This window comes from Hibiscus syriacus, unplaced genomic scaffold (genome assembly GCF_006381635.1).
Source record: "Hibiscus syriacus cultivar Baekdansim isolate YM2019G1 unplaced genomic scaffold, ASM638163v2 tig00116938_pilon, whole genome shotgun sequence".
NCBI classification, from domain to species: domain Eukaryota; kingdom Viridiplantae; phylum Streptophyta; class Magnoliopsida; order Malvales; family Malvaceae; genus Hibiscus; species Hibiscus syriacus.
The window spans coordinates 15,197-71,940 of NW_024063476.1; the positions used below are offsets into that span (position 1 = coordinate 15,197).

A 56,744-nucleotide genomic window follows, 5' to 3' on the forward strand; every position below is an offset into this window, starting at 1 on the left:
TGTCTTTGTATTTTAAGTCAAATTTCGAACCCTATGTAGTTGCACATTGAACTTTTTTCCCTTCTTTTCCTTGCAACTGCATGCACAATTGCAATTAATAAATCGTCAACCTGTATATTATCCACAGTGGTCGGTCTTACAAGGTATAAAATAATTGATATTGTTTATTAATATTTAACATTGAAATCATTATTTGACCAACATTTTTTAACTTATAGTTTACATATGTAAGATTAATTATAAATAATATCTATATTAGATTAAATCTATAATTATAGACATGTACGTATAATATATGATGCTATTATAAAGTATAATATAAAATTATGTGATCAATCATGTTATATGTATTAAAGTGTCATGAAAAAAATGTAAATATCATAAGTTGTATTTATAATTTTATTGTATTTATAATTTGATGAGGGTTAAAATTATAAATACTTAAAATACTGACCTATATATATATATATATATATATATATATATATATATATATATATATTATGAAAATAGCGTTTTGTATGATTAAAATAGGACCATTCATACAAAACGAGATATCGACAATGACTCATTAAAAAACCTTTTTATCCCTAAATAGAAGAAAAATAGTGTTCAAAATTGATATCAAAACCAAAACGAGCCTAACATTCAATACAACACATAAACGAGACCAACCGGCCAATTAATTTCCGCATCGAGCTAAAAAGGATAACCCCACCGCATCCCACGAACAACTCAGCCAACCACGCATAGAGAAGCTACAGCACAAACCACCAAAAGATCGAGACAAGGAAGTTGTCTCGAGCCATCGCCAAGCCTGCCAACCAGAAGGAACACAACAGAAATATCACACAAACCAAACTAATACAACGCATCATCGCACCTAAAACCAGGCTACCCAACCTGCACAAACAACACAGAGCACACCAAACGAATAGGCAACCAACAGAAAATATAAACAAGAGAACCTGTAGTTCCTCACAATACATCTCCATCTGCACAACGAAAGGGAAAACAGCAGGGAGGAAAGGTCAACGCCCCTTCACCGCGCACCCAAATAGAATCTCTAACTTCTAGCAGCAAAACATCACCAAAGCAAGGCTACCTAATATGAACAAAAACATTCGGGCACCTATAGAAATCCACCCCTGAAAAACCAGACCCGGACCAATTGCATTTGCACCAAAATCCAATCATCGCCACCGTCGAACTAAAAATTTTCTCTTCGCTGTAGTTTTTCTTGTTAAACAACACATCGTTCCTACACAGCCAAATGCCCCAGGTGAAATCGAAGAAGTCTGTGTTCCAGATTTTCTTGCAGGAACTAGATACAAGAACTCCATTCCAAGCAGAAAGAATTTCACGAACATCACCTGGACACACGAAATGAAAGTTTCAAAAAGCGAACCACCTTTGCCAAACATTTCAGACCACGTTGCACTGACAAAACAGATGAGAGGACGACTTAAGCTCGATGCCACAAAACACGCACAAACAATTAGCTGGACTCACCACCCCCCGCTTAGCTAATTCAACGAGGATCAGAATTCTTTGTAAAACAACCTTCTAGACAAAAGCCCCAACTTTAAATGGAGCAAGGTTAACCCAAACTAACTTCAAAAAATTATCCCGCAAAGCACAAAAACTTCTCAGAGAATAAAGGCCACTCGAGCACTTATCCCATCTCAAGCAATTCGAAACAGCAGGGACTTGCACAACTTTATTTAGCGTGTTCACAAATTCCTCCCAAATGCTACGCTCCCAGTCGAATAAAGGTCTTCTAATCTCGATGTTCCAAACCCAAAAACCATTGATGTTATACCCAAGTTCCGACAACTTACCATCCTTTTTAACCATCACACTACAAAACCTGGGAAAAGATAATTTTAAAGACGAGGTCTCGGTCCAAAAGTCATTCCAAAAATCCATAGAGCTATCATCACCAATGGAGATTCTAAGATCTTTTGCAAAACTATCGTCAGCTAAGGATAAAGGAGCTGAAATGTTTCTCCACACCCACGACAATATTTTCAATGAAACCAGGTTCGGAAGTGTTGAAAAGATGAAAATTGAAAGATGAATTAATTGTTTTCTTCTTAGCTTTCTGCAAATATATCACTAGCTACACTCCATGCACATGTTAGCATGCAAACGTTACCATACTACAAACTCCAATATTCTCCCCGCTTCGTTGTTTTCTTCCTATTGGGATTTGAAGAGACTTAATTGAACAATCGAAAATGTGCAAAAGGGGTTAATTGATAAAATTGTGATTAGGGAGTAAGAAGAACAAAAGTTAGAAAAATTTGGCACAAAGATTTAAAGTGGTTCGACTTATCAACCAAGTCTACATCCACTACCTTAGCTTATTACTAAGGATTTTCTAACAAATTCACTATTTTATTCTTTCTTTTTAAAGGATCAAGAGATAATCTTTACACTCCCTAATTTTTCACTTGACTAAACTAGAACCAAACCCCTTTTACAAAAAGAAAAAAATGTAAACAAGAAAACCTCTCTAAAATAAATATTTACAAAAGGTAGATGTTTACAAATTTAGCTCACTAAAACAAAAATATTTACAAGAGAGATAAAATAAGATTGGAAAACTCTTCTATTGTGTTTGATTGCTTGGATAGGTGTTTCTAACCCTTCTTCAAATGTCCCCAACTTATATTTATGTGTTAGAATGTTGTTGTGGTTGTTTCTAGTCGTTGGAGGTGGTTTGGAGCCGTTGGGGATCAATTTTCGTGCAAAGTAAAGCTGCCCAGAACAGAGGGTATTGATACTCCTAAAGGGAGTATTCGATACTACCTTTGTTATATTTAAATCAACTAGTCGTTACTAGCCGTTGGGGCCTGATGGTATCGATACTACTATACATAGTAGTATCGGTACCACTTTGGGTATCAGTACCTTTTTTACATTCTGGAATTTGAGCAATGTTGGAAGTATCGGTACTACCTAGTGAGTATCGATACTTTCATCGATACCATAAGAACATTATCGATACTGTTCATTAGGTATCGGTACTGTAAGAACAATATCGTTACTACTTGTCCAGAAAATTGTTTTGTGCTCAATTCCAAGCTTTAAGGACTTTGAATTATTTTTGAAAACTTTGAAAAACTTTGAACAAATTGAATACAAGTCCGAAAACATTTTTCCTTAAATTTTATATCAAAATATAGTTCAACAATCTCCCCCTTTTTGATGTAACAAAACATTGAAAATTTGTTTTTGGCAAAACTCCCCTTAAAAAAATGTTTAATGAAAAAGAGATCAATTGATGGAAAATATGTGAAAATGTTCAACTCCCCCTTTTTCATTAAGAGATTGAATTTTTCAAACCATACTTCATGATGAAAAATATGTGAAAATGTTCAGCTCCCCATTTTTCATTAAGAGATTGATTTTTTCAAACCATACTTCTCCCCCTCTTTGTTAGATAAAAAAGAATTCAACTTTAAATTTCTAAAATAACTTTGAAGAGTAAGTGATAAATTTGACACTAAAAGCATTTGAAAAATCAAAGCTCCCCTCAAAAAGTGTATTCCAAACAAAAATTAGCTTTAAAATATTGACACTTAAACAAAATTGAATTTCAACAAAGAGTAACAAACATTTTAGTAGCACATGAAAGTCAATATATCGAAGTCTAAAATACTTTATGCAATACCAATAATTGAAATTAAGTACATATGCATAAAGTTTTTCAAAAATGTTATGCATTTGAAAAATTTGATATCAATTGTTAGAGAGATATCTTTAACATTTAAAACACATGCATAAACATTTAAAATTTAAGGATCAAAAATTTAAAATTTGTAAAATCAAAGCATTTGAAAAGTTGATACCAATTGTTAGAGAGATATCATTTGCATTGAAAATCAACTTTGAGCAAAATTCATTATGATGAACTAAAAATTATGAAAAATCATTAAAAATTTAAAATGTTCATCATAAAACTTTTCAACATACATGAGATTAATTAAAAATAATGCATAATCATTTAAAATAAAAAACTCATGCATGCATAAACTAAATGAGCAACCAAATAACCAAACTAAAAGCATTAAGCTTAAGGGTTACCCATTCCTTTTCAAGTGTGGCTAGAACATTTGAATATCTTCACTTTCATCACCATTGCTCCCACATACCTACAAGAGACATTTAAGTAGATTTTGGTATCCAAATTGTTTTGGATCCTTGAACGTTAGTTTCAATGCCCTTTGTTCCCTTAGGAACCCATACTTGTCTAATTTTAAAACGTTTTTCTTTCTTCAAAGGACAAGTATGTTCCTTGTGACCATGATAATGAATGTGAGCATTTTGTCATTATTAAACTAGTTGAATTATTTAAAATGATTTATTTTTCTTTTGTTAAGCATTCAAGCTTAACTTTTAAATTAAAAATTTCTTTTTCAAAACTTTCAATTTTCATTTTTGAAAGCTCTAAATCCTTTTTCAAAATTTCATTTTGGTTTTCAAAATCCATTTTAGCTTTCAAAGGAAAATCATTTTCAACTTTAAAATTAGAAATCAATTTATTGTATTTGGAGTTCATGGTCTCAAACTCCAAAATTAATTCATCATATGTATCTTGTAACTCATTAAAAGAATATGAATTTAATCCATTTGAGTTAGAAGATACCTCGGGCTCTTCACGAGCCATTAAGGATACCAACTTTGTTGGTTCTTATTTCTTTTTTCCATGAAGCTTTTCGAGCTTATTCCAAAGCTCCTTGGCACTTGAACAAGAAGAAAATCTTTATTAACTTCAAGACCAAATGCACAAAACAACATGTGCACGACCTTGGCATTAAGTTGAGCTTTCTTTTGTTCTTGAGCACTCCACTCATTCTTCTTCTTCTTTGGAGAAGAGTAGATGTCATACACCAAAAATTTAACTAAAATTAATTAATTATTTTTTCGGACTAAACCATAAAATTTTAAAAACCTTTATGTTAAATTTGAAAGTTTTGGAAATTTAGGGACCAACCCCATAATTTACCCATGATTCTCCTGACACCAAACTAAAAAAATTAAAAGTGGTTAGAGGGGTTTGAACCTGTGACCCTACGCATGGTTAACCGTGCCCTGCCAACTGGGCTAAGCTACAGTTTTAATAAAGGTTATAAAATTATATTTTTATATGGGGTTATACTTATATTTTCCCCTCAAATCGTGAAACCCAAAAAACATGAACCAATGATAACTCAAACCCCAAACCAATCAACCATCATCGCCCCTCCGGGCTTTCGATCGGCAGTAGTGTACACCGCTTGACCCAAATGAAATTTCGGCACTCGACGACCGAGACCCCTCTACCAATTTGACGAGAGAAGCCGTTGTTTTCCGTGGAACCGTTGAAGAAGCTCGGTCGAAATTCCTAGCCCGTCGTTTGGTTTTTTGACAAAATCTGGCCACTGTGCTCAGTCATTTGCCTCACCACCCCTAGATATCGATTCCTCATCATCGTGCGTTCAAAACTTAACCGAAGCCACCGTCTGCCGTCATCATTTTTCTCATCGACGACGTGGGTAAGAGTTTTGCCATTTTTTTTATTTTGACGATTATAGGTTGATTTAAGGCTTGATATGGGTTGTTTTAGTTGATGTGCTTGGGAGTAATCATTCGTCCACCCTCGACCCTTCCGCCGTCTCACGTGCCCCCACGCAACGCCACTTGCGCGTGGGGCTTGTCCCCACTCTAGTTTCTTCTTGAAACCGGTCCAGTCAGTCTAGATCAGCCTGAACCGGCCCAACCCGACCTGAACCCTTGACCTGACCCGACCTGAACTGTTTGACCTGACCCAACCAGAACTGTTTTACCCGACTCGTTGACTTTGACCAGAGTTGACTTTGACCCAAAAAGTCAAATTTTCCGAAAAGTAATATTTTATGTTTTTCGACGTCATGAGTCCGAATCTGAAGTCTGTTTTGCTAAATTTAAACCCAAAAGCTTCCGAATTGACCCGTAAACCTGAAAAATACATATTTATTTAAGTGTTTTAAGTCAGTTAATTGAACCGAATGGTCAAGGACTAATTATTGTTATCATATGTTAAAGGTACTCGAGATCTTCTGATTGTTTCACTACTCGACCCGATTTCTCGCGATCCTCTTGTCCTCGAAAGGTTGTGAATACATGTATAGTTCTATAACCCTGTTAGTTATTATGTTTAGAACATTATTTCGAATATGGCTATGTTATGATATGGCTTAAGTTCTCATTCAGTCGAAGAGCCTAGTGAAGCCGGTACTCAATAGATCTTCCGGACTGACCTGATTTACGAGGTGTGTTCCTTATGTGCCAAATAACTATTTTAAATATATGTTTGAAATATCATGTACACATAAATATTTTCTCTGATTTGAAATATAATGTTTGATCTGATTTGACTACTGTATAAATTATCTGTTTTGAAACTTCATCATTGATTTACTGAAATATAAAACATGATTGCTTCAGTTATGAATTTTTGTTATTGTTTTAAAGAATTGATGATCAGTCTGAACTCTGATTTACTACTACTACTAGTTACTGTCTGAGAAATGTTTTATTCGGGGCACTCTGGGATCTGGTATGATGACTCTGGTAGGTTCAGTCACTGTTGGTAATTCCTTGGATAGGTTCAGTACCGACTAGTAATTCCTTATGGACCTAAGGCGACCCTTGGGTAGGCTTTACGACCCCGAGAATTTTTTTTGGATAAGCCTCTGTGGCCCTGAGAATTATCTTTGGTAGGCTCTCAGGCCCCAAGGTACTCCCTTAGGTTGTGTAGTTCTGGGGAACTGCATATGGCGTTCGGTTGGAGGATGATACAGAGTTTTAAATTAAAAACTCTTATGATGTTTTAATGACTGTGATCTGCACTGATTTTAAAAGCATAGATGTATATTTTTATTTCTGCACTGTTGGGACACACTGAGCCTCTTGCTCACTTTTCAAACTGTTTTACCCCTTTCAGATATTCTCGGATAGGCACTCCGTATCAGGCACTTGAAGGATTGGCACAAAAATAATACAAATCTTTTTGTTGTAATGTTTCTATCTTCCGAACTGCTTTTTAATTATAGTGACATGTGCCTTATTTTTGAAGTACTTATGTTTTTATGATGTTTACTGCTTTTGCTACTGATATTTGTTTTACGGTGCTCCAGAATTATTATTTGTTTTATTTTTACCTGGTCGCTTTTACTATTATATTTATGAGTTGGGGTTTATCATTATTTAGTATACTTTTATAATTTTCATTTGTAATATGATTTAAATTATCGAATAACATTTTTGGAAAAAGTTTTTAAGAATTTTTAATGTAATCCGCTAGACTTAGTCGAAACGCATAGGCTCGGTATAGGGGATTACATTTAATTAGTATCAGAGCATTTGGTTTTTAAACCTCAGACTGTGAATGTGTCCAAACTGAAAATACATTTTTTGAATTTTTTTTACAAAACAAGTCACTAAGGCCATGTCACAAAGTTTTTACGAGTTTAATTGTGTTCGGGGCTCCAAGTGTCAATCTAACCCTAGACTTTATCTTCTGTAGTAAACTCGAGATCCACCAAAATGAATGAGAGACGTGGTCGTCGATCTAGCCATGGGCGAGGTCGAGCGATTAGATTTACAGACCCAATAGATGAGATACATGTAGATCCCCCACCTCCGATAGATGATCCTACTCCTATGACCCCGACGGATCTGCCTTCTGCCTATGGTATTGGCTTGACTACTCCGATTAGATGTGCGACTATTATTGAGCCCGAGTCTATTAGAGTTGTATTAGATGAAAATCTTGGTAGACAATTTCTTCAGTTAATTTAGGGAGCGATCAGAGCTGATAGGGTTGTACCCGTGGTTCTTATTTCTCACACTCTGATTATTAATGGAGTTAGGACGTTTAGTGGCCTTACTGGTGGAGCCCCGACTAAGGCCGAGGATTGGCTTAGTGAGGATTAGCTTAGTGATACTGAGTGCCATATGGATTAGCTAGGTTTAGATATGCATCGACGTTATTTAGGAGCAATTTCTATGTTGGACGGGAATGCCTACACCTGGTGGGAGTCTGTGGTTAGCAGTGTTCCGGCCGATCTTTTGACCTGAGATTTCTTCAGAGAGCGCTTTAGGAGCCGTTTTTTGGGAGAGCATTATCTAGCTCTGAGACGACAGTAATTTCAGGACTTGGTTCAAGGCGATATCATTGTTTCTGAGTACGAGATCGAGTTCTTGAAATTGTTGAAGTATGGATTCAGTCTGGTACCTACCGAGAGAGATAGTCGCCAGAAGTTTGCTCAAGGACTTCGATATGAGTTGTGTCGTTAGTTATTTACTCATCAGGATGAGGTATTCGATATTGTAGTAAGAAGAACAAAAGACGTGGAGGAAGTCGAGACTTCTACACCTGATAGTGATAGGGTAGATCGAGATCGATCTAGGATGCCTTCTGGTCAGTCTGTACATTCCACACACTCTAATAAAAGAACTTGTACTATTTCTCATCAGATGAGTCATTTTGGTTCGAGGCCTGTGTCTCATCCACCTACAGTAGCTAGTCGAGGTGATTCTGCATATTCCCTTCCGAAATCGAGTTGCAAGTTCTGTGGAAAACGACACGGGGGAGAGTGTCGTAAGAATATGGGTACCTATTTTCATTGTGGATCCAGTAAGCACTTACTGAGGAATTGTCCATATCCAATTCCTTTCGATCAGACACCTGCTCAAACTCCTATGTGTTCTCAGTCCTCTGTTCAGACTCCAGTTAGGAGTCATAGCCAGGGTAGGACTTCCGGATCTGTTTCTAGGGTCGACAGTAGAGCTTGATCGCAGAGTAGAGGACCGGTTGCTTCTGAGGCTCGATAACCTACTCTTGTTTACGGTACCCGACGTTCCGGTGATCGAGTTGAGCCTGAGACTTTTGCAGGTATATTTATTATTATTTTTGTTTCATGCTATACATTTCTATCAACACCCTTTTTATACCCGAATTTCGAATCTCAATATCCATAGACTTTTTATTAAGGCGTCAAGACCCTATTTTCACTCCGAGTCTAGCGAGATTCTATGTTATCGTCAAAATAGTAATTAGCCCTTGTCTTATAAAAGAGCCTTCAGATACCTAGTTTCACTTTTTGTTCGACTCTGGTGAATTTCGAGGATAAAATTCTTTTAAGGGGAGGAGAATTGTCATACCCAAAAAATTTAACTAAGGGTATGTTTGTTTACTTTAGAATGATTAAGCGCTGAATGATTCAAATGCTGAATGATTCAGAGGCTCTGTATGAATTAGCTCTTAATGTGACATGTTGTTTGATAATGGCTCTGAATCATTCAGAATGTACTTCTGTGTTGAATCATTCATCACTATTTTGCTGAATCAGTTAGCACTGAATCATTCAGAGATGCAAAACAAACACGCTGAATGCTGAACGGTTCAGCATTCAGCTCTGAATATTTCTATTAAGAGGCAAACAAACAGCCCCTAAAATTAATTAATTATTTTTCGGACTAAACTGTAAATTTTTAAAAACCTCTTTGTTAAATTTGAAAGTTTTGGAAATTTGTATAATAACCCCGTAATTTACCTATAATTCACCTGACACCAAAATAAAAAAAAACTAAAGGGTGGTTGGAGGGATTTTAACCTTTGACCCCACGCATGGTTAGTCACGCCCTGCCATCTGGGCTAAGCTACAATTTTAATAAAAGTTATAAAATTATATTTTATATGAGGTTATAACTTATATTTCCCTCTCAAATCGTAGAACCCTAAAAACTTAAACCAGTGATAAATCTAACCCCAAACCAATCAACCACCATTGCCCATTCAGTCGGCTTCTGATTGGCGGTAGTGTGCACCGTTTGACCCAAATGAATTTCTGGCAATCTACGACCGAGACCCCTCTACTAATTTGATGAGTGAAGATGTTGTTTTCCGTGGAACCGTCGAAGAAGCTCGATCGAAATTCCTAGCCTGTCATTTGGTTTTTCGACAGAATCCAGCTACCGTGCTCAGTCGTTTGCCTCACCGCCCCTAGATATCGATTCCTCAATGACTTGTGTTCAAAACGAGATCAAAGTCACTGTATGTCGTTGATTTTTTCTCATCGCGGGCATAGGTATGAGTTTTGCCATTTTCTTTTGATTTTGACGATTATAGATTGATTTAAGACTTGATATGGGTTGTTTTAGTTGTTTGATGTGCTCAGGAGTAATCAGAAGTCCACCCCGACCCTGCCGTCGTCTCACGCGCCCCCACGCGCCACCGCGTGCGTGTAGGGCTTGTCCCCATTCTGGTTTCTTCTAGAAACTTGAACCAACCCAACCCGAACCAAACCTTGACCTGACTCGACCCGTTGACTTCAACCAGAGTTTACTTTGATAAGAGTTGACTTTGGCCCGAAAAGTCAAATTTTTCGAAAAGTCATATTTTATGTTTTTCGACGTCCTGTCCGAATCCGAAGTCTGTTTTGCCAAATTCAAACCCGAAAGCCTCCAAATTGATTCGTAAAACTGAAAATTCATATTTATTTAAGTGTTTTAATTTAGTTAATTGAACCAAATGGTCAAGGACTAATTATTCTTATCAAATGTTAAAGGTACTCGAGGATCTCCTGACTGTTTCACTACTCGACCCGGTTCCTCCCGATCCGCTCGTCCTCGAGAGGTCGTGAATACCAATATAGTTCTGTAACCATGTTAGTTATTTTGTTTAGAATATTATTCCGAATATGATTATGTTCTGATATGGCTTAGGTTCCCATTCAGTCGAAGAGCCTAGTGAAGCCGATACTCGATAGATCTTTCGGACTGACCTGTTTTATGAGGTGTGTTCCTTATATGCCAAATAACTGTTTTAAATATCTGTTTGAATTATCATGTGCACATGAATGTTTTCTCTTATTTGAAATATAATGTTTGAACTGATTTGACTACTTTATAAATTACATGTTTTGAAACCTCATCCCTGATTTACTAAAATATAAAGCATGATTGCTTGAATTATGAATTTTGGTTACTGTTTTAATGAGTTGATGATCTGTCTGAACTCTAATTTATTGCTACTACTGGTTATTGTCTGAAAAATGTTTTATTCGGGGCACTCTGGATCTGGTATGATGACTCTGGCAGGTTCAGTCGCTGTTGGTAATTCTTTGGATAAGTTCAGCACCAACTGGTAATTCCTTATTGACCTAAAGCGACCCTTGTGTAGGCTCTGAGGCCCCGAGATTTTTCTTGGGTAAGCCTCCGTGGCCCCGAGAATTATCTTGGGTAGGCTCTCAGGCCCCAAGGTACTCCCTTAGGTTGTGCAGTTCTGGGGAACCGCATATGGCGTTTGCTTGGAGGACGATACAAAGTTTTTAAATTAAAAACTCTTATGATGTTTTAATGATTGTGATTTACACTGATTTTAAAAGAATAATTGTATGTTTTTATTTCTGCACTGTTGGGACACACTGAGCCTCTAGCTCACTTTTCAATCTGTTTCACCCCTTTCAGATATTCTCGGATAAACACTCTGTATCAGGAACTTGGAGGATTGGCATATTTAATACATATCTTTTTGTTGTAATGTTTCTATCTTCCAAACTGCTTTTAATTATGGTGACATATGCCTTATTTTTGAAGTACTTATCTTTTTATGATGTTTTCTGCTTTTGCTACTGATATTTGATTTACGGTACTCTGGAATTATTATTTGTTTTATTTTTACCTGGTCTCTTTTACTTTTATATTTATTAGTTGGGTTTTATCTTATTTATTATACTTTTATAAATGTCATTTGTAATATGATTTAAATTATCGAATAAAGTTTTTGGAAAAAGTTTTTAAGAATTTTTAATGTAATCCGCTAGACTTAGTCGAAATGCATATGCTGGGTATCGGGGGTTACTGTAGCCGTTCTCGATCATCTCCCATGCATCAAGATCATTGGATTGGATAAATAGCTTTATTAATTTCTTCCAATGACGGTAGTTGGCTCCATTGAAGTATAAAGGCTTGTTGATCGGTTAGGAATCTTCCATGTTGAACGAGCCGGAGGTGGAAGCCATCTTCTTGGTTGCTTTTGGAATTCTGTAGAGCTTCTTCAAGGATCGTCTCAAGGTTATAAAACCTTCTAATGAGTTAAGGTCTGATACCAATTGTTGGGATTTTAAGAGGCTCAATTGAACAACCGAAAATGTGTAAATGGGGGTTAATTGATAAAATTGTGATTAAAGAGTAAGGAGAACAAAAGATAGAAAATTTTGGCACAAGGATTTAAAGTGGTTCGACTTATCAACCAAGTCTACATTCACTATCTTAGCTCCTCACTAAGGATTTTCTAACAAATTCACTAATTTGTTCTTTCTTTTAAAGGATTAAGAGATAACATTTACACTCCCTAGTTTTTCACTTGGCTAAACTAGAATCAAACCCCTTTTACAAAAGAAAATAAATGTAAACAAGAAAACCTCTCTAGGGTATGTGTTCACAAATTTAGCTCACTAAAACACAAATATTTACAAGAGAGATAAAATAAGATTGAAAAACTCTTCTCTTATGTTTGATTGCTTGGATAGGTGTTTCTAACCCTTCTTCAAGTGTCCTCAACTTGTATTTTTGTGTTGGAATGTTGTTGTGGCCATTTCTAGCCGTTGGAGGTGGTTTGGAGCCGTTAAAGATCAATTTTCGAACAAAATAAAGCTGTCTAGAACAGAGGGTATCAGTACTCCTAAAGGGAGTATCAGTACTACCTTTGTTATATTTAAATCAACTAGTCGTTACTAGTCATTGGGGCTTGATGGTATCGATATTATGCCTATGGTATCGATACTACTATACAGAGTAGTATCGATACCCATTTGGGTATCAGTACTATTTTTTGTATTCTGGAATTTGAGCAATGTTGGTAGTATTGGTACTACCTAGTGAGTATCGACACTTCCCTTACCTTTGGTATCGGTACCATAAGAACAATATCGATAATGTTAATTAGGTATCGATATTGTATGAAAAATATCGATACTACTTGTCCAGAAAATTATTTTCTGCTCAATTCCAAGCTTTAAGGATTTTGAATTATTTTTAAAAACTTTGAACAAATTCAATTCAAGTCCAAAAATATTTTACCTTAAATTGTTATATCAAAATATAGTTTAACACTTCCTTTTACACTAACAAGGTAGAACACACATCTTCTCTCTGAACAAATCAAATGCCCATTTTGTTAGGGGTTTTATAAGACTATCTTCTGCTTGATGACTTGCAGGAACATAATTCACTTGAATATGCTTGGCTGCTACCTTTTCACGAACAAAATGAACATCCATATCAACATGTTTAGACTGTGCATGGTAAACTGGATTTGTGCTTAAAGCAACAACACTGGTAATACCACACCACACAACATGCATACTTCAATATTCAACTCTTAGATCATATATCAATAAGCTCATCTATGTGACCTATGTAACATCATCTGCTACATTCATGTACTCAGCCTCTATGGTAGACCTAGAGACAGTTTTCTGCTCCCTTGAACACTAAATCATAGGGCATGTACCAAGAAATATTGCATGACCAGATACATACCTCCTATAATCCAAACTTCCACCCCAGTCAGTATCAGCAAAAGCTATAACATCAAGTGATGCACCAATATAGGAGAATGTCAAGCCATAGTTTAGTGTACCAGCCAAATACCTGAGTATCCTCATCACATCAGCTAAATGTGTCTCATGTGGAGCATGCATGAATTGTGCTACCTTATTTACACTAAAAGCAACATCCGACCTTGTATGTCACACATATAAAAGAGCACCAACAATACTACGATATTCTCGAGCATTAGTCAATAGCTCACCAGCTTCCTAAGACATCTTTGGATCACCAACCATTAGAGTGTCAGTAGGTGTAGCTTTGGACAGGATAGTTTTCTACAAAAGCTCAAGTATGTATTTACTCTGAGACATCACCAATGAATCCTTTATGTTTTAACTTTTATACCCAGAAAATAAGACAATTCTCCTAAATCTTTCAAAGAAAGGTTCTGACTCAAAGCATGAACCACACTATCAATATCATGAAGAGAGACACCAGTAATGATAATGTCATCCACATAAACAAGTATATATGTATAACATCCTTCATCATTTTTCACAAACAAAGAAACAACAGCTCTAGACTCAGAGAAACCTAATCGAACTAGACTTGCTTTAAGCTTGTCATGCCAATTTCTTGGTGCTTGGCGAAGACTATACAATGCCTTGTTGAATTTGTACACAAGAGGTATTCCATTAGCATCATATTCTTGAAATCCAAGTGGTTGTTGCATAAACACATCCTCAGCTAAATCACAATTTAAAAATGCATTATTCACATCTACATGTCTTAAAGGTCAATTCTTTTAACAGCAATAGACAACACAACATTTAAGGTAGGAAATTTGATAACAGGACTATATGTATCCTTGAAATCATAGCCTGGAACTTGTGAATAGCCTTTGGAAATAAGACGAGCTTTATTACCTTTGAACAGAACCATCAGGGTTTTTTTTAACCCTAAAGAGCCATTTACAACCAACAACCTCACGTTATGTAGGTAATTTAACAAGAGTCAAGGTGTTATTTAACTACAGTGCATCAAACTCTTCCTGAACAGCTTCCCTCCAATTGGTGACTCAAAAGTCCTATAAACATCAACATGCACTTCATCAACAAGAGAACTAGTATGCACATTTGGTTTAAAAACACCACATTTACTCCTAGTTATCATTGAATGTGTGTTTATTGGTGCACCATAATTATCACCTACACTTGACACACACCTAGTAACAGACTGTGGTATACTAGCATCTTTATGAGACCTAACAACATCATCTTGAACAACACTTGGAACAACATATGCAACTTACTGTTCTATATCATGGGCACTAGTTCTTGCTCCTAACAAGTCAGAACTAGTATTATTACTGGGTAATGTTGTATAACTACTACACACTACTAGACTATGTTCAGTTTCAGCAGAATACCCATGTAGGAATCTATGCACATCAGCCACAATCTGTAAAGAGCCAAGTGAACTATACACATTAGAAACATTAGACAACTGCTCATGCACTCTTGCAAAAGGAAATTGTATTTCATCAAAGACCACATGTATGGTTATGTATACTTGACCATCAATAGCAAGGCATTGAAAACCTTTGTGTTGTGGACTATATCCCAAAAAAGTGTAAGGTTTGGATCGAAACTCTAACTTATGATTTAGGTAAGGTCTCAAATGAGGAAAACACTAACATCCAAATACTCTTAGCTATCCATAATCAAGTTTTTTTGAAACAACTTTTCAAAGGGAGAGACTCATTTCAACACTCGCGTAGGAAGCCTATTGATTAAATGCACAATAATAACAACAGCATAAGCCCAGAACTTGATTGGCATAGAAGCTTGTACAAGAAACATAAGAGCAAGTTCAATCACATGATGATTCTTGCGTTCAACTCCTCTATTTTGCTCGAAAGTGTATGGATATGTAAGAGATGAGAGATTCCATCATTTAACAAATATCTGGAAAAACTATGATATTCTCCCCCCAGTCACTTTGGATAACTTTTATAGGTAATTCAAATTGCACCTTGACCATTTGTTAAAACATCTTAAAGGCAATGATAGCTTGAGACTTATCAGTTAGCATGTATAATCATGAATGTCTAGTGCAGGCATCAACAAATGTAACATAATACTTATATCCATTGGATACTACATAAGAGGGACCCCAAAGATTTATAAAAACTAGTTGAAAATGAGTGTCATACATATACGTAGATTCAGGAAAGGGCAACTTATGACTCTTTCCCGTATGACATGCAACACAAGTCGTATTATTATTACTTGAAGGAAGAGTTACATTTAGCTCTTTACACACTGTAACTAAACTATCATGCGAGGGATGACCCAATCACTGATGCCACAGTTCATACACATTTTTAGATAATTGTGTTGTATTAGTTTCTGCCCTAGCACAAGCATCAACTGAAGAATTTGCACCAAATACATACAAACCACCATCTTCTCTTCCTTGAAGTAAGAGTGCACCAGACTTTTCATTACGAACATAGAATTCATGTGCATGGAACTCAAGAAAACATTATTATCCCTAGCAAGCTTTGACATCGAAAGCATATTCTTGGTTATTCTTGCCACATAAAACAAATCAGTTAATAACAAAAAATGAGATGATGAATTCAAATATGCATAACCAACAGATTTAATATCTAAAGCAACACCATCACCAACAAGAAGTTTACATGGATTATCAAAGTCAACTGGTTAAGTAATATTTATACCATCAGATGTAACATGATGTGTAGCACCTAAATCCATGACCCATTGCTCACGAGAAGAGTTCTGGTTAGAATGCGCCACAGACTTAGATCCAGTTCTCTTAGCAAGACAACACTCACACCCACTATTCTTTTTGTCACTCAGAATAATAAGTAACACCAAATTCATCATTCGAATAAGAGTTATTATTGGTCGTGACTCCAATGAAGTTTTCATCAAATTGGTGCCATCAACGATAAACCAAATGTCTATTTTTTCCACACAGTTGACACTGCAGCCTAGATCGACCTCGTCCTCGACCAGTCGACCTTTTACGAGAATATGACTAACAAGAAAATGACTTAGACTCGCACTGATCCTCATTTCCACTTGACACCTTCACTTGAGCAACATAAGCACTCATTAGAAAAGACTCAAAGGAAATCCAGTCAATTGCGTCTCAACATCCATCAACATAATATACTCACGAGGTAACCCTTTCTTAAGAGATTGAAGTTTATAATGCATATTAATAACAACAGTAGTATATTGATTGGCAAAAGAGTGCAATACCTTATTCCACACTGCTGACGCCGTCTCATCACCAACAAACTGAGGTAGAAGTGATGGACTAATTGTCGAAAGTAACCAGGGCGCAAGTGCACTGTCCTGAGCCATAAACTCCTCATACAACTCGTTCGACACTACCTCTCCTGATCCATCAAGAATCGTCGACGACGGAACAAGCAGTGATCTCGTCAGTAACCTCTCCAAACGATAACTGTAAACCATGAGCAATACATGTTGCTTCCATAACAAAAAGTTTGTTTCATCAAGGACGATATTTACCTTCATATTGGAGAAGACTTTATCGTTCCTCGAAAGAAACTCCATCGAAGAGAAAGAACTGTCACCGTTCAACATGATGAACTCTTAAGCAGCGAAATACCACTGAATCCTCCCAAGACTATCGACGAAAGATACCATGTTGAAAAGATGAAAATTGAAAAATGAATAAACTGTTTTCTTCTTAGCTTTTTGCAAATATATCACTAGCTTATATAGTAAGCTTATTGACTTCAAGCTCACTCAACCTCATAACTAACTATAACCTTTTAACAACATTCATAACCAATTTTTCATACGTCACTCTTAACAACCCTAACAACTCACACACCCTTCTGTAATCTATACTCCATGCACACGTTAGCATATTACAAACTCCAATAAAAAGAAGATAGTGGGTATCATAATCATGCTTAGGGATCACGACTTTATGCCATAAACTCTCAGGTTCGCTCCCAAACCTCCACAACCACTTATTAAGCAGAGATCTTTTCCTTAAACACATATCGATGAGCCCCGGCCCTTCTTGCATTCTTGGGTAGCAGATCCTCTCCCATTTCACCCAGTGAGTTCCTCAACCAATATTCGATCCCCAAATAAACTTTGCAATGAGACTATTAAGCTTCGTATCCATTGATTCTGGCATCTTGAATAATGATAGATAATAAATCGATTGGTTTGCCAAGACTAATTTTTCCAAGGATATTCAGCCACCAAGAGAAAGCAGCTTACTCTTCCACCCATCCAAACGAGACTCAAATTTTTTTCACAACTGGTTTCCACAATTTTATCGAGTTCCTCGAATAACCCAATGGAAGACCAAGATATGTGGTTAGAAGTTTGTCCCACCCACACTTTATCACTTGTGCCCAAGCTGAAATATATCTATCATTGATATTCACCCCCAAAGAGTTTCTACTTTCACAGATTGAGACTTAAACCCAAGGCAGCTTCAAAAACTCTAAGAATTCTCTTCACATTCTTCATCGACTCCACGTTACGATCATAAAAAAATAATTAAGTCATCGGTGAATTGAATATGAGACACCACGAGATCGCTGGACCTAACCATTTTGAACAAAATTCTTGCTAGAATCTTATACAGGCTACCCACCAAAACACAAACATAGGTAATCACCCGTATATTTATCCCTTAGTTATTTATTGCCTAACTATAATTTAATTAATTAATTGATTTCTTTACAAACTGTACTTGTAATATATTGTATGCTAGAATTTAAATATCACGATCCATACTTTATTAATTTAAAATCTAAGAAAATATTATTTATTCAATCTAGAATACAATATCATTCCATCCTCTTTTTAGGTTTAGAGAAAATATTTGATTTTATATTTTAATTTTTAGTATATTCTCTTATCACGTTTAGAGAGTTTTTATTAAAGAAAAATTCTATCTTATTATAAGATCTCATCGTTTTAAATGATCTCTAACAATGAATTCATATACCCTTTTATAAATTTAATATTTTATTTTTAATGAATTTTTAGCTAACTCTTTTTCCCATATGTAATGGGGTAAGGGGGAGGTAGGATAGTAGGCTGCCCCCAACACCAGGTTGAGAGCAGCTTCCGTGGGAGACTCCAAATTGTGAATTGAAACCTTTTATTTTTAATGAATTGAAATGATTAAATCTTTAAGTTTAATTTTGTATTAATTATGTTTTTGATTCTAACCATACATAATTAAAACCTTTTTCTTTTTCTCAATAGTTAGCATTACACATACATTTTACCAATTATTTAACGAAATCATTAAAATTTGATGAGAAAAGAGTTCCAAAAGTTTAGGTAGCAGTGGTTTTATCATATTAAAACTTTGTGTGAATTTTACTCTCCGAACGACGAGAAATTAACGGTTCAGAACATATGTTAAGCCAATGGTCTTTAAAAAACAATTTATCGTTATACTGCGAGTTTGGATGTTACTGTAATTTAAACATTGTGATACAAGAAACTATTTTTTTTACTAAATTCAGGGACAGATGCACTTAAAGTTAAGTACAAACCCATTATATTAGATATATTATTAAATATAGTTTAATATTCTAGGAAAAAATATAAGAAATTGTATACTCATTTTATTAAAAAGGGGATATTAAAATTTTTTAATCTTATTTTTAAATTTCTGAATATGTTATTAGTTAAATTAATATAATTATTACTTTATTCTTAAAAAAAAGAAAGGGTACTTGAAAGAAACAAGTATAGGTAGGCGATTGGGTTTAAAGATGGGACATGATGAAACCTCAGAAGGAGAAAGAACGATAAAGACTAAGACACAAGTGAGAGGGACAGGGGCATGTGATCCTACAATGGCTATAGCAGTAGTAGCAGCCAAAGGCCCTTGCTTGCCGAGTGACAAACGATGAGGAAACAACCCACTAAGAAATGACACGTGGATGACTGAAATATGCTTCGACCCAGGGATGAAGCTACATAGTGATTAGGAGGGACAGTTGTCCCTTTTAAAATTATTATATAATGATATTTTTGGTCTTTTTTAATTTAAATATTAGTCAAGATATTTGTTTTTAGTATTTAATAAATTTTTATTCTTTTATACAAAATAATTTTATCCTCTCAATATTGGATCCCAGTTCCGTCACTGTTTCAACTAGAACGACATTATATTGATATATAAAAACACAACACATGGTAAGTAGGTATTAAAGCTCAATCCCATCTTCCATGCTATAAAAGCTAGGCCATACCTCCAAAGAAGCCATCACATAGTGAAGAGAGAGATGGCAAATAAGGTTCAAAGAAGAAGAGCAGAAAGCTTCAAGTTATGCCAATCTCAGCAATTCCAAAGCTGTAGTACAAAAACTAAGAAGCTTGGTTTTTATTGAAAAAGCTTTTCTGGTTCATGATGTTAACCCTACTCTTTCGTTTTTGAAGGTTAAAAGGAGTTTTATCATCTTAAATGTTCTTCTCCATTTTCACAAGGTTAATGTCAAGTTCGAAGAAATACAAAGAAGCCAGAAAAATATAAATATTCCATTGTCGGGTATTGAACCCGGGTTTCCTGGGACGGCAATGCAATATTGATTTGCCAACTATTATTAGTCCTAGTTTATGTTTTGGTCATTTAATTATTTTTTTTTCAAATCATATCTAGCATTAAGTTTTAGTTCTGTTTTAATCACTCTTTGTTAAAAAATTTATAGTGATGTTGTCGTGATATTTTTTTAGAATTATTTTTTAATATTGACATGGTATTATCGTTTGGTGACATCAATATATCTAATTTATTAACGGTATATGACTAAAATAAAATTAAAATGTAACATTATGTATTATTTTTAAAGAAAAAAATAGTTATATAGCCAAAATAAAAATTAAGTAATATGTGGTTGACCAAATTGATAGTTTATCTTTTTTCCCCTTCATCTGGTTGATATCTGGGGAGGATGTCCTGTTACAATCATAAACACCCAAAAGTCATACTCAGAAATTTAAAGAAACTGAACCACAAAGCAAGATTTATCATCATATTACCAGTGGGCAAAAAAGATTGCATGATGAAGGTTTTAATCATTATAAAAGCGGATTAAGTAGATATGAACCATGGGTGGTTGGACCCTGGCTCCACACCATCGAGCCAGCAGGCGTTGATGGTGGGGACTCTTCCACCTGGTGGCACTCTAGGTTCACCCCAAATAGCCGCACCGGTTTCTTTGGCTTCCCGCCTGTTCCACCTTGCTTTCGGTTTTCAACAATAGTTCCTGGAAAAGGAATAACAATGCTTGAATCCATCTTGAGAAAAGGTCTTAATACTTAATAGTAAGTGCTCAAAAATTACTATCGATTAAATAGTTATTTTAGTTATATTTTTGTAAGTATTTTGATTCTAATGATTCATTTCAAGACAAAGGTATAATGTCAAAAGACAATCTTAATGTTCGATTAAATAATCATTTTGACCCATATTTTTTTTTAGAATATTTTGACATTTAACGTTTTGTTTTATAGCAAAAAAGCCTCTGTACCGATGGAAACCGTTAGTTAACAAATTATTAACGCTCTAAATATAATTTTTTATCCTAAAAATGAAACGTTGAGGTCAAAATACTCTAAAAAAAGAATAATGATCAAATTAACTATTCGATCAAATATTAAGGGTTTTTATCCTAAAATGAAATATTGTGAGTTAAAATGCTAAAAAAATAAGGATCAAAATGATCATTTTGGTAAACGTTGTAATTCTGACATTATGCCTAGAACAAATAAATCTATAATGTTTGACTAAATAGTCACTTTAGTCCTTATCTTTTTTCTTGAGCATTTTTATTCATAACGTTTCATTTTAAAAGACTCTTATTTTAGAGGGTTAATCGTTTGTTGATAAACGATTTTAAGTCACATAGAGATTTTTTTTATCTCAAAATAAGACGTTGAAAACTTAAATATTTCAAAAATAAAATAAAGTCACTATTTAATTAACAAAAAATATTTTATGTTATTATTCCATAATAATACTAGTAATTCACAAATTGCCATTTTCCTAATCCCTATACTAATGTAGACCCCGAACTAGTAGAATTTGAAAAGAATCTACTTGGAGAAACACATTGCTCCCATCTAATTGGAAAGTGGCTTTCACGCACTTCAATGTGCCAATAAATTCCCGAATTTTTTTAATAAATAAATAAAACCCATTTTATTTGCCCTCCGTGTACCAAGTCTTTGCCTAGAGTAAGAACTCGAACTCTCGAGATTTTACTTAATTGATATAAGCTGTTTATTTCATAAAAATAAATTGATAGATTTTTACGGTGCGAAATAAAGAAAAGAAATACCTGCATGGAAACAGTCAGGTTGGTTTGGCAGTGGCAGATTAGCCCCAAGGACTTGAATGTGCCCGAGACAAGGATGCCCTTGATCCAATCCCCTAATACCACCGCTATTATCGTCCATCACGGCGTTCCTCTCGTTCGTAGCTGCCGCTACAACCACCACCGCTGCACCGCGCCTCCTCCAGCCTATAAACAACCTATCACCATCGGTGCGGTGTCTTTGGAATGAAATAATATCACCAGCACCTAGTTGCTTCTCTTTGACGTATCTGCTCCACCCTTTGGTCAACACGTAGCTTTGGCTGCTGTTCCAGTACGAGTAACGGAAACGCCAGCACTTGCCTGACTCGTCCTCGAAGCTCAGCAACAGCCCTTTGTTATCAGCCGAGTCACCGCCGAGCGGAAAGTGTTTCTCGGCATGTTGTTTGGGGATAACAAGCCTGTTCAGCTTGCCAACATCACTGGGAGTTAAGAGTTTTTCAAACATGGGTTCCCTTTCATCTTCTTCCTCTTCTTCTTCGTCTCGGTTAAGGTTGAAGTTGTGAGAAGTATTGTTTGTGAAGAGGAACATGGAGGGACAGTGAGGGTGGTTAATAATGGACATTTGAGAGACAAAAGAGGTGAGGAAGAATGAGAAGGATGCTTCAGAACAACAATGGAGAAAGAAAAAGAAAAGAAGAACAGAGGGGAGACGTGATGATTATGAGTTCCATGTGGAAACTATTTAATGAAGCTAAAAAGATATGACAATGAGGGAGAGAGAAACCTGGTAAGATTAAAGAGGCGGATAGAGAAAAGAGGGTCAGGTCAGGGTATAGTAGCATAAAATTTATACTGCTCTATGTAAAATTTTCAAGTCAGTAATATGTATAAATTATTAGTTAATTAACAGTTTTTGTGTGTTAATCGTTAGTCAATTAACGATTTTCATCTAATAGGTTTTATTTTGATTAAAAATTAAAAAGTTAAAGAATAAAATGCTCCAAAAAAGAATATAGAACAAAGGGTCAAATGGGGCGTGAAAAAAAATAATTGACTCATATAGTGTCGAGAAAGCCGTCAGGAACATAACGTGTCTTCCCCTTTTTTTCACCTAGTTGGAATGCTAAGAATTCCAAGACTACCAAAGGAATAAGGCAAGAGACATATTGTAGTCGCCGCGTCATTTGGAAGATGCATTGTGTTTTCGGTGTCTTCCGATGAACACTGTAGCGATCACACTGTCTCAATAAATAATTCCAACGAGAGTCTATACGAGCCAATTATTTTTTTCAACGCCCCATTTGAACAATATTATCTAAGATAAAATGACTATTTCTACAAACATATAGGAATATTTCTGTCCTTATACCTAAATTTAAAAATGATTGTTAAATTCTTTTTAGAGAATATGAAGAATGAATTTAAGAAAAGAGTTAGATTTTGTAGTATTCATACCATTTAGATCTTTATATTTTTTATTTACATAAATTCTATTAATAACTATAATATTTAATTTTTTAACTACATAAAATTTTGCTATTTATACTACTTTTGAAATTTGACAATTTTTTTCTGATATAGAAGGAAGGGACTTGTAATTACGTTCAACTTGTGCCCTTCATTGACTTTTAAAATAGACATTATTGCATGGTTTTGTTGATTAAATTTTATGCAATTACATGTTACTAAGCAAGTAAATCAAATGGGTAATTATGTTATATATATATATATATATATATATAAACAGTGAAAAATCTCATACCTCATTGTAAAAACCAGATAGAGACGAAGACAGATAGTTTTATTGTATCACATTCAAATTTGAGGTTAATTTAAAACGGTTTTCAATCTAAAATATTATACAAATTTATAATATATTTTTTCAACCTAAAAGTTACATTGCATTAGGATTTACAACCGAAAAAGTTATACATATTTATAATATTTTTGGTTAACATTTTCGATTTCAACTTAAAATATTAATATGTACAGTCTAAAAAGTTACGCTTTTTATAAGATTTTTAATTGACGTCAATTATTTTAGAATTTCCTGATAAAGACAGATGTTAAGTTTATATATAGGGTAAATTACAAATTAGGTAACTGAACTTTACACTCTCTTATTTCACTCAATGTACTTTAAATTTTTTTAATTTCCTCACTGAAATTAATATATTTGTTTTTTTCTATCACTCAACCGTTTTCTCACTAACTGCATCATAAATGGGTTGTTTTATAGATTCAAAACGTCATTTTGGTGAAAATTTGTTTTATTAGAACTGTGATGTTTTAAAGTTGTTAAGTATTTAATGGCGAAGTAACCAAAAAAAACTTAATATGTTAAGTTCGGTGAAAAATATAAATGTTTTAAAGTTTATTGAATAAAATAGGAGATAATAAAGTTCAATAACGAAATTTGTAATTTACCCATATATATATATATATATTTAGTGAGAGAAAGACGAGATGAATAATAAAAAAAATCAGTGAAATGAAGTTTTGTTTTGTTAAAAGGAAAAAAAAGTAGGGAGAGCTGCACGAGTGGTCCTTCTTCCCTTTTTGTTTTTGGTTTATTAGGTGAAAAGCTGTGTTTTTTTTAAATAAAATAAAAATTTCCCAGGAATAACAAAGGATTGAGAATAGTGTTTTCTTTTTCACATGCTTGAAAGCATTATTGATGTTTGACTATTCCTAGTTTTAGAAACGAACAAGGAAACGATTGTGGGGGACTATAATAAAATAAATATATTTTGAAATTATAAAATAAAATCCCTTTCCAATGGACAAAGAGACCATAGACAGATGAGATAAGTTTGTCTGATTAATATCCAATTACAGCATGATTGACCGTAGGGTTGGTAGAGTTATATTTCTTGAAAATTTTAAAATTTTATATAATTTAAGTATTTTTTTTATATTTTTATTCATATTTTTTATATTTAAAATTTTTTATATTTATTTCTTAAAATAATTTAAATCCGTCTCTTCTAATATAAAATTATATATCCGTCTCTGAATTACAATAACCTTTCTCACTTGATCATATTTTAATCCTCATATCTCCCTCCTTGATTATGTTGTGTTATATATAGAGACAATATTTATTCATATTGTATAAAACTTTTTAGTTTTATATTTTTAAGATAGTTAGACGAGTAAAAATAGACAAATGAAATTAACAGTAGGAAATGGATCTTAACCCATTATATATATATCTATATATATATATATATTGTAGACACCCATTTTCGTTTGGGGTCTTTGTTACGCATATATAATAATATATATAATAATCTCAAAAATATATATTATATATAATTTTTGAAAATATATAGTATATTTTTTGAAAACATGTTTTTGAAAACATATAATATATAGTTTTCTTAAAAACTGTTTTTTGGAAACATATATATAATATAGTTTTTGAAAACATATAATATAGTTTTTAAAATATTTTTGAAAACATATAATATATAATTTTTTAAAATATTTTTTAAAACTTATATTATATAGTTTTTTACAATGGTTTTTGAAAACATATAATATATAGTTTTTTTAAAAAAATGGTTTTTGGAAAACATATTTTTCAAAATATATACATATTATTATTACTAGTATTTTATTTTCCATTTTATTTTATTTTATTTATTCTTTTTATTTTATTTTTCGGTCCAATCAGGCAATGTCCAGGTCCAAGTCCAAGGTCAAATTCGGGTGGTCCAAGTCCAAGGTAGCAATGAAGGGGTTTGGTTAGCATCTAGGCCCAGCCAGGCTCACAAGCCTAACCTAGCATGTGAGCCCGTTAAAGGCCAATCAAGCAAGCAAGTTGAGCATATTAGGGTTTTACACTTAGCATTGGCGCCGCAATCAACCAGAGCCGTTGGATCAGGCTTTTCGATCCAACGACCGAAAATTCGTCAGGTCAACGGCTCATAAAGGCCACACGCTAGCCAAGTCACCCATCGGCTGAGATTTTTGACACCAGAAACTGGGAAAATCGCAGAAAATTGAAGCACGTCATGAAACAAACAAAAGTCATGCCGAACGGGACTGCACCATCCCGAAAAACTCGACAACAACACCACCGACGGGGTTATATAAACTATGAGAATCATCAAAGCAAGGATAACAAGAGACAACACAAGAAAAATCCATCGAGCAGTGCATAGAAAAACGAACAAGAAATAACACAACAATCATCAGACAACCAAGCAAAATATTCTAATATTTTAAAAAAATCATAAGGAAAGTCAAGAGTTTTTTCAAGGTCATCGGAAATGCGTTGAAACGTCGGGAAAAAGGGAACGATCATGATAACTCCATAAAAGGCCACATTTTGGGGCCTTTTAACTTAAGTTATTGAATGTTTAAAGGCTCATTTAGGACCATGTAGATGCATTTAGAAGCATTTAGTTGCATGTGGTGGATTTCGGTTTGTCGTGGCATTTTATTTTTACAGCGGTGCTACGTTATGGAAAAGGTACTTGTCTGATGATGTGCAGGTATTGAGAGCAAGAAAAAGAGGAAAGAAAATGCCGTGACATAAGGAGATTGTTGAGCAAAATGAATTTTCCAAGTTCAACCGGCATTTCGAAAGTGCTTAAAGTGCGAGAAGATATTTTTGAAGATAGCTGTATCTAGTTGTCCGAGAGCTCTGCCCGAGAAATCCACCTCGAAGATCCGCCTGGAGGGATCGGCGCTCTGCCAGTTGGTTCTGCTGATGACGCCGCCTGACCCTGCAGATCCTGCCTGTCCTTGGTCTTCTGTCACGGGATTATGCCGATCACTCAACCAGCTGCCTAGGCTGTATTATCACTTGTCTTGCCCGACTCCCAAGCAAATTTAACCATGGTTTGGGGGTAGTCAACTCTTAGTTCAAGGGTTAATTTTTTCCTATAAATAGAGGATGAAACCACATTGTTAGAGACTTTAGTTACACATTAGTTTGGGCTTAAAAAAGTTAGAGTGAGAAGGTCTCACCTCTCTCAGTCAATCCGTCTTGCCGTGGCATTTTTCCTTGACTAGCAGAAGAGAGTGGCGTTCTGAGCATTCGAGAGGATCCAGTCCGTTGGGAGTAGTTCTTGGTGGCCGAGAGGAGCATTGGCCAGTGCACGTTGAAGGCTTTCTCTCCTCCCCTTAATTCTTTGCTTTCATATTTTATCGTTGGGTTGTAAGAAACGAATGGAACTTGTCTTGAACTTGTTTATTTGGAACCCCACCATGAACTAATCCTATTTGGTGGGAGTTCGCTTGGATGTCTAAGTTTTATTTTCAATGAATGGTTGTTTTATTATGTTTTAATCTGTTTTGTTTATGAAACTTAATGCTTTGAGGTTGTAGGAGCTACGAGGGTAGCCTTTCCTTAGAAGGTATTTAGGGTTCGAGAGAATGCCTAGGCAATATATCTTTAGTCTTCGAGAGAAGCTAGGGAGGAACTACATAAACAAAGGGGTTCTAGACAGTAACTAGGCCTAATCCATCTTAGAGATAAGAATAGGATTTTATTCGACTAAAATGAGTAGAGCATAACCGATAGGTTAGATGTTAATGCTGCCGCAAAAAGGTATTGCCGAGACATATCCTGTTATCTGAATCAATAGGATCACTGCAGGGGTTTACGCCAATCGGATTTGCCAGGACATCTTTAATCTGTCGAGTCCCTTCCTAGAGATAGCTGAGGGAACTTTAGTAGACTCTGTCGGGAAGATTAAGCATAGAGGAAATACCATTCAGAGATATAGACTTAGGTTTTCCTAGTGACTCCCATCGTTCATTCCCATTGCTGCTAGTAGTGTGAGAAAGCTAAAGTCCTATAAATTAAATCCAGTATTTGTATTTTTATTTTGCCTTGACATTTCCATTTTACTTGCACGTATTATAATTTCATTTGCCACAACATATCCAATTACTACCACACCACCATCATTCCATTTCCACATCAGTCATTCCATTTTGCCACAATATTATCATTTGTATATACCATCACTAACTTTACTTAGGTGACAAAGTAAATTGCCTTGACAAACCTATTTGATTTCCCTAATTCCCTGTGGAGACGATACTCGACTTATCACTTTATTACTTGTTCGATTGTGTATACTTGCACACATATCCGCACCCATATTTAATACTCACAAAGAGCGGACAAGTTTTTGGCACCGTTGCCGGGGAGTTGGCAACTGGAAGTTAAATTGATTTGTCATAGCATTCTTATTTTTCTTGTTCATATTTTCATTTTAGTTAGCTTAATATTTTTTTTACTTTCCTTAATTTTTCTTCATTTATTTTTCTAGGTACATGACCCGAAGTAATCCTGAAGAGCCATTAGAACCTATTGATCCTGAAATCGAGAGGCTTTTTAGACATAGAAGACGCACTCGACGTGTAAACATGTACCAACTCAGAAATCAAGGCATTGGTCATGAAGAGGATCAGAATGTCGGGGCAAATTTAAATGATCGGAATGCAGCCAGACCTCATGCCATTCATGATCACTTAAATCCGATCTTAGAAGATTTAAATCCTGGAATTGTGGTCCCAGATATTCAAGCAGCCCATTTCGAGCTTAAACCCGTCATATTCAATATATTGAACTCTATAGGACAGTTTGGGGGCATGCCAAATGAAGATGTCAGAGAACATATTCGTAACTTCTTGGAGGTGTGTGATTCTTTCCGCCAACAAGGAGTGCACGAAGATGTTCTGAAATTAAAGTTGTTTCCTTATTCACTACATGACAGAGAAAGGGCATGGTTGAGTGGCGTTCCAGCGGGTTCAATGGAGTCATGGACTGATCTCTGCAAAAAATTTTTGCTGCGGTATAATCCTCCGAATATGAACACCCAATTAAGGAACGACATTACTTCCTTCCGTCAAGCTGATGACGAGTCGATGTATGAGTGCTGGGATCGATACAAGGCATTGCTTCGCAAGTGCTCAAATCATGGTTTTCAAGATTGGACCCAGGTCGTGATGTTCTATAATGGAGTAAACGCACCAACGAGAATGATGCTAGATGCCTCGGCAAATGGGACGTTACTTGACAAATCACTAGCAGAGGCATTTTACATCCTGGATAAGATTACCACTAATGATTATCAGTTTCCATCTACAAGGCTTGGCGTTGGGCGAAAATCTCATGTAGCTTTCGAGCTAGATTCTAAAGATAGTGTGTCCGCCCAACTTGCTGCTATCACCAACATGCTAAAAAATTTGCAAAGGCCAAGTGAGGTGAGAGAAGTCAAGGCGACTCATTCAGCTTGTTTAATATACCATGGCAATCACAATGAGAGTGATTGTCCAACCAATCAAGAATCTATCAACTTCGTGGGTAATTTTATTCGAGGCAATAATAACCCCTATTTTAACACATATAATCCTGGATGGCGTCAGCATCCAAACTTTTCCTGGGGAAATCAAGGATCCAGCAATGCCCATCAACCAACTCAGCAACAGAATTTCAATGACTCCAAAGGTTATCAATCGAATATGCCATGGAATAATTCTAACAAGGGAGGACCATCTTCATCAAATACAAGTTCTTTAGAGTCCACAATGCAAGAGTTTATTGCGACGACAAAGATAATGCTGCAAGACCACGCAACCTCCATAAAAAAAATCAAGGAGCTCTGCTTCAGAGCCATAGTTTATCGCTGAGGGCGTTGGAGAGTCAAGTTGGTCAAATTGCCGCGGCATTACAAGAACGCAAACCAGGACAATTACCGAGTGACACTGAAGTCACTAAACCTCATGTCAAAGAGAGCTGCAGTGTGCTAACTCTCCGAAGGGGTACACAAATTAAAGCTAAAGATAAGTTTGGGGGAAGACCGAAGGATGAGTCACCCCCTGTGACCGAGCAAGCTAATAATGAAGTGCAAGAAGAAGCACCAGTGGAAGAGGAAATGACTGAGGAGTCATCAAGTAAAGAAACTGATGGGGAAAATAAAGATGCCAAGGCAACTTCTGTTCGCACCCCGTCAGGATAGGAAGCCAGACCCCCACCTCATTTTCCACAAAGACTGAAGAAGCACAACGAAGATATTCAGTTTAAAAAGTTTATTGACATTCTGAGTCAACTGCAAATCAATGTTCCTTTTCTAGAGGCTATGGAACAAATTCCCACATATGCCAAATTTTTAAAGGAAATTGTTACCAAGAAGAGAAAGGTTGAGCAGTATGAAACAATTGCCACGGCAAAAGAATTTTGCTCTTCCTTAAGTAAGCTGCCACCAAAGAGACATGATCTGGGCAACTTCATCATCCAAAGTTCAATAGGAGATAAATTTGTTGGGAAGGAATTATGTGACCTTGGCTCAAGTGTGAACTTGATGCCTAAGTCAATATTCATCAAGCTTGGGATAGAAAATGCGAGACCACCTCGGTTATCTTGCAATTAGCTGATTATTCGCACGTTCGACCAGAGGGGAGAATTGAAGATGTCATCGTGCGAGTTGACAAGTTCGTTTTTCCTGTTGATTTTCTAATTATGGACTGTGAGGTCGACGCCACAGCACCCATCATCTTGGGGAGACCCTTCCTAGTTACCGGTCGTATTCTCATCGATTGCGAGAGAGGCGAGCTGACCATACGAGTGGCCGATCAACAAGTCACTGTGAATATTTTCCGATCACTTAAGTGCATGGATGATTCTGAAGAATTCCAGAGCATTTTAGAATCGGATACAATAATAACAAAAGAAGCAGATCAATTTTGCCAGGATAATTTTATTCAGCTGGGACCTGATGAGAGGCTACTGGAAGACTTAAAGGCCATAGCGTCTCATGAATTTTCATCCGAGGAACAACAGGTTAACTTTCTCAAGGCTAGCCCAAGTACGCATTTTGAACCTTTGAACTTTGAAGATTTTGTTCCTCCCAAGCCCTCATTACAGCATGCTCCTACCCTAGAACTTAAGAAATTGCCATAACATCTTAAATATGCTTATTTGGGTAGTAATGAAACTTTGCCTGTGATTGTTTCCTCTGCCCTTACTCCTAACCAAGAATCGAGTTCGTTAAGTGTTTTGTCACAGTATAAGAAAACGTTAGGATGGACGATGGCAGATCTTAAGGGAATAAGTCCAACAATCTACATGCACAAAATCCTGCTGGAATGCCATGGCAAATCCATAGAGCCACAATGAAGATTGAACCCAATCATGAAGCAAGTTGTGATGAAGGAGATTCTTAAATGGCTTGATGCGGGAGTAATTTACCCCATTTTGGATAGTTCGTGGGTAAGTCCCGTTCAATGTGTGCCCAAGAAGGGAGGCAAGACTGTGGTGATGAGTGAAGACAACGAATTGATACCTACTCGCACGGTCACCGGATGGCGAATTTGCATGGACTATCGCAAGCTTAACAAGGCCACCAAGAAGGATCACTTCCCTTTGTCGTTCATCGATCAAATACTGGATCGACTTGCTGGAAAGGCATTTTACTATTTCTTGGATGGTTACTCGGGGTATAACCAGATTGCCATCGCACCAGAGGACCAAGAGAAGACCACGTTCACGTACCCCTATGGCACTTACGCTTTTCGCAGAATGCCTTTTGGACTCTGTAATACCCCAACAACCTTTCAGCGCTGCATGCAAGCCATATTCTCTGACATGGTTGAGGATTATATTGAAATTTTTATGGATGATTTTTCCGTTTCTGGTGACGACTTTCAAAAATGCCTCGGAAATTTGGCAAAGGTATTGAAGCGGTGCGAAGAGGATGATCTTGTACTAAATTGGGAAAAATGCCACTGTTGATCGAGAAACTTCCCCCACCAAACTCGGTCAAGGGCATTCGGAGTTTCCTTGGACATGCTGGATTTTATCGAAGATTCATCAAGGACTTATCCGTAGTATCCAAGCCCTTGTGGACCCTGCTGCAACAAAATCAACCATTTGTGTTCGATCAAAAATGCCATGGTGCATTCAAAGAGCTGAAGCAAAGACTTATCTCTGTGCCGATCGTAGTTTCCCCAGATTGGACGGTACCGTTCGAATTAATGTCCGATGCAAGTGATTTTTCCGTAGGAGTTGTGCTCAGACAACGTAGAGGTAAAATTTTTCATGTGATTTATTATGCTAGCCGTACCTTAAATGATGTACAATTGAATTACACTACTACTGAAAAAGAATTACTTGTCGTGGTATTTGCATTTGACAAGTTTAGGCAATACTTGATAGGCACAAAGGTCATAGTTCACACCGATCATTCCGCTATAAAATATTTAGTGAACAAGAAAGATGCCAAGCCTAGACTGATAAGATGGATATTACTATTGCAAGAATTCGACTTAGAGGTAGTTGATAGGAAAGGTACTGAAAATCAGGTTGCAGACCACCTATCTAGGCTAGAGAATGTTTCAGAATGCCATGACATTTTTTATATTAAAGAAGAATTCCCTGATGAGAAAATTTTATATGTCACGGCAATTCCGTGGTACGTTGACCTTGTTAATTTTCTTGTTAGCGGTGTTCTCCTTATGAACTAAATAGCCAGGGCAAGAAGAAGTTTCTGCATGATGCCAAGTTCGACTTTTGGGATGAGCCGTACTTGTTCAAGCAATGTGTCGATCAAATGATTAGGCGGTGTGTCCCCGAAGAGGAGCAATGCAATATCTTACACCATTGCCACACAACAACCTGTGGAGGGCATTTTGGAGGTTCGATGACTGCTGCAAAGGTCCTCAAATCGGGCTTCTATTGGCCATCATTATTTAAAGATGCCCACAAATTTTACAAATCGTGCGACAGATGCCAGCGCACTGGAAACCTTTCCTGACGACATGAAATGCCGCTGCAAAATATTTTGGAGATAGAACTTTTCGATGTTTGGGGCATTGATTTTATGGGACCATTCCCATCTTCTTTTGGGGATTTATACATTTTGCTTACGGTGGATTATATCTCGAAGTGGGTTGAAGTAATTGCTACGCCGAGGAACGACTCGAAAACGATGCTCAAGTTTCTTCACAAGAACATATTCACGTGATTTGGAGTACCGAGAGCCATCATTAGCGATGAGGGCACCTATTTCGACAATAGATTAATTGCCAAGGCATTGCATAAATATGGAGTGCGACATAAGATTGCCGCGACATATCACCCGCAGACGAATGGGCAAGCTGAAGTATCCAATTGCGAAGTCAAGCAAATCCTTGAAAAGGTGGTGAACCCTCGAAGGAAGGACTGGTCTCCCAAGCTCGATGAAGCATTATGGGCCTATAGGACGACACTTAAAATGCCTCTGGGAATGTCGCATTTTAATATGGTATATGGAAAAGCCTGCCACCTCCCAGTTGAATTAGAACACAAGGCATACTGGGCAATTAAGAAGTTGAACTTCGACGCACAACTCGCTGGGGAGAAACGATTGCTCGATTTAAATGAAATGGAGGAGTTTCGAGCACAAGAATATGAAAATGCCAAGCTCTACAAGGAAAAGACTAAGAAGTGGCATGACAAAAATCTTTTGCCACGATATTTTCATAAAGGCCAGAAAGTATTGTTGTTCAACTCAAGGCTTAAACTCTTCCTTGAAAAACTAAAGTCACGCTGGTCGGGACCATTTGAAGTTCACCATGTTTATTGATATCAAGAACATGGACGATGAATCCATTTTTAAAGTCAATGGTCAGCGCCTGAAGGCCTACAAAGGAATCCCACCTGCACGTGACAAATCAGCGCTGCTCTTGCACGATGTCAACACGGGTCCGGCATCTTAAGGATGCCATGACATTTTAAATTTACTATTGTGCATAAATAATTTTTACTCTCCATTATTTTAGTTTATTTCATTTTTAATTAATTATGTTTATTTTATTTTTGTGCAAGATACTTCCCACATGACCATCACGTGAATAGTATGGAGGAAGCTTGTGAAAGTTGGGCGATAAAAGTGAATAGTAAAAGGAGGGAACTTTTTCACTTTTACCTAGGATTAATTTTTTTTAACTTTTAATTTTTGTCTTCTTCCCGCCTAGACCCCACCATTTCTCCTTTTATCCCCCACATAATCTCATTTCTTGTTTTATCTTCATTTCCTTTTCATTTTCCCCTTAACTTTTTCTATCTTATCTTATTCTTCTCTCTTTGACTGAAACCGCCATAACCGCCTAAAACCACAAGCATTTTCTTTCTTTTCTCCTTTTCTCTTTTAACGATGGTTCGTTCTCGTCCCCCTGCGCCACCTTCGCCACCACGATTTGTGGATGATTTTGCCCGCGAACGGTTACAAACAATCAAGAATTGGCGAGTCTTTTTCGAGTTGGGGTTTGTCTTATCCGAGGAAGAGGATGATGCCTTAGGGAGTGAGGTTCTCGACATTGTTACCACGCATAAGTGGTAGAAATTTGCCAAGCAACCCGCAGCCGTTAACACTACTCTAGTGAAGGAGTTTTACTCCAACATATCCGAGCCAAACCAGCATGCCATGATGGTTCGCGACATTTTTATTCGTTTTACTCCTACTACCATTAACCGTTACTTTAAACTGCAGGGTACTGTAGATCATCATACATCTTTTGCGCAAGAAGCTGACAACGAAACTTACCAAGGCATACTGGAGGATCTCTGTCTTCCAGACACACAATGGAATGGGCAGCAAATGAGCCGCAAGACCGTGGATCGGGAGAGGCTCCTTCCACAAGTGAAGTTGTGGAATCATTTCATGAAAAACAAACTTTTACCCACTTCCCATAACACGACAGTGACTTGCCAGTGAATGCTTCTGCTTCACTCGATCATCTTTGGGCGAGCCATTGATGTAGGGCAGATTATAGTGGAGCAGGTTCATCTGTGCCTGAAGCTCCCTGCAAGTGCCTTGGTATTTCCAAATCTTATCACCGCATTATGCCGTAAAAAGAAGGTTCTCGAAGAAATGTTTGATGAGATTTTACCGGTATTGCTGGGATCATCAAAACAAAAATCCCATTGTTGTTGGGATTGGAGGAAGAAAAGGGGAATGTTGAGTTAATCGATTGATAGAATCGGCCAAGAGGGGGGTGAATCCTTCCTCGGAAGGAGATTATCATCGAAAACAACATGTATAGACTCTTCTACAACTAAAGTTCTTTTATTAAATACTCAATAAGCTTTAGAATTTAATGAATAACCCAGAAAAATTCCTTCATCACTTTTAGCATCAAATTTGCCAAGGTTTTCTTTACCGTTGTTTAAAATAAAACATTTACATCCAAAAGGATGAAAATAGCTAATGTTAGGCTTTTTATTTTTAAATATTTCATATGTAGTTTTCTTTAAAATTGGCCTAATCATTACTCGATTTACAACATAACAGGCGGTATTTGTGGCTTCCGCCCAAAAATATTTTGGCAAATTATTTTCACAAAGCATGGTTCTAGCCATTTCTTCTAAAGTTCAATTTTTCCTCTCAACAACTCCATTTTGTTGAGGGGTTCTAGGTGCTGAAAAAGTATGGCTAATACCATTAGAATTACAAAACTCATTAAATCCAAGATTTTCAAATTCAGTGCCATGATCACTTCTAACACTAGTGATAGAGTAACCTTTTTCGTTTTGGATTACTTTTGAAAATGTGATGAAATTTTCTAATGCTTCATCTTTAGTACTTAAGAATAGAACCCAAGTATATCTAGAATAGTCATCTACCAAGATAAATGCATATTGTTTTCCACCCAAGCTAGTAGTCCTAGTTGGCCTAAAAAGATCTATATGGATCAATTGTAATACTCTACTAGTTGATACATCATTAATGGATTTAAAAGAAACTCGCTTTTATTTTCCTTTAGCACAAGCATCACAGATTTTATCATTATCAAATTTTAGTTTAGGCAGCCCTCGAACCAATTCTCCTTGAACTAACCGTTGCAAAACACTCATGCTAGCATATCCTAGTCTCCTATGCCATAACCAACTATCATGCTCATCCTTAGCAAGTAGGCACAAATTAGTCATATCAATAGAATCTAAATGCACCATATATATGTTTCCTATTCTATGACCAACAAGCATAATCTGATTAGATGCAATGTCAATGACTTTACAACCATTAATTTCAAACATGACATTGAATCCCTTATCGCATAATTGACTAATACTCAATAGATTATGCTTTAATCCATTCACATATAACACATTTTTAATTTGTATGGAAGATGTATTACCTATAGTACCAATACCTTCAATGTGACCTTTTGAATTATCACCAAAAGTCACTTCTCCTCCATTTTTGGCTTTAAGCTCTATGAATCGGCTTTTGTCTCCGGTCATGTGTCTCGAGCATCCACTATCAAGGTACCATGAATTTGGATTTGTTTCCCGTGCCTTGTAGCAATGCTCCTTTTCCTACAAACATAGATTAATTTCTAATTTTTGGTACCCAAATTCTTTTGGGTCCATATTCATTAGTTTCTAAAATCCTTGTCCCCTTTGGTATCCATTTATGAAGGACATCCTTATCTTTAGTAGTAATGAATTCTTTAGGAACCATATACTCCTAACAATTTTACCATTCAATGTTCGTTGAGGACTTCTATGATTGTAGCTTCTAAAACTTTTCTTAACAAAGTTGGATTTTGAATTCTCACCTTTTTCAAAAATTTTTGTTCCAACCTTATTAAAAGAAGTTTTAAGATCATCAATCTTCTTTTGATGATCATCATGAACTTTTGAAAGTAAGTTATGCAAATCAGTAGTTTTCTTTTCAAAATCATTAATTTTGATTTGCAATTCTTTGATCTTACTTTCAAGCTCATTGTTGGTCTTGGATATAAGACTATTTTCGTTTTTCAATTTTGAAATATCATTTTTGTATTTTGAAAATAGAGTCTTATAATCCGAAGCCAACCCATTATAATCCTCTAATAACTCATCATAAGATAATTCATCTAAGTGAATAAGTTAGAGGTTACCGTAGAATCTTCCCCGATAGCCATCAAGCACAAGTTTGCAACTTCTTGTTCCTCTTCATCAGAACCTTCTTCATCGCTCCATGTAGCTATATGAGCCTTGTGCTTCTTTTTGGATTGAACCTTTTTCTTCAATTGTGGGTAATCATATTTGACATGCCCTTGCTTTTTGCATTCATAACAAATGATCAGGTCTTTCTCCTTCGATTCAATTTTGAAGCCTTCATGACGTTTGAATTTTCTTCCTCGGTTGGGCATCATCAACTTTATGAATCGTTTGGCAAATAATGACATTTCCTCGTCATCTTCATCGTCATTTGAATCACTCTCATCTTTTGTGGATTTGAGAGCAACTCCAATGTTTTTCTTCTTCTCCTTATCCTTTGGTGTCTCGTCAATTTTATCGAGGTCCACTTCATCTTCAAGCATCATTTCATGAGTGAGAAGGAAACCGATTAGTTCTTCAAGAGTTAAGGACGTTAGGTCCTTAGACTCAATGATTGCCGTCTTCTTTGATTGCCACGATTTTGGAAGGGAGTAGACTAACTTCCTCACAGGCTTTTCATTTGAAATGATCTTTCCATATAATTTGAGACCATTGACAATCGTTGAAAATCTATCCATCATAGCTTTGATATCTTCATTTGGTTTCATCCTAAAATTTTCATAGCTATGCATTAGAATACTAATTTTAGATTTATTTACCTCATCGGTACCTTCATGAGTGACTTGAAGTTTGTCCCATATTTCTTTGACGGTTGTACAAGATGAAACTCTTCCATATTCATCTGGTCCAAGAGCACAAAATATGATATGGATGGCTTTGGAGTTGAGCTGGAACATTCTTGTCTCTCCTTCACTCCACAATCTTGGATGAGTGAGAGGCTTGATGTATCCTTCTTCTACGGCATTCCATGCTCCCATGTCACTTGCTTAAATGAAGTACATCATCCTATTTTTCCAATAGGCATAGTTAGCCCCATTAAAGAAAGGAGGCTTGTTGACGGGCATCGAATCGAGACCAGAGTCGAAGTTTGAAGTAGAGGCCATTGATGACTTTGATTATCGATATAAATCTTTCCGAATCAACTCAAGAGGCAATTAAACCTTCAAATGAGTTAGGCTCTGATGCTAATTATTGAGTTAATCGATTGACAGAATCGGCCAAGAGGGGGTGAATTGGCAATTAAAATTTTGTGGAAGCTTTTGCAGAAAATTGAAAGTAATTGCACATCGATTTAGAGTGGTTCAACTTTCTCAATCAAAGTCTACGTCCACTACCTTAGCTATACACACTAAGGATTTTCCAAAAATATCACTAATTTGTTCTTTCTTTTGAGGCCAAAGAGATAACCTTACAACACCCTCAAGAATATACCCCAATTCTTGAGAACACTCTTTCCCAAAGAGAAGATTACAAATTTGCAAACTTACAAGGAATTCCTCACAAGGTAGATTGTTTGCACAATTATAGAACAAAGAAAAGAACACTCAAGAATGAATACAATTGAGTACAAGTAGTGTTCTTGAAAGCAAAATGAATATTGAATGAAAAATAGGCTTGAAATGCATAAACTTGAGGTTTGATGCTTTCTCTTTGATTCTCTCTTGATTCTAGTTGCTTGATGTTTCTTGTTATTGATCAATGGCTTCTAAGCTTGCTTAAATACACCTTGAATCACTTCTGAACATTGGGGATAATTAATGAAGTTATTGGATCCGTTTAAGTGTGAAAACAATTAATATTTCTGCTTGGAGCGCGGGGGGAATCGGTACCCCCTCATGGGGAATTGGTTCCCTAAGTGTAAAATTCAAATATTCGACCGTTGAACAGTGGGGGGAATCGATACCCCCTGGGAGGAATCAGTTCTCTCCGAGCACACTATTATTTCTCGGAGCAAAACCATTCAGGGGGAATCGGTACCCCCTTGGGGGGGAATCGGTTCCCTCTGGGCAAACTGTAATTTTTGGCTTTGAAACGGTTCGAAATACTTTGTAAAATGGTTTTGAAATTATTTTAAGAATAAAACTTAATTTTACACTTTATAAAGGATTTAAAATGAACTTTGAAATACTTTGAGTAATATTTTGATATTCGATTTAATATATCGAATATGCTTAGAAAAATCATTTTCAAAATTAAAATTCTTTTAATTTAATTTGTTATATCGAAACATCAAAATGTTTTCAACAGGGAAGGAAAAAGAGGCATCCACATCTCGCGTATCACTATCTCCACATGCCAAGGCAAATTCAGATGCACTGGCACAAGCAGTCCAACGCACTCAAGATCATGTAGGGCAGTTGTGTGACAAACTGATGATATATTTCGCCTATGCCAAATGCCAAGATGAATTTCACGCCAGTGCCTTGATGGAATTCCTTCCGCACATGAACTTCACTATTCCTGTCTTCCCGGACATACTCATGCCACCGAATGAGGATGCTGAGGCATCTGAAGAAGCAAATCGTCCTACTCATACGATGTCCCTCAATCGCATGGTGCAGAGAGTCTCCAACCTGCTGAACCTGAAGAGCCTGCTGATGCCGAAGAGACCGATGATCCTGACCCAGTCCATGTTGTAGCACCCGATGCAGATCAAGAAGCCAACCTCCAACTCGCTAATATCCCGGAGCCAGCACAACTTGTTGAACCTTTGGCGGCCAAACACCCAGAAGTACCACAACCCAATGAGTCAACCGATGAGTATAATTCGAGATGCCACGGCAAGCTCCTTTGTGTAGGAGCCGACGTCGCCTTAAGAAGGCATCTTAGCATCAGGAGCCCCCACTCCCAGCCATTCCAGAAGGACCTAGCACTCCTCCAGCCGAACCTGTGTCTGACTCAGAGCACTCTAGCCCTGCCAAGCTATGAAAACGCACTCGCCGCGCAACCGCTGCACCACCACCCGTTTAAAAACAAGGTACCTTTCATTTGCATTGCATTCATAGCATGTAGTTTTATTTTCCTTAGTTTTAGTAAGCATTGGAGACAATGCTTCTCTCAAGTTTGGGGGAAGTAGGGTTCTCGCATCACTGCATGATAGTAATAGTAAATTAAATATGCCATGGCATTAGTAATTGCCTGAATAGTTTTCTGGAATTAGTTAAGGATACCCGATGATGATGAATTTAATGGCTAGAATAGAATGTACATGACTGGTTGAGGATGATAGAACCAACCCTAGGACTTGTTTCTTTGAAACCTTGAATACACGATTGTATGTTTTCCATGCTTGAGAAACTTAGAAATTTTTTATAAGAGAATTCTTAAAATGTCTTGGCATAAAACTTTGACTGATGAAAGCTGAAAAAAATATAAGGTTATGAATAAATGCCTAGGCATATCTGTAGAGGGACACTCCGCTATGCCATGACATATGAGTGAATGAAAGATGTCATGGGATGACTCTATCTGACTAGCTCGGTGGTGGAAGGTATGCTCCCTTTCACCTAGAGTATGGGATGATAGAGTGATGGGCTGACTCCCCTCGTAGCAGAACTAATAAAAGAAAAGAAAGGCAAGGTGGGAGATGATTTAGAAAATGTCATGGCAAATTAGGAAAGCTTGCTTAGAAGATTTTTAAATTTGTTAAGCATGGACTGGATACAACACGCACACACCCACACAAAGAATCTTGCCCTAGGGGATAATACTAGTTTTCTCAAACCTAGTCTAGCATGTTGAGGCCATATGTGCTGAGGGCTAAAATTTTATCCCATAAGACTATTATGCTTCTGAACTTGTCCTGGTATATTTGTTTTGCTTATTACTATCCATTGCTTGAGAACAAGCAATAGCTTAAGTTTGGGGGTGTGATAACTCCGTAAAAGGCCATATTTTGGGGCCTTTTAACTTAAGTTATTGAATGTTTAAAGGCTCATTTAGGACCATGTAGATGCATTTAGAAGCATTTAGTTGCATGTGGTGGATTTAGGTTTGCCGTGGCATTTTATTTTTACAGCGGTGCTACGTTATGGGAAAGGTACTTGTGTGATGATGTGTAGGTATTGAGAGCAAGGAAAAGAGGAAAGAAAATACCGTGACATAAGGAGATTGCTGAGCAAAATGAATTTGCCAAGTTCAACCGGCATTTCAAAAGTGCTTAAAGTACGGTAAGTTATTTTTGAAGCCAGCTGTATCCAGCTATTCGAGAGCTCTGCCCGAGAAATCCACCTCGAAGATTTGCCTGGAGGGATGCCAGTCGGTTCTGCTGATGACACCACTTGACCCTGCAAATCCTGTCTGTCCTTGGGTTTCTGTCACGGGATTATGTCGGTCACTCAACCAGCTGCCTAGGCTTTATCATCACCTGTCTTGCCTGACTCCTAAGCAAAGTTAACCATGGTTTAGGGGAAGTCAATTCTTATTTCAATGGTTAATTTTCCCCTATAAATAGAGGATGAAACCACATTATTAGAGACTTTAGTTAAACATTAGTTTGAGCTTAAAAACGTTAGAGTGAGAAGGTCTCACCTCTCTTAGTCAATCCGTCTTGTCGTGGTATTTCTCCTTGACTAGCAGAAGGGAGTGGCGTTCTGAGCATCCTAGAGGAGCCAGTAAGCTGGGAGCAGTTCTTGGTGGTCGAGAGGAGCATTGGGCAGTGCACGTCGAAGGCTTTCTCTCCTCCCCTCAATTATTTTCTTTCATATTTTGTCATTGGGTTGTAAGGAACAAATGAAACTTGTCTTGAACTTGTTTATTTCGAACCCCACCATGAACTAATCCTATTTGGTGGGAGTTCGCTTGGATGTCTAAGTTTTATTTTCAATGAATGGTTGTTTCATTATGTTTTAATCTGTTTTGTTTATGAAACTTAATGCTTTAAGATTGTAGGAGCTACGATAGTAGCCTTTCCTTAGAAGGTGTTTAGGGTTCGAGAGAATGCCTAGGAAAAAATATCTTTAGTCTTCGAGAGAAGCTAGGGAGGAAAGGCTACTCTCATTAGGGTTCTAGACAGTAACTAGGCCTAATTCATCTTAGAGATAAGAATAGTATTTCATTCGACTAAAAGGAGTAGAACATAACCGATAGGTTAGATGTTAATGCTGCTGCAAAAAGGTATTGCCGAGACATATCATGTTATCTGAATCAATAGGATCACTGTAGGGGTTTACGCCAATCGAATTTGCCAGGGCATATTTAATCTGTCGAGTCCCTTCCTAGAGATAGGTTAGGGAACTTTAGTAGACTCTGTCGGGTAGGTTAAGAATAGAGGAAATACCATTCAGAGAAATAGACTTAGGTTTTCCTAGTGACTCCCATCGTTCATTTTCATTGCTGCTAGTTGTGTGAGAAAGCTAAAGTCATATAAATTAAATCCAGTATTTGTATTTTTATTTTGCCTTGACATTTCCATTTTACTTGCACGTATTATAATTTCATTTTTCACGACATATCCAATTACTATTACACCACCATCATTCCATTTCCACATTAGTCATTCCATTTTGCCACAATATTATCATTTGTATATACCATCACTAACTTTACTTAGGTGACAAAGTAAAGTGCCTTGACAAACCTATTTGATTTCCCTAATTCCCTGTGGAGACGATACTCGACTTATCATTTTATTACTTGTTCGATTGTGTATACTTGCACACATATCCGCACCCATATTTAGTACTCACAAAGAGCGGACAGGTCATCTGGAAAACAAAGAGCCACGTCGGACAAAGGTAAAAAAAGACGAAAATTTAGGCATGTATATACTTAGATTGAGGCATTATTTTGATATTTTGAAGCTAGATTGGTTTTTGGGGTGCTGATGTGAGTCAAAAGAGGGTAGTTTAGATTTTTTTGGCCACTGAAAGCGGTAGTCCAGGCGGCGGGTGGCCGACCTTTGGCCGGTGGGGATCAGGTTGAGAGAAAGTTGAGGGTTAATATTTGAGAAGTGTTTGAAAATGAATGATATTTTGGGTTTTAAGGGATATTTAAAGGGAGGGCCATTGTGCAATTATGAAATAGTTAAATTATTTCCATAGTTCCTGAACGTTTGATGCGTAGTTCATTTTGGTCACCTATTGTAAATTTACCCTTGAATTTCAAATTAATTCAATTTAGTCACCGTTTATATTTCTTATATTTTGCAAATTGGCCTTCTAACTTTCATTTTTTCCTTTGCATCTTTCAATTAACATCAATTTGACCCTCAATTTTAAATCATTTCCAATTCAATCATTCTTTAATGATTGTTTTTTTATAATTTAATACCCTTTTTATTTTGTTTTATTTAACATTAATTTGACTTTTTAGGGTAATTTTAACTTTATCAAAGGTAAGTAATTCGGGTCAAACTTTCAAATTTTAATTTTAATTTTAATTTTTGCCATTAAGATAATCGAGAAATTAAATGGGTACCGAAAGGGCATTATAGGGGTGTTAATCCTTCATTGACTGTAATCAACTCTCGAATCTGAGAAATTTTTGGTAAAACATAGATCAAATAAAAGGTAAGCTAAGGTGTTCGATCAACCTAATTTAAAATGATCGGTGACGGCTCCATCACATCAAATTAAGTCAGAACCCGATTCTAGGCCCACCCGAAGGACGTTTACGACAGTTTGGAGACTCCGCTAGGGACAGGTAAGTGAGTCAGGCCAAAATTAATTTTCGGTTGTCTTCTTACGCGAAAATTGTAAGTTTAAATTATATTTTATCTTTTCAATTTTTATTATTTACCTTTGATTATTTTTCCAAATAAATAGTTGTACTAATGTTTTATAATGATTTCAGTTTTTGTAAGTGGGAGTGAAAGCGACGCCTTCGTGGGAATTTATTCTCCATATAGGCTTAGCAAGTAACTTTTGGGATTCATATACCTTATGTCTTCCTGTGAATTTATTCTCCGTACAGACATAAGGGAATGTGTTCTTTCGAGTTTAACTTGGTCCACATAAGCTTATAATGAGCTTAGGACTGAGGGTCTGGCAAGCCCAAGAGGGCACCAGCAAGGAGAACTCGGGTACCTTTTTTAGAATCTAAACCGGGATGTTGCAAGGAATTAAAGCCCACCCCGAAACTCCATTTCAAAACCTAGGTTGCTTGAGTTATTTCCTTCTTTAGTTTCTGTTCAAAGCATGCGAATTAGAAATATATGCAGTTAGGGTTTGTTCATACGAGATAGAGATCATGTCCGGGTAGGAATAAAAAGCATGTGAGGTAAATATCATATGGGGTAGGAATTTTTATTTTTCATTATTATTTCTACTTTACTAAGAATTTTTATTTTTCATTATTATTTTTAATTATTATTTCTACTTTAATAATTTCCTTTCATCTTTGTCTTATTTTTATTTTTTTATCATTTGCATCATTTAAAGAGGTGTTGATCTAGAAAAAGTGTTCGTTAAAACCGGATAGTTGGCATTAATGGACAAAGGAATTATAATGCAAGAGGTCAAGAATGTAGAAGTACGACTATGGTCCGAAATGACTCAGAAGGAAAAAAGGGACAGTCTGCAAGACAACTTTGTGTCAAACATGGCTGGCTACGCTCCCATCAGCCTAAAAAAATGATACTCAAGAATTGTGGAATATTTATGAAAGTTGGAAAGCTAACAGGAAACAAAAGTTTTGCCAACGATACGGTGATATCGCACATATGCTCTATGTCAAGATAGACGAACCCCTAATTCGAGCCCTGATGTAATTTTGGAATCTGAGATATAATTGCTTTACCTTCAACCAAGAAGATGTGGTGCCCACAATTGAGAAGTACACTACTCTAGGAATCAGAATGGATCAGGTCTTCATCAAATACATCAAGAGTCAGCCTTTCAAATACATCAGAAGGTAAATTATCTCGAAAAGTTCATTCAAAGAAACGGGAATAGGATTATAGCAGAATTGGAGATCATTGTGGACAAATTCAAGAAACAAGCAAATGAACTCCAAATTGTTCCTTTTGATGGAGGACTTCAGTGGCGTTTCCGTTGGGAACAAGCTCAACAAAAGGTAAAGGCTAGAGATGCAGTTATTTAAGACTTCTTATAGCACAAACACAACTAAACTAGGGGGACAAAAAATAAATTAAACCAAAAATTATATAACACAAACATAAATAGACAAATTATTAAATAGGCCATTTCCAGTGACATTTTTGCAAAAATACGTCGAACGTTGAGGGACTTAAGAGCAATTTTACCCTAAACTTGTTTTATAAATACAACTTATTCTTTTTTTCATTTGAACCAAAAACAAGAAAAAAAAGGGGAAGAGAGAGAGTCTCATATCTCTCAGTTTGTTTTGGCATACCCTCCGGCTGCCGTTCGGCCGTCGCACACGTTGGCCTCCTAAACTAACCCAAAAGGACCCCAAAGCCTAGATATACAACCCTCACTACAAGAAAATATACCTTTAATGACACATGAACGATGACACACGCTAATTTATGACTTGCAAAACATGTGTGTCATAAAAAAATGTAATGTTTTTTAAAATCTGAATGCTTTATGACTTACAATAATGTGTAACGTATTTAATAGTCATAATCCAAAAAATTTAGCAAACACACGGATGACACTTTTCATTGTGTGTCATCTCTCAAATTCGTCTTTTAATTTCTCCATAATTTTCATCACGTAAGCATGCTTTCCCTCTTCTAAAATTCTTCTTTTAATTTCCCCCCATAATTTTATCTTTAATTACAATGCAATATCAGTCAAAATTCAAGGGTTTCCACAGGTATTCCTCGTTCTCTATTCCACCATTCAATTTGGGTTTCTGGTTTTACGAATTTGTATGTTAAACTCTTTCTCTATTGCAACGGGAGAAACAATGTGTGTTTCTAGTGATATCACGCAAATTAAACCCTTCCTCGTTCGCCATTCACACATGCATTTTTTTATTTTGCTTTGGCATTCAGCTTCAGCGGCCAAAACCCTAATTACTTCTTCACTTTCTCGATTTCATATCTTGCATTATTTACAGTGTGTGCGCTTTCATCGCATTATCCGAGGTTTTATGATACAAGGTGGGGATATTTCAGCTGGTGACGGAACAGGGGGAGAATCCCTTTATGGCATGAAATTTGAAGATGAAAACTTTGAGTTAAAACATGAAAGAAAAGGAATGTTATCTATGGCTAATATGGGGCCTAACACCAATATGTCTCAATTCTTTATTACAACTACTCGAACATCTCATCTCGATGGGAAACATGTGGTTTTTGGGAAGGTTTTAAAAGGAATGGGTGTTGTTCGATCTATCGAACATGTTGCTACTGAGGATGGTGATTACCCCACTCAAGATATTATAATTGAAGATTGTGGAGAAATTCATGAGGGGGCAGATGACAGAGTATCTAATTTTTTTAAGGATTTTGATATATATCGCCAGCTGACCTTGACAAAAAAATGAATGACATTACTTGGTGGATGATGGCAGTTGACTCTATCAAAGCTTTTGGAAATGAGCAATACAATGTATTTCATATAATTTGCTTCATTTCCCTTTTTTTTTTGTATATTACACATTTTACATTATTATGAATGAGTTTGCATTATACTCTCTGTGTTATGGCTGCATAATGATGGCACATTTTCTACCATACACTAGACTGCCGAGTACCGATAGCTTTAGTACTTTTCTTTAGAATTTGATTTACTGCTACAGTGTTAGTAGATATTCCTAGTTGTTCCCTCTTACAGAAACAAGACTATAAGATTGCTCTTAGGAAATATCGGAAGGCTTTGCTCTATTTGGATGTCTGCTGGGACCTGGAGGCCATTAATCAAGGTGCATAATTTAGTTGCTTGATGATCATGATTTTATTGCCATTAATCCTCTAGTTATTCTGTTGACCTTTTTGCTTTCTTTCTAATTTGTCATCACACAGAGAAGAGATCATCTTTGCGGAAGACCAAGTCTCAGATATTTACAAATAGTTTTGTAAGATTTTTTATTTGAAATTATTAGATCATCAATAAGTCAAAGGTTTAGGCATCTAGTATGGCAAGATCATTCCAATCATTCTCTCATTTTTAGTTCTTTATTCATTGAGTAAAACATGTTATGATAGGGAGTTCCTCTATGTTAGTATTTGTAATCACTTATATTCCTTTTTCGGTTAGTGATGTTTGTTTCTTTTCATATGACTGTTGTCTATGTTGTCTGCTTTAGGCCTGCAAGTTGAAACTGGGTGATCTAAAAGGAGCATTGCTGGATACTGACTTTGCAATTCGTGATGGAGAAGATAATGTGAAAGCTTTCTTTCGCCAATGCCAGGTCAGTGCTTAGTATTTGTACACATTCAAAACCATGTTTATTGCTTCCTTGGCACCGCGTACTTTGCCTGGTCTGTTCTCTTTTCCATTTCTTTTCGCTGGTCATATTTCTAATTTAGTTTGTACCTTTGCTTTTTTTACTGACTACTGTCGGTGCTTTTTCAAGCATAACTAATATTGTCGTTTCTTATTTTACTAATTGATTTGAGGGAAAAACCTTGTGTGTTTATAACAAAATAAACTGCATGCTCTTATTTTAACTGGAATACATGTTGTTTAAACTATTAAATGACTAGTTTTACTTTTATCCGGGCTTTTTTTTACTTCAATTGCTTTTGTATTTAACTGATGTCAGGCACACATGGCACTAAATGAAATTGATGCTGCAGTCGAGAGCTTTAAAAAGGCATCGGAATTAAAGCCTAATGATGGTCTATAAAGTCTTGTCTCAAGTAAAAAAGCTGTGAAACTCCTACTATGCTCCCTCCTTCCCTCTTCTATTTTCTTTCTTTGTTTTACTATTTTGAGGTTTCGAATGACTTGCTAAGTTTTCTTTTTGATTAATGGAGTGCCATGTTGTGTCACCTAGTAAAGTTGCATACGATTGTAACCTAAGTACAAAACTTGATGTTATATCACTTAATTAGTTTCTACAATAATTCTTACTTCTACTTCATCAATGTCCTTCAATTATATACTTTTGAGTAGATTCGGGATGACCTTCATCTTATATCATGTTTTCTTCTACTCAGGTGGAATAAAGAAAGAGCTTGCAGCTGCAAAGAAGAAGGTTGACATCAATCTATTCTTTCTCTGAATAAATATTTAATGTTTTCCACCTCGTACTTCCAGTTGATTTTACCTGTGAAGGTAATTGAGTTTGAAACACTGCTGCAAGTTGCCGATAGACGAGACCAGGAGAAAAGGGCATACTCTAGAATGTTTCAGTAGATCTTTAGCCAACTTTATGGTAATTCAACAACCTTTCTGTTTGTTACTGCATACTCTAGAATATGAGGGATCACACAAATCAAGACCGTCCATTATTGATATGCCAACTGATTCTAACAAAATAAGCATCCTTATGTTTTGGTAACTTGTATTAACGCTGAAACTTATTGATTTGTTTAAGCCACTAGGTTCTATAGAGGCTTTGGATCTTTATATTTCTAATGCATAAGCTCTTTCTGGAACCCACTTGCAGGCATCAAAATTGCCAGACCAAAAACCTAGAGCCCACTTGAGGAGAACATCTTCTTTCGACAAAATGGAAGATGTTGTTGCAGAGTCCATAGCTACCGAACATCTCATGCAAGCTCAATCTTCGAAAACAGACCTACTTGAAGACACACGATCTGCTAAAGCTGATCAACCCATTGAAGAGAAAAAGCCTAGGCCTCCGAAACTGATTGAATTTCGCAATATCAAGATAAGTCAGGTGGTTCAACTAATTTAATTGGTTGTCTCATGTTTTGTATTGCCATTATTTGGTTTCTATTGTCTTATATTTCTGTTGTTCTGCATTAGTTTGAGCTGTCAATAATGTACAAAGGGTCCAGATTTGTTGTAAGTAATCTCAAGTTACTTATGGATACATTTCACCGAGTCGAGTTCACCGGAACATGGAGGAGATTGATCTCTCGAGTTAAGAAGCATGTTATATGGGGAGTCCTGAAGTCTGTAACTGGAATGCATGTAAGGGATCTTAATGATACTCCTATAAACCGACCTTAAAATCTCCATACTATGAATCTTCTCTTACTTAGAACGTAACAATCTTGTCTCCCTCCTATTTGTTGGATTAGGACATGGAAATTTCTAATGCTTAATTTTACAATAAACTATGATAATAGTTGTTCGGTTTCTTCATTTTCTTAAAGCATCCACTACCATCACATATTAGATGTGTGTGGGATTATATGAAGAAACTTATTAAAAAAATTTGAATATACCCGTGCCGAATTTATATTCATTTCTAGCACTCGCACTGATCTCAAGTAACATATTATTTGCAAATATGTATGAGCTTAGTTTATACCATAAAGTTTGGAATGCATATCTTCTGACCTTCCTTTTAATTATTTGACATTTTGGTAGGTCAAGAAATTCAAAGACAAGGGACACAGTCAACAACCAACTACAACTGCTGCTCCTGATGGTGAATTCTATCTCCTTGACAATGACCAAGCTTCTGATCAGAAAATAGCCTTTCCTAAGTGTTCAGTTGATAGCGCCGGTGATGGATTTGTTACTTCCGTTAGGGACCTCTTCAACAATCAAAAGCGCAAAGCCAAACAATTTGTTCTACGAACTATGAGGGGTGAAGAGGAGGGCGACCAGCAGGGACAATTGAGTGATGGTGATGCATCTGCTGTAAGGTAAAGTCGGTGCTACTTACCTAGACATTAGATGCATTTGGTGGAGAGTCATAGACTTTGGTTTCAATTCTTCTTTGTGCAGCATATATAGTACATCTCATGGCTAATCCGAGCAGGGAGGAGTAACTAATTTTATGTGAACTAGGACTATTGTTGAATTCATTTAAGGAGATTTGTAACTTTCAGTGTTTGTTTATTAACTTATAATAATTGTTATATGTTTTTTCTCAATGTCACATTTTATTTGTTTTCTTTGACTAATCGTTTATTGTAAACTGTTTGTAGTGTGAATATATTATATACAAATGGATTGCTTATATATAATATGATATATATATTTAGTATTATGAGGCATTAAATGTGATTTAGTTTGATTATTTGTCAATCACAATATATATATATATATATATATATATATATATATATATATATATATATATATATATATATATATATATATATATATATAATTTACGAAATACAATCACGACACACGAATGTAAGTCATACAAATGTGTGTCATCTTCATTTATGACGGGGGCTTCAATGACGCGCAATGAGCGTCATAAATACGTGTCATAAATGTGTGTCATAAATGCGTATCATAGATTTATGACACACAATTGCACGTCATCAAAAATTCATGTCGGTGGCTTCAACGACAGGTATTTGTGTGTCATCCACACCCATAGATGACGCGCAACGCGCGTCATTAAAGGGGTTTTTCTAGTAGTGCCTAGATCTATACCCTAGACTAAAACTACCCTAAACAAACCTAAAAAGCCCCCGAAAGAACCCGACTGCTAAGCTTTTGGGCCTCCGGCCGCCACGAAGACTCTCCCCACACATCTCAGGTAAATTGTTTCCCCCTTTTCTATTCTCGGTTTTTATTACACATGCAAGACTCGAAATACAAAATGGGTTTTTATTTTATTCATATGCTTTAAAACTGAAAGAAAACACCCAAAAAATACCTTTAAAAATTCCGTTATTTAATTGCCTTTTTGCTCTATTTTTTTTAAAACGAAGAGGAACCCCTCTTACATGTCTTGTTCAGGTTTATATAACCCCGAATTTACATATATATTTTCAACATGAAAACATTACAAAAAACTGAGTTTACGTATGGTGTTGGTGTTTGATTGCTTGTTGATTTGTTTTGAGCTTTCTAACACTACAGGGCTTTGGATCGGTGGCAGCGACGGTGGTTGGGGAGTGGGCGAAACAACGACAGTAGCTTGCTCGATCTGGATTGTTGGATGGGTCCAGATCCAATGAGTGAGATGAGTGGCAACAACTGCTGAAGAGGAAACCCTAATATATGTTATATCTGGACCGTTAGATTAACAAGCTAATCCAACAGTTGTGAGTTGGCAGTGTTGGGACCAAAGAGAGAAACCCTAGCTGGGTTTGGGCTCCAGAATGGGTCCCGGGTCTTGGGCTTCAGAACTGGGCTAGGCTTGTTTTTTGACTTAAGCCTGCATAAAAAATGTAATAATAATAATAATAATAATAATAATAATATATAACAACGGGATGAAAATAGAGTGTCAACATGTTGGATGAGTGAAAATAGATGGTTGAGATTAGCAGTAGGAAATGAGAAGATATTCGCTGGAAAAAAAACAAGGAGTCAGCTATCTATTTTCCCTCATTCAATGGTCCTAAATCAATGCAAAATTAAAAAGTTTTACGTTGTGTAAGTAGATCCTAACACTATATCTATCTATATATATTATGGGTTATGATCATGTATTAGTTTTACACTGATTTAATCATTAAATGAGTGGAAGTAGACGGTTGAAATAATTTCCTTATTTTTTCTGTGAATATATTTTTATTTCATACTATTAATCTCACCGTCAATTTTTATTCATTCAACTATTCTAAATTAATATAATTTTTTAATTTTACGTCATGTAAATATATAACATGTTTATGTCATTTTATTCCCTCTGTACTTGTAGGATCTGAAATAATATAATAGGCTTTTATAATATAGCAATCCAAGAAAATTTGCCTTAAGCATAGGCTGTTATTCATTAAACTCTCACTTTTTCAATGAAAATTTGTAAAAACCAAAGCCCCAAGTTTGTTATTTGTCCTACAACACCTTGATTTTAGTGGGGAAAACAAGGGTTTGGGTAGGAATCTCCCATATAATACGTTAACTTTCACATGCTCTGTTATAAAATCTTATTTGTTTCAGAAATATCTGAATAATTTATAGCAGTGGATAGATGCTTTTCCGTATTGTGGAGTAGAATATGCTTTTTTTCCATCATTTAGAGATAGATTTTTAACGAAACATTTTACTTTGGTTATAGTTTAATGATTATGATAATAAAAAGGCTTAAAGATCACTTTTGTCTCTGTAGTAGACTCAAATTATAATTTTCGTCCTTATCATATTTCGTATCATTTTAACCCTCGAAGTTTTCAATTGCATCATTCTATACCTCACCCCTCACTTAACCTAAATTAAGGGTTTAGTGATTAGATTTAAGGTTTAGTGATTAGAGGTTATGAGGTTAAGATTTAGGGTTTAGGCTTATCAACTTAAGGTTTTAAGTGAGGGGTAGTATATATAATGACACAATTAAATAATTTCGAAGACTAAATCGATGCGAAAATACGATAGGAATAAAAGTGATATATTAAGTATACTAAAGAGGAAAAAATGACACTTTTTCTTAATAAAAATCATATTTTACCGAGTTAGAAAAAGAGGATAGATACTTCACTCATTTATAAAGGGCCAAAGCCAATGCACCATAATTTGTTTTCATTTCATTGCATGACAAATGGCAATGCATGATAATTAATGACCAACAAAAATATTGGCAAGTAGGTGACGATTTGACATTCAAATTATTATTTCATGCTAATTATATAATTATTTTTTAATAGTTTGAGTGATTTTAAGGTAATATTTATTTAATAATTTTTTAACTATTGATAATACATATATACTATATAAATACAGTTGCTTGAATTTCGACCTTAAAAAATAACAATATTTCTTTTAATCAATGGGACCATTCAATATATTCTAATTACATAATTGTTATATAAGATTTAATAGTGTGTACAAATTAAAAATAGTCTAATCATGTTATGTTTTACGACCGTATTATATTTTGAGAAACTTGAGTTGGTAGTGTAATATTTTTTAATAATATAGAGTAATTACAATATAATACTTTTTTAAAAAGTTTTCTTAATTAATATATCTTGTAAATATAAATGCTCGAACTTAAATCTTTTAAAATAAACAATATTCTTTTTATTATTAAAGTTATTCAATGAATTTAAGTAGTGTTATATATATACACACACCTTGAAGCTTCTGAAATATATTCAAAACACATATCAACAGCACAAAAGTGGGAGGGGACCATATTTGAATAACATGGCGGGACAGTAATCGACTTGGACCAGCGCATGCATTATGAAAGAGTATGGAACCGACAACTTGGACTTTCGGGGTTTACAAATTTCACTATGGTTGTAAAATTAGATAATCATTCAGTTTTTAATCGAATTCTATCAAGTTAGTCAAATCGAATGCATATTAAGTCAGGTTTCAATCATCTAACTTCTATTTTGTTAATTTACTTTTTTTATTGAATTTGTTTTGGAGCATAAAATTGTGTTCTTGAATTTAAAATTGTGGATTTGTGCCCCCTTCGTTAAATCAAGGGTCCAATTTTAGTTTGCAAAATGGGCATGAGTTTTTATTTAAAAATATTTATCATAATTTGTATATAATTAATGTATTGTTTTTATGAGATCACAATTAAATAGTATTGCCAAACTGAGTTATTTATTATTTTTCAATTAAGTACGAACTCAAATTTCATATAGTTGCTATGACAAGACTTTAAATATGTCAAGGGTAAACTACATAAATAATCTCTAAACTTTAATGGCACTTGTATTTCGGTGACAAAAATTTTCAAATTTATAATACAATCATTGAGTTTTTAATTCAGTTCATTACAGTCATTGTCATCAACTATCGTTAAAAATGTAATTGCGGTATGCTTAAGTTTTCTTCCCCCCAAAAATTCAAAGTTACTTAAACTAATTAGCAAATGTTAGTCTCATTTTGCATGCATCGTCGTCATTCAATGCTCTTCCAATCGTCATTGTCTCTGAACACAACACTCACCATACACAATAGCTTCATCACTTTTCCACAACAGTTGAGTCATTCATCACCATCTTTTCATCCAAGTCTTAAACATCATAATCACGAGCCACAACCAATATATACAACCAAACTAATCTCATTAGGTCTTTCTCCACATCCACAACGATCACTAACAAGAAAAAATAAAACCAAGAAGAGAAGTAAATAAAATATAGAGAAAAGGAAAACTACTCATCTCGGCCTTGGCGAGTTTTTGATGAATAGAGCGGTCATTAATAAATCTCAATTGTAGGAAGGTTCTATTTGACTACAAGATTAAAATAGTTTAGTTTCATGCTGATTTGATACTTGACAAAACAAATAAGCAAATAAGTAAAGAAAAAAGAGAGGAAAATTACTCATCTCGGCCTTGGCGAGTTTATGATAAATAAAACGATTGTCGTTAAATCTAAATAGTGGGCAGTCTCAGTTTGACTAGAGGATTAAAATAGTTTAGTTTCATTTTTTTTTTGCTCGCCAAAAATAATTTTATTGTTCAGTTTTAACTCTGAATTGTGGGTCTCATTAAAAACTTCCTTAAGGAGGAAAAGAGTACACCACAAAACAGAAAAGAAAACATAAAAAAAGCTGCCTCAACACTAAGATAACAGCAAGGTTGACAGATTAACCATACATTTCCAAACTAGAAAGCAAAAGCCTTACGCCTTCCAAGGACCACAGTACCCTAAGTCTTGGCTTGACCTCAAGCTTTAAAATACTTATCTGTTAAGCCACCCTTAACGAGATCATCTGCCTTAATATTACCTTCCTTGGTGAAACCACTAAACTGACCCTCTCCTTGTATTTGCCATTCGGTCGAATACATCAAAAAGATTCATCACCTTCATGATCTCGCTGAAGCACATCCCAAAGCTTCTTAACTCCCTCGAAAATAACACCCTTAGCCCTTTTCACAAGCATGGAAACTCACAATAATATTCCACAAACCCTTCTTTAATCCCACTCCTCTAAAAGAACCTGTTTCTGAACTACCGAAACAGCTTAAACATTAACCCACCTGCCACTCAAGAGATAGTCAACAGCAAAACCTACCACCAAGCTTGAGAAGAGAATGCCGATGCATACCTACCTTTGCCAAATGGACCACCTTCGCGAAGTTCTGATTGCGAACATGATAGAGCTGGCAGATAAAAAAGTTTAGCTTTTAGTTTCGATTGAGATTTGAGGCGATTGAAAAGTTATCCGAAGTTGTTTGGAACGATGGAAATAAAGAGAATAAGAAAATGAGTAGTTTGATGAACTTTTCAATAAAAAAACCATCAAACAACAATAAAAACAACAACGAAAGGAAGAGTAGTGACTGTCAATTTCAAGTTTGAGAAACTTAGGATTTTCCGGGAAGAAGATTACTTTAACGTGCCATATTAGTATTTTTTTAATGGTTATTGACGACAATAATGGTAATGAAAGTGAATTAAAAGTGTGGGGAAATGTATTGTATGTTTTAAAAGTTTAATGTCTAATTTCTAAGTGGTTTACAAGTTTGAGGATTATTTTTGTAGTTTACCCATACTTCAAATTAGATAATTGAATTCACAATAATACACATGGCCAAGAAAAAATAGATTAAATATTTTTCACAATAATATTTTTCGAGCCTGGCATTTGTGAATGGAACAAATTGGGTTAGGAGGGTTGTCATTGCCTCTGTAGTACCTGATCTGAATTAGTTGGTCGATAGATCAGATACCAATGATTAATTCAAAAAAATATTTTTCAAATAAAACTTCAAAATTATAAAAAAAGCTCTTAATTTTTCTAATTTTTCATGTTTATTTAAATTTTATGTTAAATATTATTCATTAATTAGTGCGCTTCTATAATTGAAGGCAACATTTCAAACATGTCCAAAAGCAAATAATGTGCTAGGAATATTATTAAAATATTTTCAAAATTCAATTATTGGTAACATCCAAATATTTTTGTATAATTGAGATGAAATAAAATTTTCTTTCTTTCCCTAAATTAGATAATAGTGTTTCATGAAAATACAAGTAAAGTACGTCATCTTATTATTTTAATAATTCAACAGTAAAAAAAATATTTAAATGGTGTAGATTTTGGGTAGTTCTACTCTACGACAACCTGATTTAAAGTTAAGAAAAGACGCAACAAAAAATATTATTTTTTTAACATTTCCTATTGAACGCAACTTGTAATGTTAATCTTTTAATATTTTAGGTTGTAAAAAAATTAAAAGATTAACATTTTAGTTTGTACTTAACCAGAAATGTTAAAAAAAGTTTAACATTTTCGGTTGTACATTTTCTTAGCTTAAATTATGATGCATTTCCTTAGACATTCTCGTGGCCTTTGTTGTCAAAATTAACAAAGATTTCATTGAAAAATAATATATTAAACGTAAAAATAGAAAACATACTTTAAAAACTCTTAATTGGCGATTTCTTTAAAAAAATGCTATGTATTTTGATGAATTGGAATGTTTACAATTTACAAATTTATTAATGTTATATATTTAAGAATTAATGTAAAATTAAGTATTTAAATTATACCTTAAATTAATTTTAGGTTCCCAAAGAATTGTTCATTAAAAATAGGTACATAATGTTTTCTTTGTTATACTTTTAGATGCCTAACATTCTCTCTGTTACAATTTTAGGTGTCAATGTAGTAATGACAGTTAAAAATAACATTAAGTGACATGTGTCATGTTTATATTTTTGGTTTAATGCAAAAATAAATGTTCAAACTATACCGTAAGTTAACTTTAGGTGCTTAAAAAGTTTTTCGTTAAAAATAAGTGTCTAATGTTTCCAAAGTTACACTTTTAGGTGCCTACGCAATAATGACCGTTAAAAAAAATTAGTTAAGTGACACGTGTTATGTTTATATTTTTTGAAATTTTTAATTTTTAAATAACTTAATAATATTATTGATTTTAAAAAAATTCTAGAATTACAAAAAAACCTACAACCCTAAAATCTCTTATTTCAACACAATTATTAGTTGTTATCGGCCATCATCGGTCGACTTTGCCATTATCAAACGACTACTCACCTGTCATTGGACCTCCACTGACGACATCTCTTTTGTTGTCATCCCAATCCCCTTAAAT

At 35.5% G+C, this 56,744-nt stretch overlaps 1 protein-coding gene and 1 pseudogene across 1 annotated transcript; one reads left to right on the forward strand and one right to left on the reverse strand.

Moving 5' to 3' along the window:
- Positions 1-20,702: 20,702 nt before the first annotated feature.
- Positions 20,703-22,595, reverse strand: LOC120188074 (B3 domain-containing protein At3g11580-like). Its single transcript, XM_039191608.1, has 2 exons — positions 21,980-22,595; positions 20,703-20,905 (listed from the first exon to the last, which is right to left on the reverse strand). Exons 1-2 carry the CDS (start codon positions 22,578-22,580, stop codon positions 20,718-20,720), a joined length of 789 nt encoding a protein of 262 aa, XP_039047539.1. The 5' UTR covers positions 22,581-22,595; the 3' UTR covers positions 20,703-20,717.
- Positions 22,596-39,025: 16,430 nt separating this feature from the next.
- LOC120188095 lies at positions 39,026-48,025 on the forward strand (annotated as a pseudogene).
- Positions 48,026-56,744: the final 8,719 nt, after the last annotated feature.

Coding starts and splice junctions, on each gene's coding strand:
- LOC120188074 (XM_039191608.1), bottom strand. CDS start 22,580: ATGTCCATTATTAACCACCCTCACTGTCCCTCCATGTTCCTCTTCACA. Junction 20,906..21,979: donor ACCTGACTGTTTCCATGCAG/GTATTTCTTTTC, acceptor TTCCTTTTCCAG/GAACTATTGTTGAAAACCGA.